Below are 63,341 nucleotides of genomic sequence, written 5' to 3' on the forward strand. Positions count from 1 at the left end.
GTCACACAACAGTGTGAAGTTACTTAATGCCACAGAACTGTACACTTAAAAATAGTTAAATTGTTGAGCTGTATGTTATGTGTAGTTTACCCACAATTAAAAAAAAATTGTCAATAGCTTAGGAGGCTTTTTAGTACCAGGAATGCCTGGAATCCTAGAAAGATCATGTTGTTTACCAGGGTAATTTCAATCTCATGAATCTCTAGGTCATTGGATCTGATCCACTGGGGTCTGGTGAAATGAAAACTCGTATCTGAATAAAACAAAAAGAGAGCTTACTTCTTGCACATTTCCCAGCCGCTGTTCTCTGTCCGTGTTACGCTATCATTTAACCTTTTTGAGGTAAAGTTAAAATGGGTATTCTTAAGCTTTCAGAAACTGTTCACTGCTTGAGATTTCTAGCAAGTTCCACCCAAGGAGTGAGCCCAGGTCACATTTGTACAAATGTGTTCTTGCTGGATTGGCAGCTGGGGATAGGGCATTGGGTTGAGAGTTTAAGGAAGCAGATTTCAGCTATGGAGCTCCTGATAATGAAGAGACTCTTGTTTCTATGGCATTTTGTTCTCCAAGTCTCCAGACTTTTTCTTCTTCTCTTGTGACTTTTTTATCCTATGGAACATCCCAGAGCAGTGTAATCTATTCAAGGACACAGCCCTGAGACCACTCAGATATTTGCTAAGTGGGTTGTGGCATGACTTACATGTTCACAATTTGGAAGAGCCAGTAGTAGGGGGTCTGCCTATGTCATGAGATTCTAGAAATGTCCCCAACTTGGATTTGGGAAATCATCCATGCCATAGTGAGACATGCTCAACTGTCATCTGGGAGACCACAGGAAACTCTGCTCACTGAACAGCACTTCATGAGTTGTGGACTTAGTGTGACCTACAGGAAAATCCCAATTGTGGGCAAGGTTAAAAGCAGGAATTTAAAGCAGGAAGAAAGCGTAAGCCTGGCTACAGGGAGGGGCTAGAGTCTCAAGCTATGAACAATATAAAGGTGTCAGAGGCCCACAGTTGGTTTTGACTGGGGGCAGACATAGCTGATGAGGTAGACATGATGTCTTACAGTTGCTGGTCCAGACCAAATAACATGGAGCAAAGCAAATTATAGAGATGGAAGTGAGCTAGTAAATACCATGTGGCCTCATAATATACAAGTGTCATAACATGGATGAAAAGGAGAAAGTTCATTTAATTAACCAGATGTCTTATCTACAGGAAACCAAACCTCTGCCTACATGAAAATGTTCAAGTCATTAATTAAATTTTTCATGTTTCCTCCAGTGATCCAGCGATACAGAGGAATAGCCTAAGAAATCATATGATAAGAAGAGAGAACAAGGAACTAGAATTTCCCTTTTCAGAATGATTGTTATCAGTTTTTTTGTTTGAGTCTTATCTCTGCCTTCTCATCTTCGGTACTTGATTAACTAAAGGTCACTTCCTGGTTTCACATTGCCAGAGCTCTCGCTGGACTTCTTCCTGGTTCGAACTCCTCAGTGCTTCTTGCCTTACTGAATTTTCTCCAACACGGTTTCCTTGCACTATTATTTTGTCCATTTATCTGCCCTCAGAATACCCTCCAAAGCCTTCTTAACTTTCTGAGAGCCTGGGCCTAAGGCCCATACAAGCAGGCTCTTCTTTCCCCAAGGGGTGGGATAAAAGAACATATATTTGCAAATAATAAAGAAACAGGGAGTCATTTCTGACATATTTGCTTGGGGAACAAAAATTAGCTATGTCACAGCTAATGGCTAAAGGACTCGAAGACTCCATACTTTATAACCCTTTATTTGAAGATAGTTTGGAGCTAGGAAAAGAAAAGAAAAAAAAAAAAAGACACACACACACACACACACACACACACACACACACACGAAGAATATCTAATTTTGTGAATGTCATTTTCAAATTCAAGTCTCAAATGTTCCCTGAGGCAAGTTGATTGCAAAGGCAGCACAGTGATGAAAACTTAATAAAATACCCAGAAAGATCATAGATCACACTGGTTCATCAGCTGTCATAGGTAAGGAAACAATAATGACATTAGTCTAATATTTAGGAAGTTCTTGGCCATGTTTCATTCTCTGCAATGACAGCTACCTTGGATTCAAACTTCATCACTGTCTGCCATGAGCTCATCTGCGGTCTCTGGTCATTTCTGCCGTACACTTTCTTCCTTCTGCCTCTGTTTAAAAAAATGTGTTTAGCCACAAAATCTATGCATGTCGATGTCTTCATGTCATGACTTTAGTCATTTTCCATTCCAGGCTCTCATCTTTTCCAGCCCATTTCCTCTGCCACCAGTTATACCAGAAATATGGGTTATATAAATGGCATCTATTAAGACATTCCCTGGCTTCCTCATTCCTGCGGGACAGGCTGAAGCTCTTTGAATGGAATACAAAGACTTTGCAATAGAAACTGACTCATTTCACAGTTTCATTTCTTGTCACTTGCCTTTGACCTTTTTTGTCCCCTTGCCCCAACCTTTACCATGATCTATGCTGCCACAATCCCAAACATATGTGACTCATTGACTTCTCCATGCTTTAGCACGTGCTTTTCTGGAATGCCCTCTCTCTTTTTTTCCTTGTGAACAAAGATGATTTGGCCTCCACTACTTTCAAGTGTCCTCATCTCAGAAGTCTTTCCTAAATTTATGCTGGGATAATTGCTCTGGTCTGCAGAGACACGGTATAATACTGAAACTGTTGTTAGCACATCTGGGATCTACTCCTAGTCCCGTCTTTACTCAAAGACACACTGAACTGAGAACTCCTCACTTTTGCACCCCCTTTTGTTTCACAGTGCTTGACACCATGTGCTCAATTAATGTTAAGTGGAGAAAAGAATAATGAAGAAAGGGACACAACCCAAAAGGAGTGAAAAGGCTGTGTGCTGTCTTCATCTGAGCAAAGCTTGTCTTGGCATCAGGTGCTGGATACACACCCCCTATGCCTTCTCTTGGAGCTCCCAGAACAACTTACTTTGAGAGATTAGTCCATCATTGGCTTCTTTCCTGCTTGATTTCCTACCTGAAGTTCATTTCCTCATCGTACTTTTTATGTGTATGTACATCCAGTGTGACCTCAATTTTTCTTTTTTATTTGGAGGTAATGACCTCCCTAAAGGAGGCTGGATAACCTTCCCATCCTATCCCATAAACACCTATTCTCAGAAGTCCAGAATCAGCAGGTGTTACTTCTCCAAATTCCACATCCTGAGAAAGTCACAAGAACAAATTTATCAGTCTTCTTCTGCTTTGCTGGTGGGAGCTTGTGTTAACACAATTTTCTAGAAAGGAACTTAGAAAGCTGTATCCAGAGTCTTCAAAACCTTCCATCCTTTGATTCAGCAATCTCACTTCAGTGATGGGAGAAAATATATATTCATAGGTGTTCATTACAGAATTATTTATATTAGAAAACAATTTAAGGTAATGGTTTAAGTAGTGGCACAAGTATTACTCAGTAAAAATTTTATCTTAGAAAAATACTTCATGACATTCCCGAAATGGTCAGGTTAACCTGTTAATGAAAAAACAAACACCATCACTATAATTTTTTCCATCCTCATAGCTGCTAATGCAAAAGAGTTGGAGGCTTTTTCTTTTTAACCCCAGGCATAGCCTCATCCTGAACAGGGTTAAGAGAAGACCCTGCTCAGTCAGCTGATTTAAGGCTAAAGTTCACAAGGTTACTCTAAGCTTCTCCAATGTCCCCTTTCTACCTTTCTGCCTCCACACTAGGACACCATGGCTCCCTGGGGTGTGCCCTGAGGTGTACGCCTCTCTGCTTCTTCTGCAAAGCACCCTGTTACCTGCTGCCACACTCCTGATATTCCTGAAAGATGAAACAGGGATTTGCTCCCAGCCTGAATCAAGTGTGCATTGCTGCTTCCAAGAGCCAAAAGAGATACTGCTGGGCCACTGCTTTCCCAAAGCCTTGAAACTGAACCTGCCAACTCTGGCCCTGCTTTGCCTCCAGACAAGGGAGCCTGTACTATCTACCTCTGGAACACAGGGTGCACCTGACACCCTAACACGCACCTCTGAATCTTACTACTGAAAGGTTCTCTAGGGAGAAATTTAAAAGCTGAGATGATGGAAGAAAGATGAAAAGTAGTCACATTTCTGCCATAGGAATCTCTACCCTCTGTCCCAGGTACTGTTTTTCTGGTAGCTTTTTCCACATCTTTGAGCCTTCTGGATTCCTTCCCAGTAGGGGTGAAGGGAGGGTTGAATGTGGGTCCACATGATTCTGATGGTGTTTTCTTTTCATTCCTGCACACTCTCCTCAAGGAAAAACATCTGAAGTTAACGACAATTGGTCACCTTAACAGAGAATAAGGTGGACACAATTAAACACAGATGCCCTGACCCACCCTGTTCTCTGAAAGAAAAAGCAGGGATTTTGTTTTGAATATTTGAAAGAGGTCAATGTCGCAGTATAATCTATCACGTCTCTACTTTCTGTTTCCCAAAGCAGGTAGAGTTGGAAAATCAGAGGGTTTTATGACCCAGGGTCAGAGAATAATGACTCTGTTGTTTTTTCATTATCACTTGTCCCATATTTTGCAAATCATTTCCGGTGCTTTGTATGTCACACTTTTCCAATATTCTCCCCTCTTGTGGTGGTATTTCTTAGGAAAGTCTCCCCCTAGAGAAAAATTGCTGTGTGCACCCCTCCATGTGCTTCCTCATCTGTTGTAGTTGTCCTTCTGCACCATTTTCTCCAGCTTGACAGACATAGTGTCACAAGTTTCTTTTATCTGTAATAGACCTGCTATGACACTGATGGCCTGAGCCACCAGATAGGCAGTGTATTTGTGTCTTCAGGCTTTTGAAAGTTAAACCAATGACGATTGCCTACTTGTCAGTGGCTCCTGAGGTCCCAGCACACCTCCCTGGCTTCTGTGCCCTGAAGGTGAATAATGGTTGTAATAAAATTATGGAGTCAAACACTCTCTTCATTGTGAGGTCCCCAGGGAGCTGGAGCTGTCCAGCCAACATGCATCTTACGAGGTGGTCCCTTTCATCAATATCAAGGGAGAGGCAGTGACAAAGGATAGAGAAAACCTACTCAAAGAGCAGTCTGGGAACATTTAGGGGGTAAAAAATGTCCAGGGGAAAGGTGTATGAGGTGGTTAAATCCTGACAAGGTCTCTGTGTAGATGCCAGGAAAGGTGTTCATGAGATGATGGGGGTGGAGGTGGGGATGGGAGCAGGAGCAGGAACAGGAGCACTAGATGTATGTCTTGGCTTTCCAGAATAGACCTCAAGTTACTGTCATTAGAATGTAGCAATATTTTTAGGCTGAAGATAGTCTCCAGACAGAGCTATTATAATTCACTGTATTATTTCTTATTCAACAGTAGAGTTACAAGAGGTAATAAAGCTGGAATGAAGTCACCTTTCAAAAACAAGGACACTTTTTCCCACCTGCCCCCATAAGGTAAGTAGTGGTGTCAGCTTCTTCAGTTTGTGATTTGCAAAGTACGTTTTTGGGAATTACAACTTGAGTTCTAATATTCCCTTCTTCACTCTTTCTAGGTCCCAGACAAAAGAGACTTTACCAGCAGATTCTGGAAACACAGGTAGCACAGTGTTGGCAGAGCCTCTCATCTGTTTGAAGAAGTAACATGATTCCCTTTGTATTTCCCTGCTGAGGTAATCATTTTTGAGCCCAGGATTCTTTAGAAATTCTCCCACTTCAATGATTTCAATTTCTAAACATTTATCAAGCTAGTTCCATGGGTCATTATTATGTAATTCACATGAAAAACATAAAAATTCATAACGTGGTTCTCAGACTCAAGTAGTTTTGGAAAACCTGCCACATGCAAAACAATAAACAACCTGATGCCAATTTTCCTCACAGTTGTACCCATGGAGAAGTTCAAGAGAGTTTTTTTTTTTTTTTTTTTTTTTTGTTGAGACGGAGTCTCGCTCTGCCACCCAGGCTGGAGTGCAGTGGCCGGATCTCAGCTCACTGCAAGCTCCGCCTCCCGGGTTTACGCCATTCTCCTGCCTCAGCCTCCCGAGTAGCTGGGACTACAGGCGCCCGCTACCTCGCCCGGCTAGTTTTTTTGTATTTTTTTTTCAGTAGAGACGAGGTTTCACCGTGTTAGCCAGGATGGTCTCGATCTCCTGACCTCGTGATCCGCCCGTCTCGGCCTCCCAAAGTGCTGGGATTACAGGCTTGAGCCACCGCGCCCGGCCGAGAGTTTTAAAATACCTTGCAGCTAGAAGTTTCCCACGGAGATATTGATAGTATGGTGATCATGGTTGCTGCTAAATAAATAATAACTTACCATTGTATATCACTTATTTGGTTTTACAAAATATTCTTCCATGTTTTATAAACCTCAGCCGTATAAGCCTCCTTCTAAATGTAGTACCTTTTTTGTGCTTTGATTCATTGTGCTTTGCTTTATTGTGCTTTGTAAATATTGCTTTTTTTCTTTTTAACAGATTGAAGGCTAGTAGCAACCCAGAATTAAGCACATCTATTTGTGTCATTTTTCCAACAGTATATGCTCACTTTGTGTCTCTGTGTCACGTATTGGTAATTCTCACAATATTTCAAGCTTTTTCATTATTATATCTGTTGTTATAGTGATCTGTAATCAGTGATCTTCGATGTTACTATTAACTGTTTCAGGACACCATGAAGTGAGTCCATATAAGATGGCAAACTTAATCCATTCATGTTCTGTGTATACTTGCTTATCCACTGACTGGCCATTCCTTCTCCTCTGGCCTCTCTATTCTCACAGACAACAATATTGAAATTAGGGTAACTAATAACCCTACAATGGTCTCTAGGTGAAAGGAAGAGTGAAAGGAAGCAAAGGGAAAGAGGTGAAAGGAAGAGTGGCATGTTCCTCATTTTAAATGAAAAGCTACAAATGATTAAGCTTAGTGAGAAAGGCACGTCAAAAGTGAGACAGTCCTAAAGGTAGGCCCTTGCCAGTTAGCCAAAGTTGTGAATGCAAAGAAAAGTTCTTGAAGGAAATGAAAAGTGTTACTTCAGTGAACACACAAAGAAAATAAGAAAGCAAAACAGCTTTATAGCTGATATGGAGAAAGTTTGAGCAATCTGAATAGAGCAAAACAATTACTACATTTCCTTAAGCCAAACCCTATTCCAGAGCAAAGTCCTAACTCCCTTCAGTTCGATGAGCCCTAACTCTCTTTAATTCTATGAGAGAGGTGAGGAAAGTGGGAGAAGAGAAGTTGGAAGCTGGCAGAGTTTGGTTCCTGAGGTTTAAGGAAAGAAGCCATCTCCGTAACATAGAAGTGCAGTGCAAGGTGTCATGCCATCACACTCCAGCCTGGGAGACAGAGCGAGATTCCATCTGAAAAAAAAAAAAAAAAGAAACGAAAACAGTGCAAGGCAAAGAAGCAATTGCTAGTGAAGAAGCTGCAGCAAGTTATTCAGATCCAGCTAAGATCACTGATGAAGGTGGCTACACCAAACAATAGATTTTCAGTGTAGACAAAACAGTCTTATTTGGGAAGGAGATGACATCAAGGATTTTCATAGCTAGAGAGGAGAAGTCAATGCCTGGCTTCAAAGGACAGGCTGGCTCTCTTATTAGAGGCTAAGGCAATTGATGATTTGAATTTGAAACCAATGCTCACTTACCACTCCAAAAATTGTAGGGCACTAAGAATTATGGTAAGTCTACTCTGCCTGTGCTCTATAAGTGGAACAACAAAGCCTAGATGACAGCATATCTATTTACAGCATGGCTTACTGAATATTTAAGCCTATTGTTGAGACCTACTACTCAGAACAAAAAAAGATTTCTTTCAAAATATTACTGTTCACTAACAAAGCACCTAGTCATGCAAGAGCTCTGATGGAAATATACAAGGAGATTAATGTTTTCATGCCTGCTAAGACAACATCCACCTGCAGCCAATGGATCAGGGGTAATTTTGACTTTCAAGTTTTATTATTTAAGAAATACAGTTTTGTAAGGCTATTGCTGCCATAGATAGTGATATCTCTGATGGTTCTTCTGGAAAGAATTTACCGTTCTACATGCCATTAAGAACATTCATGATTCAGGGAAAGACATAAAAATAACAGGATTATTAACAGGAGTTTGGAAAAATTTTATTCCAATCCTCATGGACGACTTTAAGGAATTCAAGATTTTCATGGAAAAAGTGACTATAGGTATGGTAGAAATAGCAAGAGAACTAGAGTTAGAAGAACTAGAGCCTGAAGATGATATTGAATTGCTACAATCTCTTAATCAGACTTGAACAGATGAGGACTTGCTTCCTATGGATGAACAAAAGAAAGTGGTCGCCTGAGATGGAAACTACCTCTAGAGAAGACATTGTGAACATTGTTAAAATGACAATAAAGGATTTAGAATATTAAATTAACTTGGTTATTAAAGCAGTAGCAGCAGGGAGTGAGAGGATTGACTTCAATTTTGAATGAAGTTCCACTGTAAGTAAAATGCTGTCAAACAGCATTACCTACTACAGAAATTTTTTCCTTAAAGAAAGAGTCAATCAATGTACCAAATTTCATTGTAGCTTTATTTTAATAATTTACCACACCACCTCAACTTTTAGTAACTACTATTTTGATCTGTCAGCAGCCATCAACACTGAGGCAATACTCTCCACCAACAAAAAGGTTATGACCGGCTGAAGGCTGAGCTAATTGTTAGTATTGTTTAGCAATAAGTATTTTTAGTTAAAGCATGTGCATTGCTTTCAGACATAATGCTTTTGCACACTTAACAGACTACAGTATAGTGTAAACATAACTTTTATATGCACTGGGAAACCAAATCTCTGTGATTCAGTTTATTGCTGTGTCCTGGAGCTGAGCCTGCAATATCTTCCAGGCACGCCTGTGCTCTGTTCTCTGTCTGAGGTCTTCTTGTTATTCATTTCACGTGTTAATGTATTCACTCATTCACTCATGACCTACAAGAATGTGTTTCTTTAGAAACTGCATTTTCTACTAGTGACTCTTCACCACTGATCTTGAAGATGGGCTAACCATCCAGTATAAAGCACAGGGATTTAATTTACATAATGACAAATGCCCATCGGCTTAGCAGAAAATGCAAAAATGTCTTTTGCTACAAAGAGAGAGTCCATGGCTTGAAAGGATTAAGGACTACCATAATGGAAGGCACAAAAAGCCTGATTCTGTTCTTACTAAGAAACAGCCATATTAACTCACATGACCAACATACATTTTAACATATCAAAAATAAAACATAGTAACCATATATAATCATCACTATTTTAAATTGCTCTGAACATTGTGGCCAATGTAATGAGGCTTGAAATCAAAATAAGAGGAATAACTGTGTATATAAAAAGAAAGGATATATTATTTGTAGAGGACCAAAATTCTACTTAGAAACCCCAAGAAATGACTTCTAGTGAAGATTGTGCTGTAATTGAAAAATAGCCAAAGGATGGAAGAGATATTGGCAATACATATAACTGAGAAAAGACTCATATTCAGAATTTACAAAGAACTCCCACAAATCCATAAGAAAAGACAAATCACCCCCAAAAATCGCAAAATTTGTGTTTCAATTAAAAAGAAGAAAATGGTCAATAATCCTCTGAAAAGATGCTCAACTTCACTGGTTTTCACAAAGAAAGGGGTCTGCAAACTATGGCCTGCAGGTCAAATCTAACCTACAAGTTGTTGTGGCAGAGCCAGAGAGCTAAGAATGTGTTTTTACATTCTTGAATGGTTGGTTGAAAAACACACAACAACAAACCCAAAGAAACCCAAAGAGCAAACCTGACCCTTAACCAAAAAAGCCTGTTGTAAATGCATATTGAAACAAATTAAGATATCACTCCACACCCTTCAGATTGGCAAATAAAAGTCTTACTGTACCTCTTGCAGGATTGGATGTGGAAGGAGAGCTTGCTCAGATAGCTATCTGGAGGATGCTTGCATTGGTACAAAGACTACAGAGAGCATGTTGGCAATATTTAGTAATGTGGAAGGTGAGCATACCCACATATGTCTTAAAGAAACTCTTGCACGTTTGCATAAGGCCACACATGTGGGAATGGAAGCACTGTCAATAGCAAAGGCCTATCAGAAGAAAAATGGATAAATACATTGTTGCATATTCACACAATCAAATTCAATACAACCGTAAAAATCACTAACATAGAACTACTATATCAACATTAATAAATATTACAGTATTTTATTGAGAAAAACTGTAAATGATATATACACTATAATATAATTTCATAATATTTTAAAACATAATAATCAGATAGTTTTTACTAACACATAACTACTAAGTAGAAACCCATAAAAAGGAGGGTTATGAGCCCAGAAAGTAACTTTGCATTCATAGACATCTCTGAGAAAAAAAGAGAAGGGACTACTGTTAGGGAGGGGTATGCAGAGTTTTCAAATATGTCAATAATGTTTCATTTATGGTTTTATTAAAGAAACAGTAGAGGCAAATATGGAAAAAAGTTAAGACTTGCTAAAGTTTGCCAGTGAGCATAATGGTGTTAATTCCATCATTTTTTTCTATGTTTGCAAAGAAAATCATTGGAGAAAAATATAATTAAGAAAGAACTTCAGTGGAGTCACTGAATACAAAGTAAATACATCAATATTATTAGGGTTCTTTTTTTCGGTATGCCATTGAAAATCAACTAAATGGTAACAAGGAGAAAAGATGCTATTTTCAATAAGGATAAAAATATAAGGCAATGAGGGATACATATTTCCTGAAATGGATAAGATACATATAAAGAAAGTTGTGAAACTTTGCTGAGAAATATAAAAGAAGTTCTAAATAAATGGTAGATTTATCATATACCCCAATATGAAATGTGAATTTTTAAACATATTTTAATGCAATTCTATTGAAATTTTTGAGGAAAAACAAGTAAATCAGTCTGAGAATATCTGAGAAAACATGAATAGATAAGCATAGCCAAGAGTACTTTAGAAAGTGATGTAATGAGGGTGTTTGCTTTAGTTGTAAAAACATACAGTAAAGCTATAATAATTAAAACTGTAATGCAATTGCAGAAGCTGATAAATAATTCAGTGAAAAGGGGTAACACTGTACTAGAAGTATGTGTGTGTGTATAAATATATACATATATATGTACATATGTGTGTATATATACACATATACAAACACGTATCTATGTACAAATATTCACACATTTATATATATATCTATCTGTATATAAAGTATATACATATATACATGTAATATATATTAATCATAAGTGGGGAAGCATGGTTTGTTTTATTTAGCCTCTTTGGGAAAGCAAAGTTTTTACTTTTTATGCCAAATATTTTATTAGAAAAATTAAAATGCTAATTTTAACATGTAAACCAATTTAGAAATCTTTATTTAAAAATAGAGTTTTATTATCTAGTCTATGGCTGAGGAAATACATTCTAGATTTAAAAGCTATGGGAAAAATATATAGAACAAAACTTATGTATATATATAAAAAACCATTAACAAAGTGAAAAGTTAATTGACATAATGGGAGACGATATATGATGGGTTGATATCATTCATGTATAAAGAGTATATGCAAGTGAACAATAAATATTCTAAGATACTATTGAAAAATGGACAAAGAACATGAACAGACATTTCACATAAAAAGGAAGTACTAATGGCTAGTGAAACTTGCCATGTTTAATCTAACTAGCAAAAGATTAAAGGGAAATTAAAAACATACCACATAACATCTCTAAAGGTGATATGTGAGAAAGAGTTCAGCAAAGAGGATGTTCTCACACACTGTTGATAATCTTGTAGGCAGGTACAACCTTTCTGAAAAACAATTTGTTTTTCCATAGGTATCAAGAGCTTTAAAAATATTTCTATCTTTTCATCCAATGATTTTATTCTAAGAAGTAGATTCTAATCATAAATAAAATGCTTTTCTAGAAACATATTTATCTAGGCACATAGAAATAATATTAGATATACCCTAATATCTGGTAATAGTAGAAGTATTAAATTGAGAATATTCACTCACTGGACTATTACATGACCATGAAAATGATGTTCTCAGTGAATTGCTAATGATTTCAGGAAATTTTCATTATAAAAGTAAATTAACAAGACTGGGCATGGTGGCTCATGCCTGTAATCCCAGCACTTTGGGAGGCCAAGGTGGGTGGATCGCCTGAGGTCAAGAGTTTGAGACCAACCTTGTCAACATGGTGAAACCCCGTCTCTACTAAAAATACAAAAATTAGCTGGGCATGGTGGTAGGCACCTGTAATCCCAGCTACTTGGGAGGCTGAGGCAGGAGAATTGCTTGAATCCAGGAGGCAAAGGTTGCAGTGAGCCGAGATCGTGCCATTGTACTCCAGCCTGGGCAACAAGAGCGAAAATCTGCCTCAAAAAAAAAAAAAAAAGTAAATTAACAAATGTGACTTAAAATTTTTTTCCATTTTTATTGTAGATTAAAGGATATCCATGCAGATTTGTTAGATGGGTAAATAGCATCATGGTGAGGCTTGGGGTCTCAATGATCCCATTACCAAGGTAGTAAGCATAATACCCACAGGTGGTTCTTCAGCCCCTTCCTCCCTTCCTCCCTTCCTCCCTCCCCCAACTAATGGTCCCATTCCCAGTGTCTGTTGTTCCCATCGTTATGTTCATGTGCACTCAATGTTTAGCTTTCACTTATAAGTGAGAACATGCAGTATTCGGTTTTCTGTTCTTGTGTTAAGTCTCTTAGAGTAATGGCCTCCAGCTCCATCTCTGTTGCTACAGATTTCCATTATAAAAGTAAATTTCACAAAATGTGACTTTTATATATAATATGGTAATAACTATATATACCTACATACATACATAGGCACATGTGATGGGAAAAATGTTTCAAAAATTAGTAGTAGTTTGCTTCAGGTTGTGAGATTATGGATGATTGTTTTATTTCTTTATATTTTTCTGTATTTTCTAATTTTCAAAGCACTTACATTAAATTCATAATCATATATTAAGTCAACAACTTTCATTAATGTATTCATTCAACAATTAATGATCTATTAATATTTAATTGACAAACACTTATAAAGTTCTTACCATATGCTAAGCAAAGAAACACACTTTGTGAAAATAAAAGTCTATTGAGCTGATGTGTTGGCTCTCAATAAAAGTTGTTTGAAATTCTCACACTCAAAGAGAAACGGAATGAAATCAAGTGTATTTAATATTGCACCAACTGAACCATCAGTGGAATTGAAACATAAATGTATTTGTTTTCAGGAATGAGAAGATTTGTCTTTCTGGGTGTGGAAGTGATTTGAAAAGTCAGAAAGTCTGTACAAATAGCTGATCCTTGTTCTTACAGATTAGATCTAAGACTTCATCAATTTTCATATTCAATGAGGTGTCTCAAAATTTAGTTCACATTTTCCATCTCCAGAGACTTATTTGTCTCTTATTTAGTGAAGGTACCTGGTAATGAGCTTGTAGTTAAGAACTGATTTGAAATGGAATTTTTATAGAACCAATTTTTTGGTTGCTTAAAGTTAATTGCTTTGTACCTAATTTAGGTTCCACAGGGAGTAATTTTGATCTCCCCCAGCAAACTTTATCTTAAATGAGGCTGATCTATAATCCTATTACACATGTCTGGGTGTCCATCAGTAAATACCATGGGTTGCATTAAGTTTCTAAAGGATACTGTATGGTTTTAACACCCTCCAAGGACTTTACTTTTAGCAAAGAAGTGAGTTGTTTTCCTGGAGCCAGGTCACTCCACTGTACCAAATAAAAGTTATGGGAAAATGGTGGGGTTTGTATACCTTTTCTTGCCCAAGCAATAGATTACAGTTGCCTAGCAGCCTGCAAGAAATACGATGCTTTGGGAATAAATGAAACAGAGGAAGACATGAAACACTGCAATGAGAATGGAAGGGCATCAGGACTGCAATAATCAGAAAGCATCCAGATATTGCCATGTGCCGGTGTACAGCAGGGGTTCTCAAATTGTGGTCCCTGGACTAGCAGCATTAACCTGACCTGTGAACTTTTTAGAAATGCAAATTCTTGGGCCCACCCAACATCTACCGAATTAGAAACTCTGTGAGTGGAGCCCAGCAATCTGTGTGGTAAAAAGGCCTCCAGTTGATTCAGATACACACTGAAGTCAGAGAAAGCTAAGCCAAAACAATCAAATTTTGCTGAAATAGAATTGGGAGGTGAGTATGGTATCAGGTTTTATCTGAAATTTGGAGGCAGAGAGAGACAGAAAACATTGGAAAGTGGGCTGCTAACAGAAATTCAAGCAAAAGGGCTTTAATAACCAGTTTTCATTTGGAAAAGCAGTGCAATTCCAAGTCAAGCCAAGTCAAGAACCAGAAGGTACAGGTAGGAAGACAGACAAAATTATGGGACTAGACATAGTTTTCCCTTTCCTGCCAGGTTTTTCCTGACATCTTTTGCCTGAAGACACGTTAAAGGTACTCAAGGTCTCTGACACAGGAAGAAACTCATTGAAGATGGAGCCTAAAGGAAACAACCCTTTCATTCATCTAATTTCACTTGTAAGACAATGCATTGAAAGCTAATCAAACTGAGCTCATAGGGTATAAATAGGTAAGCTCTGGGTAGCACATAAGGGGAACAAAAAAACCTTTCAGAAAAACTTGATGACTCTTTGACACCATTCCAATTTTGGTGGACAATGGAGGTTTCATTAGTGTGAATAGAATAGATCGTTAACAAAGCATTTGATGCCTCTCTCAATAGATCTTATTATAGCAGTAGAGAGCTATTTGACAAAGAAAACTATGCCAAGGATACCAAATTATTTTACGGAATCTAGAGTACATGAAGAAGATAAAATATAACTGTGAGGGCTTGTGACAAATAAGTTTTCAGACAACTTGGCTTTGGCCATGGATTCCAGTGATCAGAGCAGCCTCCAAAAATAACTTAAATATTAATTGTTTATTGATTAAATATTTAACAGAATTGGATCACCATTTGGTCTCTGGCCCAGTGTATCAGTGGTAGGAGTTAATCAAGAGGATAAGTTGCCTTAGAAGAGTGGCTTTCACATTTAGCATGCATTGGAATCCCCCGGAGGGCTTGTTAACACAGATTATTGACCTCTACCCCCAGAGTTTCTGATTCAGGAGGTCTTGGGTAGGCTTGAGAATTTGCATATCTAGCAAACTTTCAGGTGATGCTGATGTTGCTGGTCCAGGGACCACTCTTTGAGAACCACGGAAGGAGAAAAACCACTAAGAGTAGAGATGCATTTTGAAGATTACACCATAGGAAGGAGGCAGAAAGTAGAAAAAAGCACTCCACTGCACAAAGCTGAAACTGGCATCCAGGAATGAGAGACACCAGGCAAGCTTTGGATGATTACAGGAAATAACTCCTGAAAGGTAAAAAATGAAGTCAGATCTCCTTACACCTATGGTAGCTTTTTAAACGTTCCCATTTCATGAAGAATCAAGACAAGAATCATAAAGGAAATTGTCTTTGAGACTGTCTGCCCTACCTGATTGCTCTTTAGCTGGAATTCAGCCAACCTGGCTGCTTATTTCCAAGGTTAGCCATAAACTGTTCAGGTGCATGAGAAATTGCCCACTACTGAAGCTGACTCTTGAGAATAGTCTCTGGTGTGTGGCTGCAAGGGAAGGGTTTTCTTTTCCCAAGATGTTTGTCTTTTCCGAAGTTCTCCACCACTTACCCACAGATGTTACTTGTGACACATACAGTTAGCCTCTGAACTGACACAGAGCATTGATGTCACCTTCTCCTCAAAACCTTTGGCACATCTTAGTTATCTCTGTGGTCTCGGGATAGAGCGTTAGGTGCCGCCTGAATGCTGGAGAAAGCTTCCACTCTGAAAAGGATTTGAGAGCAGAGAAAAGCACTCACTTGTCAGGCTTTTGTGGAAGTTGATTTTCTGTGCCTGATTATCATGACATCACTCTGCTCTGAGTCAGTCATCAGGAGTCCCCTGACTGCCCAGTGCCCAGTGATGGGCAGCTTTGACTTGCACTGGGTAGAGGATGGAAGGGAGGTGGCCCACAGAGTAGACTGTTTACCCAGTCTCCATCGGGGGAATTTTCTTGGCCACACTCTGCTAAAACTGACTCATGAGGAAGACAGCAAGCCAACAGTTCATGGGAGGTAGAGCTGTTCCTATTGTTCACGTGTCATTTGACTCAGCTGAATCATCTCCTCCACAACCCTGAAAGGAAGGTGCTTCCACCAACACCTTCTTCATTTGCGGGAAGAGATAGAGTGGGAATTTTCAGCACCTACCTCATTCCTATACCTTTCCCACTCCAAAGAGGGAAGAATGACTTTGTTTATCAGACACATTGATGAGAGCTTGATAATCACTGGCTATTCCTCTACTGGGCAGGGTAAAAACTCAAGGTCCCTCACTTCTCCTACATGCTCCCCATTTCCTGATTCATCTTGAACTAGCCTTTATTTCAGAGCAATGGATCAGTCTCTGTGGGTCAACCCCTTGGTGGGACCACCTCAGAGCAGGAAAGACTGATATCCAGCTTCTCAGCTTGGGACTGGGTAGATAAGTCCACCTTGTAGGGAAGACTTGGCCCTCTATAATTCTGAGTGGGAGGTCAGAAACCCAGCGATATTCTCTAGTCTTCTAATTGTTACAGAAAGTCAAACAGAACTGATGTTGCAATCCTCATTTAACAATATGTGTATTTTTTATCAACCGGAATCCTCAATGAGAAGCAAGGTGGGCATTAAGATCTGGGACTAGCCCTTCTCCCAGTCACTCCCTCCCCCTCAATTCCCAAGAAGTTCTGAGGCTGATGCTTTCCCATACATACTTCTCTTGTGCCAGGATTTATCAGGAGGTGTGGAGGTTTATTGGGAGCAGGATAGTGTAGGCAGGAAAGGGACTGAGACTTAGGACTAGACATGCCCTTCAGAGCGGGACAGGCCAACCTAATAGGAAAGGTTGGAGAAGGCACAGGTGCAAGGAGTTCAGCCTTCCACATAGTGGTTCAGCTAAGTAGTTGGCACCAGGTGCTCCAACTGGAATTGCAATTTATGCCAAAACATGAGCAGGGCCCACTGAAAATTGGGGACAGGTAATTTTTGGAAGTCAGGGCAGGCTGCCAGCTTCTGGCAGATTTGTCCCTAGAAATCCAGACCCCAGCACTAAACTAAGATACAGAGCTAAAGCCTCGCCTGATCTTAACCTCAGATAAGGAGAGAGGTACTGATATGGACAAGAGACAGGGAAATACTGGGTAGAAGAAGGCAGTTCCCTGGCAAAGGCCCCACCCTCAAGCCTAGAAACCCATGGCCCTAAATAGAAACAGACATTCCTGTTTTTGCACCCAAATGTTGCCTTTTGGCCCACCATGCCCCACTATCTCATACCCATATAAACCCCAAATCCCATGCTCCACAAGTAGATGAGCAGAGGCAGAAAAGTGGGCCTGGCAGAGAAGGAGAGAAAAGAAGGAATGTCTGAATGTCAAGAGGAGTTCATCTGGGGATGATTGGAGAGGAGACTGGCTGCAGGACAGCCAAACTCCAGGGGAAGATCATTCTTCCTACTTCATCCCCTTTTCAGCTCCCCATCCCTCCAGCTGAGAGCCACCTCCATCTGACAATAAAGTCCCCTGCATTTACCATCCTTTGTTTCGTCCATGTGACCTAATTCTTCCTGGATGCTGGACAAGGTTTCGGGTACCAAGAGGGCACTGAACTGGTTAACACTTAAGCCATCTGCAGACAGCAGAGCTAAAAGAGCACTGTAACACTCCCACTTGGGCTTTGGGAGTTGCAGGTACCCACCCCTAGATGCTACCATGGGGCCAGAGCCCAAAAGTGCTGGCCCCAGCTCTTGGACCTGCCCATCTGCATGCTCCCTGCGCATTAGGGGTTTGAGCAAGGCAGCTGAACAGATGAGCCACACCCCTGTTGCATGTTCTGTGAGGGGGGTCAGGAAACTCTCCCATTTCAGGACAGTCAAGAGCAAGAGGAGAGGGTTGAACCAAGGAAGAGATGAGAACCAAGGTCAAAAAGTGTAACACACAGCTGGGCACGGTGGTTCACGCTTGTAATCCCAGCACTTTGGGAGGGCGGATCACAAGGTCAGGAGTTCGAGACCAGCCTGACCAACATGGTGAAACCCTGTCTCTACTAAAACTACAAAAATTAGCCAGGTATGGTGGCGTGCGCCTGTAATCCCAGCTACTCTGGAGGCTGAGGCAGGAGAATCGCTTGAACCCAGTGTCAGGCCTCTGAGCCCAAGCTAAGCCATCATATCCCCTGTGACCTGGAGGCATACATCCAGATGGCCTGAAGTAACTGAAGAATCACAAAAGAAGTGATATTTAAATGGCCTGTTCCTGCCTTAACTGATGACATTCTACCACAAAAGAAGTGAAAATGACTGGTCCTTGCCTTAACTGATGACATTACCTTGTGAAAGTCCTTCTCCTGGCTCATCCTAGCTCAAAACACTCCCCCACTGAGCACCTTGTGACCCCCACTCCTGCCCACCAGAGAACAACCCCCCCTTTGACTGTAATTTTCCTTTACCTACTCAAATCCTATAAAACAGCCCCACCCTTATCTCCCTTCGCTGACTCTCTTTTCAGACTCAGCCCGCCTGCACTCAGGTGATTAAAAAGCTTTATTGCTCACACAAAGCCTGTTTGGTGGTCTCTTCACATGAACTCGGGAGGCGGAGGTTGCAGTGAGCCGAGATGGCGCCACTGCACTCCAGCCTGGGCGACAGAGCGAAACTGCATTTCAAAAAAGAAAGAAAGGAAGGGAAGGAGGGAAGGAGGAAGGAAGGAAGGAAGGAAGAAAGGAAGGAAGGGAGGGAGGGAGGAAGGGAAAGGAAAGAAAGAGCAACATTCTTCACTGTCTCCCAGGAAGAAGTTTGGGTATAGGAGTTTTGTAATTACAGTGGGAATGTTATTAGACTAGAGAGCTGCAACCCAGGGGTGAGGGCGGAAGCCCATTGAGGACCCCTAGGCCTAATCAAGAGTGAGGATGACTCAGGTGACACACAGGGAGCCCAGTGGCCAGCTGGTTCAACCTAATCTGGAGAATGACTCAACACCAGGATGCCACTGCTGTTGGGGGAGGAGGAGAAAGTGCTAAACCTGTTTTAATATTTCCTGTCTCAAGCCCACATTGTTCTGGGGATTGAGATCTGAAGTTGAGTGGTTGGGGGTTAGGGAATCTGGCTATAGACACTGCAGATCTGCAGAGGGAGGGTATGAGACAGGCTGAAACTGCTGCAATATGTACTCACCCTGAGGGCCTGAGGACCCAGATGATCATCTTAATTTAGATTGCTGCTTGGCCCAAGCAGACATGAGAGTGCCTGCAGACAGCGGCTCTGGCACTGGCACCCATGGTAGCAGCTGGCCTCACTGTGATGGGAAAGCTTCCAGCTCCCTCCAAGATGCAGTTAGGGTTTCTGGTCTCATTCTTGGAAGAGTTCTGTTGAATGAATTAAACTGGAATCATCTTCCTTTCCCGGGAAACTGTTGTGTCTTTTGTCTGCTCTGCCTCTGGGTGAAATCTATAGTCCTTACTTGCTGCTATTTTCTACCATCCTAATAATAGCTCATTGTTAGGCAGACATGACGCAAATACACTTCTCACCATCTTGGGAGATTTGGGGGGTCTTATCTTTTTATTTGAGTCCTTTGTTTAATTATTTATTCTCTTTTTTTTTTTTTTTAGTTTGTTCTCTTTGTTTTCCCTTAGTTGGTAAAGAAGACAAGTTGTTGATGAAGGAAATTGACAAAATATCAGCACATCTTGAGTTCTTTGGTGATCTGCCTTCTCCAGAATTTTCTGATCTGTCCCTACACCTGCATGAAAAGTGCTTCATGCAATGAAACTGTCCTTACTTGGTGTCATAAGTGAGCTTACTAAATTTTGTGTGTGCTATCAATAACCCCTCACCTTTCCATCTGGGGTAGCAGCTACAATTACCTCTTTTTTTTACTATCTTGTTTTGCCCTAGAACAGGCAGGAACATCTTATATTCAACAGCTTATCTTCATAGGTGCAGGACAAAGACAGAACTAGAAGTCATCCCTCTGCTCACCTGAGACAAATGCATATTTGACATGCATTGGGAATCAGGCACATCCACCCCTGACCCTCTGCTGGGAGCATTTTTTATTTAAGATATTTTTGGTTCATCTCTTGAACCTCCTTTCCACCTCCAGTTATCCCTGAGTCCCACTCACACCCCTCTTCTTTATTACTCCCTAGAAAGGAAGTAGAAAGGCAAAAGACTTTTGCCACTGAGTCACTGAAAAGAAAGAAACCTGATAATCCGGGAATTAAGGGAAGCCAGGGAAACACATCCTCAACCCTTAAGGTGAAGCTCCCAGTAGTCACCATTCCAAGAATATGGGACCTCAAACTCAAGCACCTTTCTTGAGACAGTCTTAATAATGAAATCTGGGAATGGGAATGCATGTGTTTCTTTGTCTATCTCAACATTTTTTTCAAGACCATTTTTGTAGCCAGCCACAGCTGTTTTGTAGGTACAAAGAAAGGGGCCCTACTTCCCAGGCTGTGGCTGTGAAAAGAAGATAAAAATTTCAGGACTCCAAGCTCACTATGCCAAAGGGCAAAGTTAAGCTTGGGAATGGAGTCACTCAAAATTGCCTTTCATTTTGTTCCTAAATAGATAGCTGCAAAGGTAGAAGGTTACAGGCCTCCCCAGGGGGACTCCCTCACAATTTGCTCACAAGAAAATTCTCTGTGCACCCCAATGTGCAGAGATGTATATCAAAATATTCATGGAAACATCTCAGCCCTGGATCTAAGATTGGGTGAGGTATAGGAAGAAAAGGTAATGTACCAAAAAAAAAAAAAAAACTAGAGTAAGATATGGTTTCTGTCTTCTAGAAGTTAAAAGCACAGCTTATCTTCATAGTTAGAGAACAAAGGCAGGATTAGAAGTCATCCCTATGCTCACCGGAGACAAATGCATATTTGAATACTTCCTTTACTCTACATTTACTTTATCTTACCTAAAAATGCAGATTCATTGAGCCGGAGCCAATGTATAGTTGACTATTCCTCTATCCCCTCTTTTCACATTTAAAATGTGGATTCAGTGAACACCAACCTAGCTTCAAAAGAATGCAATTGCTTGCCTATTCTTCCCTATTTTTTTTTTCCTGAATCACAGATGTTCCTGTGACTTTGCGTTCCTTTTTCCCAGGCGCATTCTCAACCTTGGCAGAATAAATCTCTAGATTGATTGAGTCGCCTCAGTCATTTTCTTTGGTTTTACATGGCCAAAGCATACCTTCCCTCTGTGGCCTTCCTTTGGTCATTAAGGATATTCTTTCTGCCATCGGGTAACCAGGTGGTACTACCTCAACCAGAGCCACCATCTTCACATGGACACTTCTGCACCTTACTCTAAGATGTGGTTGCCACTGAGCAAATATGTATCCATTTGACTTCCAACTCTTTTTTTTTAATTAACATTGGCATTTTTTAATTTGCTTTTTTCATTGACAAAAAAATACCTGTGTGATGTACAAAATATATACATTATTGAACCGGGAAATGAAGCTAATAAACATACACTTTACTTCACACACATCATTTTCTATGGTGAAAACACTTAAAACCTACTCAGCAATTTTCAAGTATACAATACATTGTGATTAGCCACCATGTGGTACAATAGATCTCTTAAAATTATTTCTCCTCTCTGGAATTTTGTATCCTTTGAACAATATCTCCCTAATTCTCCCTCATTTTCAACTTCCTTTGTTCACAATGTCTTCAATTCTTCCTCCCAACCAGAAGGCTCTCCGGTCTCCATCCCTACCATCCAAATTCTCTGTATGATTCAGGGTTCAAAAGAGGTTCCAATCATGCTGTGAGACTCCTCCCGCCACTCTGGTTCTTGCTGGTAGCTCTTTTAATTATGTTCTCTAGCACTTGTTATAGTGATTCATATCCTGGATATGCATGTGAATCGCCTGTGGACTGTTTAAAAATATAGACCCTGACTAGACAGACCTAATCAGAATCTCTGTGTGTGAACTGCAGGCATCTGTAGTTTCACAAAGCTTCTAATGCACAGCGAGGGTATGAGAAAAACAGGTAATATATAAATGATTACTTTTAGTGTTTAACCATACCATGCCCGTTGCTATCTGTCTTTTTAACTTCTAGAAGACAGAAACCATATCTTACTCTAGTTTTGTTTCGTTTTGTTTTGTTTTTTTTTTTGGTACATTACCCTTTCTTCCTATACCTCACCCAATCTTAGATCTGGGGCTGAGATGTTTCAATGAATATTTTGATATACATTTCTGCACATAGTAAAATCACCTAAGGGTTCCACAAACATTTTTGAATAATTTCACTGTGCCAGGCACTGGATCTAGGAAGATGAAAGCAACATGAGTCCTTTTAGACTAGAATCCGTAGCTAACAGGCAAATGTTGTTGAGACTGTCATTTTGCTGCTGGGACACACATGGGGCCAAGAAAGGTTTGCTACGATTAAAATGATTGACTTCTGAAAGAGGAGAGTGGAGGATGGAAGGAGCCTCTGGGTTTGCAAAGGATAAAAGTTTCAGAGTATTTTGAGGAGGTTCTACTATTTGTGCCATCATCCATTCCACACCTTCCTATGCTGTGCAACGAGCAGGGATAGGTTGTAAACTAAATATCTGCACCTCTCCCTCCAAATGACCACTCATTGGAAAAGTAATGTATAGCTTTCCTGCTAAAGGAATAAAGCGGGTACATGAGGCATATAAGTGAGAGCGCATGCTGTGGCGTAAACATGGACTGCATCCACGTGTCCGTGGATGGTGTGTGTGCAAGGTCAGCTCTACCGCTTTCTGCAGGCTGCTGGTATCTCCTTGTTCCATCCCTCAGCTCCTAAGGCTGCTCAGACAATATTGGGAAAATCATGCAGGGCTTCTCTTAGGTGTCCCACTCTGTCCTTCCCATATCCATCTCCCCTAGAGTATTTTCTTCTTTTATTGCCAGATATCCCCAAAATCTTTCTTCTGTTTAGCAAAAACTTTTTTGTGTGTCTGTGAGATGGAGTCTTGTTCTGCCACTCAGGCTGGAGTGCAGTTGTGCAATTATAACTCACTGCAGCCTCAAGCTCTTGGGCTCAAGATATCCTCCCACCTCAGCCTCCCTAGAAGCTAGGACTGTGGGCACCCATCACCATGCCCTAATTTGTAAACATTTTTAGAGATGAGGTCTCACTATGTTGCCCAGACTGGTCCCAAACTCCTTGCCTCGGCTTCCCAAAATGCTGTTATTAGAGGTATGAGCCACCATGCCCAGCCCTAAAATCAATTCTTAAGAATGGATCGTAGAACTAAATTTACAGAAAGATGTACTTCACTGATAAAGCACTTGGATCTTATCAAATAAATAAGAAAAGTAACATTTATTGAGTTCCTAATGTGTGCCAGGGTCTACCTTGTTCACGCATTATTAGCAAATTAAATAGGGAAGATGATTGAAGGGTTGGGGTCTCCTACGCCTCAGCACCTGTGACACATAGATGGCTGCTTCCTCTTCTTCCTCCTAAGATGAGCCTTGCCTGCTGCCTCTTGAAGGACCACACACTTAGTCTTTATTTCAGATCCCTTTTGAAGCAGATCTTAGAACCTCTTTGTGTTTGCTTTTTTCCTATGAGCAACTAGTTTCTTTTGCTCCCAACTCCTTTTCCAAGAGGCACAAGGTTATTTTCTAAACTAGGCCACTGGTAACCCCTAGAAAAAAAGTTTCCAATGATGGCTGCCATCTTGACAAATGGCCTTGATTCCAATGCACTCTTCTACATATGATCTGCATACATGCAATATCAATCTTAATTTACATGTGATTTCAATCTATATGCAATATTACTTTGTATATGTAACATCACCCTTTTACATGCAATGTGGCAGCGATCCATTTACTCTAAGGGATCATAATACTTCCTACCTGATAGTGTTGTAGTGAAGATTCAGTGAAATAACACAGGTAATGAACCTACAACAGTGCCCAGCATAGAGCAAGCACTCCACAAAGGTCACTGTTGTCATCACTCTCCCTTCTGAAAGACTGTTGATAGTGTGATGTTCCTCAGACTACCTTCATTAGTTCCAAGCTGCCCAATTTCCTCCATCACTCCCTCTACCCACATACTCTCCCTTCTTCTTCTTTCCATAGAGTTTCCGTCAGTGGTAGTGGTGGTGGTATTAAGAGCAGAAACAGAATTAAGAATAAATGGAAAGGTATTTCATGTTGCCTCCTTAGCCATAACTAATTATAATTGTTTCCTTAGCATCAATAAACATGAAAGACTTCTGGCTGTAAAGGCATGTCAGGTCCTGCTCCAGTTGGAGTTTCCAGCCCTCTCCTTGCTTCCTGTCACATATGACTCTGCAGGCTGCCGCTAGACACTGTGGCTTCCTGTTAGACCTGCTTTGAGTAAACTTTGCTGTCATTGGGAATTTAATCACCTTTCTGAGACAGGGACCACTGCTTTGTTAATCTGAACCAAGTTGTGATGTCAGAAAGGAAAATTAGCAACAGTTAGGTTCCAGTGTTATGAACAACTACTTAGGGTGCCCTGTCTCTGTCTAGAGAAAGAAAAATACAGTGATCCTAAATGTAAGTAATTCATCATGACACAAAGAAAGTTAAAGGAAAATTAACTTCATAGCATAAAACAGCAGTGACATATGAACCTACAGAAAGAGTAGAAAAGATACTCAAGTTAAAATTATGGGTTGAGAGGAGATCCATGGAGTGAATTTAAAATAAATGTATCGTTACAGAAAGTGTTGAGAATCTCTCAGGCACTTTAGCCTCTGGATGTCCCAGACTATTTGATACTGTTTATGTTCTATGCTAGGACAAAACCAAATAGGCCCACTGAAAGCCAAGCCAGGTCACTGGTGATATTCCTAGGCCTGGCTGCAGGAACCTTTAGGGGCTACATGCCCTTCCTTTGGAGAAAAATGCTATCCTCTCTTACCCTCTGCTCTTGACTAAATAGATTCTATACCATCATCCCCTTTAGAAAAACGGGCGAGATCCAATCTCAGTTTTCCGTCTGTGTAATGCAGATATTAGGAATCACTAGGCAGCATAGCCTAGAGTTCTCATTTTCTTTTGAATGTAATAGCTTCTTGCAAGGAACATAAAAGCAGTTGTGCAGTTACATTTGGCTTTAGCAAAAGGAGAAATCTATGAAAATTTAAAAATTAACATAGAACAAGGGAGATATTATGTGATTTTTAAAGGACTGTTGTCAAGGTACCTTGTATCTGGGTAGGGAGAAAGAAACTATCAGGTTTAGGCTGAGAGTTAGATTTGACTCTGCTTAGTGTGGTTCCTGTCCAATTTGTTAGTACCCTGGTGTCAGAGAGACAGGGGCTCCCCTGAGACAATTTCAGGTTTGTTTGGTGCTTTGAGAGGCCAGGCTGGGGAGAGGTTCAAGGAGGTGCCTGTTACCCCCAATGAGAACAAGGGATGCGTTTCCAGGGGCTTGGTTTGGAGGTGGATGGAGTCTACCTTCCACAGGGACATTGGCTATTTGGGGACAGATATAGGCTACCAAGGTCAAGTGCTTAATCCTCAATTCAACACTGAAAGAAAGATGTTTCTTTCAATAGACCAAATTTCCTCATACTCACCCAAGAACTTCCAGATTTAAGAGGGCACTAACATGTAGTGAGAACTCAATAATGTGTATATTATTATGGATGGATGGAAGAATGTCAATGCCAATAGGTAGCCACAGGACACAAGTTCTTTGCTAGTATAGTTAGGTGAAAAATAATCTAGACTCATGAGTGTCGAATGGGCCCAGATAGTGATTCAGGGTAGGTCGTTGATAAAATGGTAGGTTTGAGGGATTAAGTTCAGTAGATGCAGGATATTTTCATATTCATTCAGGAAATACATAAGAGGAGAGCACCAGGGGTGATTCTAAGTGTAACACATGGCACAACACCCAAGTAAAGACATTGAGTTAGTGATTTTAAAACTTCTCACCAAAAAAACTCATGCAGGGGAGTTTCATCTTCTCACAGGCTGCCTGGATTCACCTCAGACGGGGCAGGCTGAGAGAGTGCCATTGAGTTTTAGTGGATTGAGTCTATAGCTTCTGATCTGACTCTCCACTGAGGAAGTAGAAGTCTTTGCTGCCCAGGAAATTAGAGTGAATGGGAGATGACAAGGTCATTACTGAGACTGTTTCCTGTGCAGGGATCAAGTTACTTTAGAACCTGGATCTCTCAGAATGAATTACTTGGGTCTCTGAACCTCAAACCAAATAGATGAGCTTTATATTTAGGCTACACATTTCAAGACTGAAATCAAAATTGTCATTTTGACTACAGTGTCTCTTACTTGGAGCTATGGCAAACAGGAAGGAAAAAGGTGATGTGGGGCTTCACTAGAGCTTCTAGAAGAGTAGGAAGAATGACCACTCTCATTGGACACCTCTATAACAGCTGCTGTGTTGTGATTAGATACATTAATACGATTAAAGATTTCATCTTCTTATGAGGTTCCCAGACTTTTTCAGTTTTGTTAAGAAACAATCAGAATCGTTAAATAACTCTTCCAAAGCAGGTGACAGAGTCAATATTTGAATCCAGGGTTTTGATATTACAGCCCATCTTCTTTTTCTAGAGCTACCAAGGGATTCATGGCACATCACACCTAGGTGTGCAATGGCGGGAAGCAGAATGCCAGGGGAATGTGTGCTTCATTCATGTCATTGCAAATTAATTTATTTGGGTTATCTCTTCTGTCACATCATTTAGCAATAGCAGAGGATTTAAATTAGATTTTCTTTAAGGGGATGTCCACGACTAGATTCTTGCTTGAAGACCTTCAAGGCAGGCACTAGTGGTGGGGCCTGACGTCTGCAGCATGTCCTTGTGAAGGAGAATCTGAGCTGGCCCCTCTACCTTCCGAGTTACTATGCTAAGAAAGGAAACAGACAAACAGCAGGAGGTTGCAGTTCCCAGAAGAGGCCATTGTTCTTCTCCCACCGCCTCTGCTGTCTACCCTGTTACCTAAACAAGTAGTACTCTAAATACCTGAAATAGTCAGCTTCCAGGAATACACCTGATACTTGCAAAACAGGACAGGTTTCTGTCCATAGGCCTTTAAGATGCAAGTACGTTTTGGGTTTTCTCTGTATGCCTGATTGGTCCTCGTTTCCCTAACACCAGTTCATTTTCTGATTTTTTTTCTCTTTGGCCAAGTGCCTCATTTTCACACTGTGTTAGTAACAACCATTGGGTAGACCAGTGGCATGCATGGCTGGCTTGCATTGATCCCACTCTTCAACTTCATGTTTGAGCATATGCCATCTCTTACATCTCCCTCTCCTGTGAGTGATGTTGCAATCAATACAAATAAATGTCAGGGGCCCTAGGCTATAGGTAAACTGTGCCAGCATAAACCCATGAGGTGTTGAGAATCTCTATGTCACATACTCTGATGCTCTGTAATTCTATTTTTCTGGCTACCAGAGCCCTCCCACAGATTCCAGGGCTTGGTTTAGAAATCTCCCTGCCTTTCCCAACTTGGCTCACAATGATCCCACCCAAAACTTTGTACTTCTCAGGAGAGACAATAGAACAATGGGAACTATAGAAGTTGTGTTATTCTCACTATTTGACTCAATCTGAACTGTGTCCACTGTAACAGTTAAGGTGTAGGCAAATAGGCAAATCTCTCTCAAAATCATCCCTGGACCACCAGCATCAGAATTAGGCACTTATTAAAAATGTAGATCCCCTCAGTACCTCCTATTTATTCAGAATTTCTGCAGTCAATACCCAGAAATCTGAATTTTAGACAAGCTCCCTTTTGTGTCAGAGCCCCTGCAGGAAACTGATGACACACTCAAATTAGGATAATCTTAGGAGAGTTTAATAAAGGGACCATTTCAGAGAGGTAGTCAGGGTAAGGAGAAGTCGCAAGTGCTGTGCGCTGTTAAGAGCCTGGGTGCAGCTATGCAGGTGCACCCGCAGCAAGTGGGTTACTGGAATCTGGAGCAGAGGGACTGTGGGAAGGGCCATAAGATAGGATGTGCTTGGGATTTTGCCATGGAGGGACTCAGCCAGTGCTTGATGGCCTGATAGGGGCATAAGCACCTAACCCCACTTTGCCAATCTTCTGCAAACCAGAAGCCAGAGGCAAGAGAGCCTGTTGTTTTGCCACACAGGAGGCCACCCCTAGGTGAGAAGGATGGTGAGTGGATTTGAGGGACAAATGGAGACTGCCTGGCCCCTGACCCACCCATAGCAAACCTTGAGAACCACTTGGCTAAACATTTCTCTTGTCTCTGGCCGATTAAGGCCTGTCTCAGTTCCATAAATGAGACAGAGGGTGAAGGGAAGTAGAAGAAGAGGTGAAAATGGAATATCCTATTATGGGAAACACAGGGAAAGCCAGAGATCCAGGAAAAGAGGATGAGGGAGCTGCAATGGTGTGAGCAAGTCTAGACTTCACTTCCCTGGCGTGCTCCGAATTCCCCTTATGCTGCCCTGTGCTTTTGGTCACCTTCCCGTGTGTGTGTGTGTGTGTGTGTGTGTGGTGTGTGTGTGTGTTTTCCTGCCTCCTTTTGCTTGGCACTTTTTCCCTAACTCTCCAAGCTAGCATGAGACTCTTCTCTTCAGTGCTCTGGGAATTGGAGGCAGCATTTTACATGTTTTAACTCTTCCTGTGGTCTCCATGATCTGCTACAAGTGGTTCCCATGTTCATGGGCACTTTTTCAAGACTTCATCTGACTGTTTCTGGAAGAGTCTGTGACTACAGTAGTCCTCCCTTATCCAAAGTTTTGCTTTCTGCAGTTTTAACTACCCTGCAGAACAGTACGATGAGGTATTTTGAAAGAGAGAGAGAAAGACCACATTTACATAGCTTTTATTACAGTATATTGTTACAACTATTCTAGTTTATTGTTGTTAATCTCTTACTACACCTAATTTATAAATTAAACTTTATCGTATATACACATGTATAGGAAAACACATAGCATGTAAAGAGTCTGGTACTATCAGCAGTTTCAGGCATCCACCGGGGGTCTTAGAATATATCCCCCATGGGTATGGGGGGACCACTATACTTTCTAGCAAAGCTGTGACATTGAACAGAGAGGTGAGACACCAGTGAGAGCTACTAGACCAAAGGTGAGTGTTGGGGGAATCTTTAGAGAAAGCTCTTTTGGCCTTTTTTAAAGAGTTTATTGAGGTGCTTGGTATAATTCAACATTAACTAAATAGTCTCATATTATATGTTTTCAGACCAGGGATTGCTGCCAGCTCCCTAAAACTAACCATTTATCTTATGGGTATTTTAGCAGTTCATATTGTGGAAATGGTCCCAAATCCTACCTTCATGATTTTTTTAAAATATGATACGCTTCACTAATTTGCATGTCATCCTTGCGCAGGGGCCAATGCTAATCTTCTCTGTATCATTCCAATTTTAGCATATGTGCTGCTGAAGCAAACAATGAAAAAAGTATGCATTTTTTTCAGTAAGAAAAATACATACTTTTTCCCTTGTTTGATGACACACTTTGCCCTCCAACTATATTTTCTTTGTTACACACAGCTACACTTTGCTATGCCCCTGCATCCTTCTTGTTGCATCAGATTCCATATAAAGCAAAGAAAATAAAAATTAGATGTATCTCCCATCTACCTGGGGAAGTCTGACGGCAAAGCATAAAATCCATTGACTTTTCCCCTATTTTTAACTGAAAATGGAATTTGAATTTTACTGTCTTCTTCACACCCTAAATCCAACCATTTGTTCATCTAAGCACATATGCATTTCACCACAAAGACTCAAATCCACTGGGGAAGAACAAACAGTAATAGTTTACATTTATTGAGCATTTACTACATACCTGTCATTATTCTAATGCTTACTGTATTAGAAAGCATTATTCTAATGCTTACTGTAGATTATTTTATTTAATCCTCACAAGCACACTATGAAGCAGGTACTTATTATTGCCACATTTCAAATGTGGAAGGTGAGGCACACGACAGTTAAATAACTTGCCTAGGCTCATACTCCTGCTAAATCTTAGAGCCAGGATTAAAACTAAGGCAGTGTGACTTCAGAGGCTGTGTGCTGAACCACAAAATCATGCTGTCTGTGTATGAAGAGTTTCTGTACTTAAGTTTGCCCCTCTGTTTCCTTTCATTATTCATTTTTTATCAACAGACATTCATAGTGTCAAGCACTGGTGGCAAGAAGCTGAATAAGACTGGTTCTCCTTTTGAACAGGTACATGGGAGGTCTACAGAACAGGGGAGTGATAGATCCCTGCAATATATGTGAGAGGCAGAATAAGAGGTAGGAATAAAGTGCCCTGGAAAGACAGAGCAGGAAGTGACTTTTCAGGGAAGTTTTTGGAAAACATCCTCGATGAGGTCACAGCTCACCCTGTCAAATAGCAGGTACGTAATAGATCTTTTCAATGAATCGCAACAGAAATTCAACAAGAAGAGAAAATGATGATAAATGAAAGAAACACCAAGGACAGAGAGTGACTCTTGACTTTGCTCCCCACTTTGAGACTCCATTTGTGTATAGCAGGTTGGCAGCAGAATGGGAGTTCCTGAGATTTAACTCTCAGGAGATGCCGTGGGTCCCTGTGTGCCTGAATCAGGACCTAGAGGTTGCTGAGAGTCCAGCTCACCGGTGGAGGGCAGGAAAGGTTTATTTTCTTCGCACATCCATCGCTAGGTTCATGGGTGAGATGCCCCTTACAAAAGACAAATTTACAAGAGAAAGGTATACAAAGGTATTAATATAAGTTTTATGTGGATGGGGAGCCTTTAGAAATGAAGACCCAAAGAAAGAGAGAGCCTTGTTTATTTTTGGGACGATGAAGAGTGGATAGTCATGGAGAAATATGATTGGAGGACAAAAAGGTGTGACCTGATGGTAACAACCTGAGGGGAACTTAGCAAGGCCTTCTTGTTTAGATTCTTCCTGGCCTCTGTGTCTTTGAGGATAAGGAAGTTCCCTTCCTCTAGGTATAGGGATGACACTTTTTTTTTTTTAAACTGAGTCTCATTCTGTCACCTAGGCTGGAGTGCAGTGGTGTGATCTCAGTTCACTGCAACCTCCACCTCCCAGGTTCAGGTGATTCTCCTGCCTCAGTCTCCCAAGTAGCTGGGACTACAGGCGCGTGCCACCATGCCTGACTACTTTTTTGTATTTTTAGTAGAGATGGGGTTTCACTGTGTTAGCCAGGATGGTCTCGATCTCCTGACCACATGATCTGCCCACCTCAGCCTCCCGAAATGCTGGGATTACAGGCATGAGCCACTGTACATGGCCTGAAGACACCTCTTGAATGAGGATCTTATGACCTCTTCCAGGTGGTCAGAAAATTCTGTCTAGGTTTTATAGCCTGCTTAAGGGAATAAGGGCAAGAGAAGGTCAGAGTGTCCTTACTGCTTCTACTGTTTTCTAAAATGCCAAGGGGCCACATTTTATAGCAGCCTGTCCTGAACTCCAACAGCAAGGGTAGAACAGGGCAGGGTGATAGCCCAGTCAGGAAGTGAATGAATGGGACTCACAGCCACACTGAGTGTCTCTAGTGACACCAGGAGCTCAGGTGAGGCTAAATCAGTCAGGGGTCCCCAGGGGCCCAAAGAGAACGGTCAGGAGTAGGAGGAAGACCTCACTAGTCATAGAACAGAGATAGGAGGGATGTTTTCTCTGCACATGCCAGTTATAACAGTTGAATATGCACTCCCCAGTACTCCCAGAGACTCTTACGTTGTGAGAAAATCCTTTCAGAATGTGGAAGACTTGTCAGTTGGACCTGCCAAATCCACCTGTATACTTTGCTATAGTATCAGAAATGATTCCTTTTTGTTTTATTTTCTCTCTCTCCAAGGACCAAGATGGATTTCCAGCCTGGATGCTTTGGTGGGGATTCTACCCAGTGGTCGGGGGAAGGACCACGTGCCCTTCCAACCTTGCATCAGCAATCCCATGAGGCTCACCATGAGTCACTGCCAGTGGCCCAGACTCAGCTGTGTGGAGTCTCAGACCCTGGGGCGAAACCAGCTAAGTTCCTGGGTCTTTCCTGTCTGTGTTCTCAGTGACTCACCCGAAACAGATAATAACAGTGAGGTTGGGTGCACCATGTGACTGGTGTCAGCCAGAGCAGGTCATGCTGTTAACCCTTGGATCCCAGGCCACTGACTGCCGACTCCCAGGCCCTAGGACAGGCCCATGACACACTTGAATGGTGTCTCCTTCCTTTCTCTCTGGGGTCCTTGGTCAAGGTTTCAGTTTTGGAAATATGACCTTCCCTTGTAAAGGATCTCAAACTTGGGGTGGTTACTGATAGAGACTGCACCAATAACTACTACCCAGGAGGGGCCCATGGTCCCAAAACACCACCAGAGCACAAGTGAGGAGTTTTCATTCATCAAATTGGGTGTTCTTCAAAGTCGCCAAGGTGCAGATCCTGACTTCTTTCCTGGTTCTTTCCATCAGTTGGGTGATTCCCAAAGTCTGGGGAAAGAAAGAGAATGGAGGAATTTAAGAATGGAACAGATGATTTCTTCCACCTCAGACAAGCAGACTGTGAGCTCATGTGAGCTCACCGTGTATCTTAAGTATTTGTGGGAAGGGTCCCAGGCAGGACCGTAACATGTCAGCATATGACTTAAAGGCTTGGTGACAGAACAAGGATCCACACAGCTCAGCTGCCCTGACAGGGTGCCCTCATTGGCTCGCCAGCTTCAGATCACGCCCCAGGGATGCTGCATTAATTATGAAAACCTCTGGTCAAGGCTGAAAGCCTGCAGGATGGATATGTACTATGACCTCATCATTCACATGGGATAGTCCAGAGGTCTCTAAGACTCTCCAAAATATTATTATGATGCAACATTTTCCCCATAATATGTGACAGAGCATAACTCAAAATTTAAGTGATCCTTGCTGACCCTTAATGAGGTTAAAGTGAAAAAACAAAACAAACAAACAAAAGGCAAGATGAGCTGAGATGCTGAGACTTGGCAGGATCTGAGTGCTGAGAGTTGCTGATTCTTCAAGATACACGTTACTCCAGGTCATGGGGCAGGGTGTATATGTACATACATGTGTGAGTGTGAAAGAGTGGGAGACTGGGTGGGAGAGTGGAGTAGGGAGAGGGATGGGACGTGTTGCTATGGAGAGAGAGCAGTGAAACAGGCAGTACCACCAAGAATACAATCATATCAGACAGTCGAGGATCTGGGTCTCAGCCTGACATTCACTACCCAGGTGACTTTGACAATTCATGAGTCTTCTCTCTTTCACCTGTAAAAAGTGGGATAACGAAGGTAAATTTGCTCAGCGAGGAGATAATATGTGTAATTACCTAGGAGAGTTCTAGTCACATAGCAGATCATCAGTGAAGGTCCAGCAAGCCAGGCCAGAAAATTTTATGAACAGTGAAAACTGCAGCCCAAAGTTCTTTGTGTTTCTCAATAGGAAAACACCTGTATCCCATTTTATGGTGTACAAACACTTTCACTTATGTCACCTCATTCTTCCTCTCAGAAACCCTGTAAGGAAGTTATTGTAGTGATGAGGAAACTGAGGCCCAAGACCACACAGTGGGCAAGGCTGGAACTGGACCCCAAGTCCTATGCATCCTTCTGCTACCCCATGAGGGAGCAGTTGCAAGTCATAAACATATGCCCATCATGCAGCATCATGGGTATGACACTGAAAGGATGAGCTTGAAAATGCAACATTATAAAGATTTTGTGTTAACTGCAGAACCTCTAAAAACCAGGCATTGATTCCTTTACTCCAGAAATATTTATTGAGGATCTACAATGTGCTGGGCACTGATCCCAATGCTGAGGATACATCAATGAACAAACCAAACAAAGCCCTGATTCCCAAGAGACAACAGTAAACAATAAGAATAGTAAGTGAGTAAAGTATGTTATATTTTAGTGGTAAGTGCTTTGGGAAGAGGAAGGTGTAGAGCAGAACAAGAAGGATCTGGATTGCAGGCCACAGGGTGGTTGCAGTTTAAAATAAGTTAATCCAAGTTGATCAAACTAGGGAAAAGATTTAAGTTTGGGGGCAAGGGAGTGTTCCAGGCAGAAAGGAAAGTCAGAGTTAAGGCCTAAAGCAGGCAGGTGCCTGGCACATTTGAGGAAACTTCAGCACCCAGAGCACAGGGCTGGCACCATGAAAATTGATGGATTGATTATGATGGTCGATAGCCAGCCACAAGCTCAGTTTTATGGTTTCTAGAAGAGTCTATTCAAGACTACAAGGGTCTTCCACTGATACACTCACAAATCTGAGCCTTTGGGTTAGTATATTGGATGAGATAGTATCGTTTTAGTAAGGATTATTTTCTCTGTCAAGGGAATCTTTTCAATAGTGAATTGTGTTCTTGTACTTAGAATATTTCATCTCTAAAGCTTCCATTGATGTCTGACTCTGCAGCAATGACTTGGAGGTGTAGACAGGACCCTGATATAGGGATCTCTATTGATGACACTTGCTTGACCTGCTGCTGTTTAGTTATATGTTCCATAAAGACAGCCTGTAGGTCCCATCTCTTCAGTCAGGCACTGAAGTGCTCCCAGCATCTGGCCCCTCTTGTCCTACCTCCTCTGCTGTCTTTTACACATCCCTCACTATAAGTCAAGCTAGAAACCTGTGCTCTCCAAATCCTGCCAGAACCAATTTAGAAGAAAAATATTTTATCTGCATAAAAGTTTGTATAAAACAATTAAGCATACATTGAAATCTATATTTGCATTTAATTTTCTGATAGCCTTAAACTAATGTAAAACATTTTTAAATCTTTTTGGCAAATAAAGTTTGTCCCGGTCCCCTCCAGATAGGTGCCTTTCCCGGTGTTACCTGTCTCTCCTTTCTTTGCCGTAGCTTACCCATACTTGGTATCAGTGATCAGTGTGTCTGCATAAGAAAAAATTTAAATCAAAAGTGTGTGGCAAATGTTGCAAAACAGTTTTCATAGAAAATAAAATATTTTTAGATACAAGTTAATGCTTCCCAGAATTAGCAGCAGGTAAAATTTTAGGAGACCCCTGTCTCTTTCCCCCAAGCAGAGAAGGGCACTGCTAAGTGATCACTGGCAAGAAGCTCCTGGGCTACAGTACACTTTGCAAACTGCAAAATCACAACAGCAGAATTTCTGGTGTTTGTACTATAATTCTGGATATATATACTTGCCATATGTTTTAGACTTAATCTAGTCTTTTTCTCTTTCTCTCTCTTACACTGGCATTTTTCTTCTTAACACCATTTGAGGTGAGAAAAGTTGTAAGAAAATAATTAAAGTTTGAGTCTTGGTTCTTCCCATCTTTAAATAGATAATAATAACAACAGTAATAATAGCAACACTAATAACAATAGCAACACTAATACCCATAGCAATACCAACAATCGATAAAAGACTCTAGGCAATGATTGAAGTGATAGTATAATTGGAGAGACAAGTTGACATGCAAACACCAACTATAAGAAGAAAAAATCTGAGGAGAATAAAAGACAAACCAATCCATAAAGTAATTTAGACATAGATTTTTAGAATACCCTTTACTTTCAAGTTGTAGTTTCAGGCCTCTGTTAATTTTACTCTAGTTTAGACAAAAAGTAAGGGGTTTCTGCAGCCATAAGAGTGTGCTCTTTAGGGGGTTCCACATATCATTATTTCCTTGCAATGCCAATGATTATGGAAAAAGTGAGAAAGAGATAGTGAAGAGGGAAATGAGAATAAAAGAAGCTGGACCTCAGAATTAAGTTTATCACCCAATAAAATACTTTACTTTTAGACTGAAATTATTTAAAAATTCCCTGAATTATCAATAGGCAGTGGCATTTACTGTATTAAAACATCTGAAAAAGTGTGTGTGTGTGGGTGTGTGTGTGCTCCTAGTTACAAATTATGCAGGCAAAGCAATTTTCCCTACTTTCCCCTACTTTGGGGATAGGATTAAGTCTAGAGTAAGAGACAACTATTTAAGGCAAATAGTTCTATTGTAAAATTAGGATTATATGGCTCTGTAAGGGCAAGAAATAATTGTGAATTGGAGATGAGGGAGAAAAGGAAGTGGAGATGTACATACATACACACATATGCGCGCGCGCACACACACACACACACACACCATAGTCCTTGATTCTTCCCATCTCTATCCCTAACCACATCTACCTCACATTACAGTGGGTCTCAATTCTTTTTCTTTTTTTCCACATAAGTACAAAGACTGTGCATAGATCCTGGGCTATAGAGCCCTCGAGGAACCCCCAGCCGTGCAGCTTGGAGGGACCTGGGGCCTGAGAGGCAGGGAGATCAGAGACACTGGAAAAAAAGGCAGTCGATGAAGAAAGGAAGGTAGTTCAGATGATTTTTTAAATTGCAGGCTAACTCTTCCAGAAGGAGAGAGAGTAGAGAGAGAAGCCTGAGGCTTAGGAAGAAGGAGAAGAAAGACAAAACCTCCCAACCAGCAGATGCATATATTTTCCCCGTTTGTTCTTTTCTAAACCTGGTTGCAGGAAAAAAAAAAAAAGCCCAAACTCTAGTTACTGATATGTAAGATATGACCCAAATGTGGATATCTTCCCTTCATCATAAACCAAGTAACTATAATAATAAAAACAAAGCACTTAGAGGTTATGGGAAGAAAGTATTTCTGCTTTCAAAACTTTGATTGGATAACTTTATTTGGAAAAGAGAGCTTTTAAATTATACTTTGTTTATGACATTTGGTTTATTATACTTTCTTCCACTTATGCTAGATTGCAGCCAGTCAGAGCCAGTGTCCCCAGCAATCCTAAATAGCTAACCATGTTCACATTGAAAGCAAGACACACCGTACATACACAGACACACACATACACACATGTACATATGTACACACACATACATCCAGCCATTCTTTGAAATCCAGCTCTTATCCCTCCACATCCTTTTTGAACATTTCCTGGGTTTTCAGCCTATGTGATAATGAGAACTATACCATGTTATTTGGTTATTTACGAGTTAGTTACTTCTCTGGAACTATTATAGATTCTGAGATCTTGAAGGCAAAAATCCCTTTGTACTCCTTGTCTCGCCTTTCTGTCTACTGCCCTCTACTCATCATGACACAGGCTGAGCATCTAGTGTGTAATGTAATAGCTTTGTAATTGTACAGACTATAATACAGACATCACCACTAAGCTTTATCTTCCTCTGACAGTAGGCAAACTCATGACAAGATCTTTTACTACCTTTTTATTTTATTTTATTTTTTGTTTTACCACATGCATCTTTTTAAAGGCAGTCCTTTAGGATACTTCAAAGAAATCCCTGAGTACATTTTACAAAAGTTTGCTCCCTGCCCACCCTCACCCCCCAATGCAACACAACTTAGCAAATGCAATTTCTCTCCAAGTATGAACACTCAGAAAGGACTGGGTGGGATTAATTTCTCCCTTCAGTCATCCTGCCTGGGGTGGAGATCTGGCCCCTGTGGCTTTCGTCATGACCGCCACCTGCAGCCTAACCATTTGGGACACACAGGAGAGGGTGGCTCTTTCTTGGGGAGATCATTGTTCAAAAGCCCCCCATACCATTTGTCTCTCTGCTGTGTTGCCTGCCAGCAGCAACTTCTAATGCCTCCACTTGGCAGCCACAGGCTGTGAGGTCATCTTTACACCACTTGCTGTTCCTTCAGCATTTAAACTCTCTGGCAGTGACTCAGTGTTTACAATCGCATTAACCTGTGAGGAACGCCGTGGCTGTGTCGAAGAACAAGGCCCTTGCTGGCACCAAGGTAAGTGTGGACATGTTCTTGGGAAGAGGAGAGGGGAGGGGGCAGGGAGCCAGGCGCAGCGTGATGGGATACCTGTGTGTGGGGAGCTCTCTTCCGCTCTTGGCAGGACATCCAGTTCCCAAAGAAGGAGAATGACCCATCATGCTCAGTCTAGTTTGTGCTGTTGCTTGGAGGAGAATGACCAATTGCTGTCTTGTTCACAGGCCAGAGTGAGCAAATCCCCCATGCAACCAACACATATGCGTAAGGAAGGCACAATGACATCCATGCAAAAGGAGCTTCTCGGGTAACGTTATCTTTTAAGGGCCCAAATAAAACATACATGCTGAAAATCAATCTCACTCCTAGAGTGGGAAAAAGCAGAGAAAGTGCTTTCTGCTATGGAGGTGAAGACATACAGGAAGGATAGGCCTGAACAACTCAGAGGAGTCCTTCAAACTCCAGAAAATCGATGGTCATCAGCAAAATGCTCTAACAGTTTCTAAGTACAGTGAGCCCCCAAATTTAATTCTTTTTTTTTTTTTTTTTTTTTTTTTTTTGAGACGGAGTCTCGCTCTGCCACCCAGGCTGGAGTGCAGTGGCCGGATCTCAGCTCACTGCAAGCTCCGCCTCCCGGGTTCCTGCCATTCTCCAGCCTCAGCCTCCCGAGTAGCTGGGACTGCAGGCGCCCGCCACCTCGCCCGGCTAGTTTTTTGTATTTTTAGTAGAGACGGGGTTTCACTGTGTTAGCCAGGATGGTCTCGATCTCCTGACCTCGTGATCCGCCCATCTCGGCCTCCCAAAGTGCTAGGATTACAGGCTTGAGCCACCGCGCCCGGCCCAAATTTAATTCTTAACATGACTCAAATGTGCACACATGTGAGACACACTATTTATTTTGTCTGTAAAAATGATGGTTTCTTTTCTGAGGGTTCACTGACTGATTGGAGTGGGGGAATAATTTAGAACCCCATCAATTTCAAGCCTAGTTGCATATGATCATTTATATAGCCTTTTAATGAATGTTTAGCCAAGGTCAAATGCTGGGCTTTCAGATACTTCTGCCTTCTTCCTCCCTTCCAGGGAGATGGTATCACTAGAACTGGTATCTAAGTAAATGATGCTACCTTGTGGGAGAGGGGAGGGCTATGGTTCCTCCAGCTTCTTTGGTTCCTAGACAACTCAATGGTTGCCCACTCTGCTGCCATTTGTGCACATGATTAGGCTAAAGTTACTCAGCCCCTGAGGACTGTTTTTAGGTCCTGACCATGATACATAGGAACCAAGGGTAGCAACCAGAAAGCTAAGCTTCAAGGCTTCCAGCAACCAGACCATGCAGTATGCCCAAGCTGACCTTGATGGGCTGCGCCCAGGGAAGGATGAATCTGCCTTCTCTCAGGGTACAAGAGCCTCACAATGTTTAACATTCTAGAGTGAAAGTTTAGTTCTAAAGAAGGTGAGAACTCAGAGTGACAATGTGATCATCTAGTCAAGTGGTATTCCAATACAATTTAGCAGACACTTTACAAAAAATGAATTTGAAAGCCAGTATGCCAGATAGATAAAAGTAGGTCCCTTTCTACTTATCAAGACCCATAGGGAGGGCCAGAACTTTGCCCAATGTGAGCTCCAGGGCTTCACAGATATTTTTCTATGGAAAATACCAATCTTTTCCAAACTCATTGTCTCCTAGATGAAGAAGTTAGGACATAAGTAATTGAAGTAAATTGTCATAGAAATTGCAAATGGGAGAGCCTAGACTCAAAATATTTCTCCAGTCTTCCTACTACATTATACATTTAACATCCCCCAAAGTTAAACTTGATCACAAGGACTAGGTGCTGTTAATGTTCAATTGCAAACCCACATTTTGATGCTCCCAAAGTCAATGGCTTCTATTGGCAAAAAACAATTTATTATCAGAAATAAGTCATTCTAACAGCCGTACTTAAGTGCATAAAGAGTGAAAAATACTGACATGTTTCATTCTGACTAGTCTTTACTTAAAAACGTTCTCATGTCTAGCCCTAATGATACATCCCACCAATGTCTGTAACATATAGTCATGTTAAAGTCACAGAAACACAAGCAGGCATTGCCTACTCAGCACTGTCTACTCTTCTTTCTGTTTAGCTTGGTCTATTCTAATTAATACACTATTAAGAGTAGATGAATAAACCTCAGTATGTTAGTGAACTGTTTTACATACTTGCTGAAGTAAAGCTTTCTTGGGATTTATAGAACAGAGAAGCAAATAAATGGCTTTAGGCCATGATTAGAATGCCCATAGAAAGAATACAAGAAGAAACATATTTCAAGGAGGCACTGATAAATGTATCAGGCACTTTTAGCCCCATATCAAGGCAACTGGCATTCAAACCTTCCAAACCCTGGCCAATGTGAATTAATGGGGCATTTATTGCATGGCTGATGACTTATAAACACACTTCGTTGCTACACAAGTTCAGGCAATTACTGGGCAATTATACCAGCAAACCACCTAGTAATTAAAAGATGGAGTCTTGTGTGGGCTGCCATTTGGACAGCAGTGGCTGCTTTCTTACTTCATTGACATGATCACTTTCTCTTGAGAAGACCAAATGCCTTCAGGAGCCAGTAGATAGATGACCCACTTGTAAAGCGACTGAATGACAAGAAGGAAGATGGCTCTTATTCTGAAATGTTCACAGCAGTTCTTCCTTAGTTAAGAGAAAAGCCATAAATGACCAAGAAACCATGTCTGCAGATGCCTAAGCCCAAGGTGCACATGTGGGGTGAACATTTATGTGCCAAGTGTCTACCAAGTGCAGGGTACATGAGTAGTCCTGCAACAAACAAACGACCCTTACATGAGATCTGCAAGGTTCTGGGCATGAGATTGAGTGTTTTACATACACCATCCCATTTAATCTTTACAACTAGTCTGTAAGGGAGGAATATATTATTATTTTTATTTTAAAGACAAGGCTCTTTAAAGAAAAGCTAAACAGCAAGAGCCCACCTTCTCTCTGCTAGTGAAAGGTCAACTTGGGACTTTAACCCCCATCTTCTAACTGCAGATTCTCTGTTTATTCCTTTTCAGTATTTCCTTTCTCTGGGAGGAGGGAAGATTGAAAAAAATTTAAAGATGTGATTCTAGCCTTCCAGGAGATGACTGAGAGTGAAATAACTCTGGAACAATTGGAAGTAGCTCATGAGCCAGGGCAAAGGAATATAATGTGGATTAAAGCACCAGTCAAGAGTAGAGGGCTAAACACATGTGTTCTGAATGTACACAGTTAATCCAGAAGGATGCCATAAATGAGTGTGAGTTTTGAGTCAGGGTCTAAAAATTATGAATGACTATTTTTAACCTCATCTACCACGAGTGTTTAATTATGTTGCTATACTTCCATCAGCCTACCTCTGTGACTATTGGACGGAGAGTTGAAAATGTATTTTTCTTACCCTTGAAAATATGATGTGTTGGAAATTGCTGACAGGTGTGATCACATTTTGATTGAAAAACCAGCTGGTTTGGTTTGGGCACTGATTTCAGGTGCTTGATAACTAGAGCCTTAATACATTTCCTTTCCTTATTATTTCAGAGAGTACTGCAAAACTGGGAGACAGTGCTGTTAACAGTTATCAAGTTCTGTATGAGCCTTACTAGTATGGTGACAAGCAAACCAGGCATAAGTGGTAGACATTTGGACCAACTTTAACAATTAAAATATGAACTCATTTCTGGCCCTAGGAACAATGCAAAGAACAAGAATCCAGTTTCTACTAGCATGAAGAATCCTCAGAGGTTGGTGGAATGAGAAATTTCTTAATATAAAGTACTAGAGTGGGTGATGAGATAGAGAAGGAGGGATGCAGAAAGAGACCTGGTTTCTCTATACTTTACTATTCGACTTCACACAATTAAAATAATACAATGTATTTAAATGTGAAATGTATGCAAAAGCACTTTGTCATTTGAAAAAATTCTTCAGTCATAAGATACTGTTATATTAATGCCCTAGGTCCTTGGTAGACAAGTCCAGGTCAGTGAAATTCACATACACTTGTAAAAGTTCAAATATGTTCTTACATATTTATAATTACTGTCTTAGTCCATCTGGGCTGCTATAACAAAATAACATAAATTGGATGGCTTATAAAAAACAGAAAGTTATTTCATTCAGTGCTAGAGACTGGATGTCCAAATTCAAGATGCTGACAGAGTCAATGCCTGGTGAGCCCTGACTCCTCAGAGATGACGTCATCTTGCTATGTCCTCACATGGTGGAAGTCACAAGGGTCTCTCTGGCGTCTTTTTTTGTAAGAGCACCAATCCCATTCACAAGGGCTCTCCCCTCACAACCTGATTACTTCCTAAAGGCTCCACTTCCTGATATCATCACCTTAGAAGTTAATATTTTAACATAGGAATCTGGAGGGGGGACACAAACATTCAAACCATAGCAATTACTAATAACCATAATCCAGGAATAACATATTACTTAAAATAATGGATTAATATTGACAGTAAAAATATTTTTAAATCTCTATATAAATTTCTAGTTGGTTATCATTGCTCTAGAAAATAATTGTTATTCACAACGGAAAAATCCAATTCAATGACCCTGAAAGCATAGTACTCAAAGAATCTAAGTCATGGAAATGTAAAAGTCTCACAATATTCTTTGTTTATATTTTCCCTCAATGGAACCACTAACTTGGCTATGTGACATTGGTGAGTGGCTTGGCTGTTCTGCACCACTGGTCACACACCTATAAAATGTCCTAATCAAACAGTTCTTTGCCTCCCTTGGGATAGAATGAGAAAACATGAGATTATATCTGTTATTATGACCCTAGGGTGTCGCAGACAGAAGAGCTAGATAAGCCCACATTTCTGACATCTTTAAGGGTAATGATAATGCTCAAAAATAAACATTTTTTTCCTTTTTTTTTTTTTTTAAACAAAGTTACGTTCAATTTTCAGTTGGTAAGCCAGGTGCAGAATGCCAACTAACCCTTCCACCTCATGTTGTTGTTGAAGGCTGCAGATCTAGGAAGCAGGACCAATGAAACCTGTTTTGTTTGGAAGCAGCAGTGTTAATACATCAATTTTGACTGACCTCCCTTGCTCTTCTCGGATTCCAGCCCCCATACCTGCTGTTCTGTGAATTCTGTTTAACCCTAATTAACTAGAATATGAAAGCTGTGTCCTCAGTAGCCTCAGTGAGGGCAGTAATTTGACATGGAACATGAGGCCCAGCCTTCCAGGGTGGTAGCGCAGAGTGATGACTGGATCTCAGACATCCTGCCTACAATCAACCAGGTTTAGGAACGGCAAGCAGGCCATGCAGAACTGAGAGCCAGCAGACTGGGGCGGGGGGGAGTTGCCCAAACACACGTATCAGGGTTTTCTGACTTAGAAAGAAAAGCAAAGACCTATAGGAATGAAAGAGTAACCAACTGAAGGAAAGGTTACCCATAGTTGGTGAGGAGACCTGGGGGTAATGCCTCATGGAAGCTATTGAACAGAAGGTTATTAATAATTTCCCTCAGATAAGATTTAGGAGAATTCGGCCGGGCGCGGTGGCTCAAGCCTGTAATCCCAGCACTTTGGGAGGCCGAGACGGGCGGATCACAAGGTCAGGAGATCGAGACCATCCTGGCTAACACGGTGAAACCCCGTCTCTACTAAAAATACAAAAAAAAAAAAAACTAGCCGGGCGAGGTGGCGGCGCCTGTAGTCCCAGCTACTCAGGAGGCTGAGGCAGGAGAATCACGTGAACCCGGGAGGCGGAGCTTGCAGTGAGCTGAGATCCGGCCACTGCACTTCAGCCTGGGTGACAGAGCGAGACTCCGTCTCAAAAAAAAAAAAAAAAAAAAAAAAGATTTAGGAGAATTCTAAACAGAAAAAAATGGACCAATTTGATTTTGCCATGTTTTTAGTCTGCATTTCTTATTGTTGTCATCACCAGCTTATTGTTATAGCATAACTCATATAAGAAATATCCAAGCTAAGTACAGAACTGAAAGTCCCAGGAGGAGAATACCGGGAGAGGAAGAGCTGAGAAAGCCAAATGCCCTGAGATTTTTGTTTAGGGAGGTTCAAGCTAAAGGGATGTGGAAGCTTTAGGAGAAGTCTGGGGTGGAAGAGACTGCCAACGCTGTCCTGTAAACAGGTTTGCTGTACAGGTAAAAAGTATCACAGCTGTGACATGGACATACTAGTAGAGAAATGCTACTGTACTAAGAATCCACCACACTTTCTCTCCCCAGCCAGTCCAGCCAAGCATGCAGCAGGTATGCAACCAAGATAGCTGCTTCTTCCTGTCCTACCTCATCCCCTCTGACAGTTCCATCCCCCCGACAGTCCTCATCCCCTCTGACAGTACACTTTCTGACACCCTTGCTTCTCTAGGTCATGCCTTCCTATGGAAGGGGAAGCAGTGACAAAGGTGAAAATCATGGCGGTAACAGAAGCCATTTACAGCACTGAGTCTCCAACCCACAATCATTGGGCATCCCATGGCTTCAAGGTATGATCTGTTCTTGTGCCCACCTGCTTCCAGGTATCTCACAACATTTTGCTGAGGATTTGTCTTGAGTTCCTTCCACTCCCTGCAGAAGGAGATGCCGAGACAAAGATTAGGGTACAAGTAGTTTCATTGGGAGACAATCACAGGAAGCACTGGTGTGGGGGGGCGTAGAATGTGAGACAGGGAAACTAAGGCAGCCAGTAAAGAGGTATTACCAATAAGCAAACTACCATTGTGGGCAACTGAAGTTTAGTCCTTCTGGGGAACTCCAGGAGAACTCCATGAAACATACATTTCAGAGGACACAACCAGAAAGGTGGGAAAGGAGGGTATTGACACCTTAACCCCACCAGTATGGGTTGAGAGGTCTTGTGAAATATAAATTAAGTCCCTGGCATTTCTGGCCTGCTGCACCAGTGGACAAACCAGTCAAAAGCTCTCAAACAGGCCAGGCACGGTGGCTCATGCCTGTAACCCCAGAACTTTGGGAGGCTGAGGTGGGCAGATCACCCGAAGTCAGGAGTTCATGACCAGCCTGGTCAACATGGTGAAATCCTGTCTCTACTGAAAATACAAAAATTAGCTGGGTGTGGTGGCACATGCCTGTAATCCCAGCCACTCTGGAGGCTGAGGCACAAGAGTTGCTTGAACCTGGGAGGTGTACGTTGCAATGAGCTGAGATTGTACCACTGCATTCTAGCCTGGGTGACAGAACGAGACTCTGTCTCAAAAACAAAAACAAACAAAGCTCTCAGGCAAGAGTTGATGGTGTAGGTCATAATAGTCTGTGATGTATGCATTATCCTGGGGGAAGAGTGCAGGGTGACGAGGTGAGTTATACAATTCACAGTCTGGTAGACAATGACTGTTGGACAGAGAAAAAAATGTAGCATTCAAAATCAATATTTTAATTAGATCATTTCATATTTTTACAGAGAAGTCATCTTTTACAGAAAAAAAAATATATAAATTGTTTTCCAACTCACAAAGGACAAAAAAAAAAAAAAATGAGACCCTTGGGAAACGAATTCTTCACAATGCAGCTCTCTAATTGATCTATTTGGAATTCTTTCTTGTACCATGTTGCTGCATGCTAATTGGAAGGTGTTTTTAAGTAGAATCAGCTTGGATCACAATTGATTGGATGCAGTATAGATGGCCTGCCAGATCTCGGAGGAAAGTGTGCATGAAAGCTCTGGCTTTACAAGTCCCACTAAGAGGGCATTCATCTGGATGAGGCAGAACACCAAACCTAGAGCTCTAGGGATGACACAGCCCTTGGCAATCTTTCAGAAGTGACACATCATGTCTTCATTTACTGCCTCCTTACATCCTTGCGGATTAGGGCAATGGATAGTGGTAGAACTCTGCCCACAAGCACTCCCCATCAGGAAGTGGCTTTTCTCAGCCCTATTTTCCATGTTCAAAATATGCCTCATAGAAAGGTGAACTGAATAACCGCTGATTTAACCCACTAACTCCAGACAGTTGATGGTACACCTACACCATTCTAACTTTGTCTTGCTGGGCCACGGTTTCTTTTTTCTTTTCTTCTCCTCCTTCTTTCCTTCCTTCCTTTTTAAAATTTGTAAAATTTTATTGATTTATGTATTTATTTTTTATAGAGACAGGGTCTTGCCATGTTGCCCAGGCTACTCTCAAACTCCTGGGCTCAAGCAGTCTGCCTGCCTCAGCTTCCCAAAGTGCTGAGCTTACAGGCTTGCACCACTATGCCCAGCCCCTTCTTTCTTTCCTTCTTCTTCCTCCCTCTCTTTTTCCTCCCTCTCTCTCTTCCTTCCTTCCTTCCTTCCTTCCTTCCATTCTTTTCTCCCTTTTCTCTTTCTTTCTTTCCCATTTTAAGAAGTATGTAAATTCAAAATGTTTCAGGAGGAGGGATTAGATGTACTGCACTTAAACTTTTTTTAAATGTTAAGAAGATTATACCCTACAACAGTATTGCTAATTTGTAAGCACACACATCCATTTAAAAAACAGAATGTTTCTCAGGCCAGGCACCTGAAAATAGGAACTAATAAGATCATCATAAAGGAGAAAAATGAAAAAAGAGGAAAATGACCAGCCAGGCCACATTTTATAGGTCTTGTCTTTTTTCTCGGATAAAACAGAGGCCCAACCCCTGATTTTGAGGTACTAAATGCTTCTCTATTAGACTTACTATGCATAGTTGTTGTCTACCATCTATATTTATTAACTGCAAAATAGATGTGCCATGAGGATAATTTTGTGTCCCCAGAAATTTAACTGCTGGATTTGGTAGCCTTGTAGCCTCATATTAAACAGGCAGTATAGTGCACGCCCCCTCCCCCCACCCCAACTCCCTTCTCTATCTGGTCTTTTCTTCCAAAAACTATTCTTTGGTAATATCCAAAGCACATGTCTTAATATTAAATATTAATAAGTACTTTCAGAAGCATATAGTATATTTAATGATATTTAATAAGTTCTGGAATAGAACATTTCTTTGGCATTGTGGCATCATTGAAATGAATGAATGGTGACAAACCGTGACTCTGTGTATAACTGGGGAATTTCGTGTAGAACTGTCCATTTTTTCCCCCACAAGAATGTGTTGCTTTTGAATCTAAAATTGACTTTAAATTTCCAGTTACTGAGAGTTTTGCTGGGAGACTAGGGTTATGCAGAGATTGTGCAAAACAAGTTTATTATTAAGAAAGATAATTACCTATTTACCAAGACCCAAGTTTGGATTATTTTCATGGGAATTGACTGATTCTTGGGTAGGGGAAGGTGAGATTGTTATAGTTTTAATTAAACTACACATTTACTTTTTCAACAATTGTTTTTAACTCTATGTGCTGTACAAAGCACTGGAATTGTAGCATAAGTAGGAGAGGAATTTTCCCTCAAAGAACTTACAAACTAGCAAGTGGCAGACAGTAATAAAAGTTGATACAGAGAAACAAGCAAAGCAGAAGGAGCAATTGCATAAAGCTGAGTCCTGGAAGGCTGCCTATAGGGGGCAGTATGTGGTCTCACCTTAAGGACAAATGGGATTTTCACCAGGGAACACTGTGATGGGGACTTTTCAGGGGAAATGAATAGGAAGAGTAGAGGAGGCTGTATAGCAGCAGGTAGCTTTGTTTGGTTGGAAAACACTCCAAGTGAAACAGCATTGTGAAGAATGGAAGAGCTAATGAGGAACCAGCCTATGGAGTTTGGCTGCCTCTCTTAGTCACAAAGAAGGAGCTGTTATTGTTTTTTGTCAAAAGAATGGGATGATCAGATCTGTGCCTTAGGACACTTTAGATGGGGCAGAACAGGTACAGGGGATGTGGTGGGGAAAGAAATGACTCAATTTCAAATAAATCAAATAAATTACTTTAATGTTTATATGGTGTCTTAGTTCATTTTTTGCTACCTGATACCTGATACTAGGTAACTTATAATGAAAAGAAATATGTTGTCTCATAATTCTGGAGGATGGAAAGTCCAAGTTTAAGGGGTTGTCTTCTTGCTGTGTCATCTCATGATTGAAATTGTCATCCCATGATTGAAATTGTCATCCCATGGTGGAAGGCAAAAGGGCAAGAGAGAGCAGGATGGGGCGAAACTCGCCCTTTCATACAGCACCAGTCCCACCTCTGAGAGTGCAGCTCTCAGGGCTTAATCACCTCTTAAAAGTCCCACCTCTTAATACTGGTGCAACAGCAACTAAAGTTCCACTTGAGTTTTGGAGGAGACAAACATTCAAACCGTAGCAGATGGATTCAATTCCAGCATATTAAAGAGTACTGTATGGTGAAGAAATGCAAAAAAAAAAAAAAAAAAAAAAAGGTCTGAGGTCTACCCCTAGCTTTGCTACTAATTCATTTTGTGTCAGGATGAGTCACTTTACGTCACTGATCCATAATGTTCTCATCTGTTTAGGAGAGGGAAATGTGTGGATTACTCTCTTACTAAGGTAATTTGAATGATCATGTATGATGACTACATCTATCATTTCTTCCTTTGTTATCTCAAAATTTCCAAACTGATTTAAACAAGATATTTAGGGTTATTTGTTTATTTTTATTGTCTTGGTCACATTCAAAAACAATCTGTCTCCCTTGAGATGGCTACAGAGCATTTACCTGTCAGATTTCCTCTTATTCTGTTTTAAAATTTGTAACTTAAATATTTCATCAAGGAAAAAGAGAAGGCAATACTCTACTGCCATCATGTCTCTATAATTTATAAACTCTAAACTTTAGAGTCTAAATATTTCTATGTGCTGGGAAAGTGTTCTTAAGAATAACCAGTAGCTTTGGAAAGTGGGGAGGTGTGGCATGAGGGACACCTGGTCCAAAGTAGAAGAGTGACATAACTTGTTTTTTTTGTCCAGGCCTTGCTTGGATAAGCCTCTGCCTACAATTTGATTTAATCATGGCTGTACTGTTAAAGGGCATTTTCTAAAAGAAGCCTTCAAGGATGCCTTTGACTGCTTTTTCAAGATGGAGAAATATTACCAAGATGAAACTTGTGTAGGGCAAATATACATGAATAAATGTGTTACAACGGAAGTGACTTCTATAAAATACTCAGTGCTTAGAAAGAAATGAGAATTCTGTCAATCAACTAAGTGACTACACATTTGGAAATGTCTGTAGGAGATTCTGTGTTTCTTTTTAAACTTTTGGTCCAGATGTTTATGTATGGTTTCTACATTTTATTATTTGATCTTCATTTTGTGTTTATTTTGTATATAGATCTTTTTTCACCAATTCATATAGTCTACTAAGAAAAGTGATCCTTTCTAGACTAGCAGGAATTTGACACAAAGACAGAACCATTGAAGGCAGTGATGCTCAACTTTTTATACTCTACTATCTTAGCCAAGAGCTTGTCAGTGCGGTCTGCAACCATGATTTTTCACAGTCAGATGTTTTCAATTTATCTTCCAATATGATGTTGACTCAAACATTTGGCAGATTTATAATTTCTCCATTTTCCCCTGCCACTCATTCTCAAGATTTAGATTTTCTCATTTAGCAGTTGTAACAGTGCTTCACCCTTTCTATAAATCTTCATGAAGTTTCTAAACCCAGTGCCATGCAAATTGAGAATTACTGCCTAACATTATCTTTTGAAGAACTGAGTGTTATATTTTATAGTTCTGTGTTAATTAAGCCCCTGCCTGAGGGAATGAGGAGGTATGTTTCCACTTTTTTAACTTACAGTGCACACAGCCTAATTCTCCCTGCTGAGGAACTTAGTTGGGACAAGCAAGGTCTCCTCATCCCAAGTCTTGCCTGGGATCCCTGACTTTGGCCTGAAGGCAGGAGCAACAGCTCCCTGACCTGCCATTTTTGCCTTCTTCCCATTCCTGTGGCTGTAGTATGGGTAGAGCCCATTTCTGCCTCTGCCTCTGTGAGGGTAGAAGCTGCCTGGCCTGTCATCCTTATCCCTTCCATGACTTCTTCTCCATCCCCATTCAGCCACCAGGAAGCTCACCTACCTCTGAGCTCCTCTAGCACAGATCTGTGTCTACATGTAGGCTGTGTCTACATGTAGCCCAGGCATTAAAAGCACAAATAACCTCGTCCAATGTTTAGGAACTTGAAAGTAATTGCAGAATAGGAAAACATTAGCATTAAGGTTATATACACACACACACACATATATATACATACATACACACATATATATACATATACATATATACACACACACACATAAAATATATGTATGTAGGCCGGCTGCAGAGGCTCACGCCTGTAATTCCAGCACTTCAGGAGGCTGAGAGTGTGGATCACCTGAGGTCAGGAGTTCATAGACCAGCCAGGGCAACATGGCAAAACCCCATCTCTACAAAAAATATAAAAATTAGCCAGGTGCTGTGGCATGTGCCTGTAGTCCCAGCTACTCAGGAGGCTGAGGTAGGAGAGTCACTTGAACCCGGGAGGTGGAGGCGTAGTGAGCCAAGATTGCGCCACTGCACTACAGCCTGGGTGACAGAGCTATACTCCATCTCAAAATTTATATATAGATATGTGTATGTACAAAAATAATAATGCCTTGAATATATTGTATCTTTCTTCAAAATACTTCAAAATGTTTCTATAGGCCAGTCGCGGTGACTCACTCCTGTAATCCCAGCACTTTGGGAGGCCGAGGCAGCTCGATCACCTGAGGTCAGGAGTTTGAGACCAGCCTGACTGATAGGAGAAACCCTGTCTCTACTAAAAATGCAAAAATTATCTGGGCGTGGTGGCAGGTGCCTGTAGTCCCAGCTACACAGGAGGCTGAGACAGGAGAATTGCTTGCACCTGGGAGGCGGAGGTTGCAGTGAGCCAAGATCATGCCAGGGCACTCCAGCCTGGGCGACAGAGCGAGACTCTCTCAAAAATGAATGAAAAAATAAATAAATAATTTTATAATCATTTTCTTATTTATTATCAAAACTAAATGCTAACACCTTTTGAAGATTTAAATAAAAGTTCCTGCTTTACAATTATTAGCATTCTGGTTTTAATCAGTCATCGATTCACCTGTTTTTAAGCATTGTGTTTTAGAATACCTACATGGAAAAAAATAGCTGTATGTGGATTTTTTCAGTCTATGCCTCTTCTTTCAATTCTCCCTGATAAATGATATCTACTTTCTTTGGGACACATAACCACCTCTTAAAGAGTCTTTCCTAAAAATATGTTCAGTTTGTCTCAGACTTAATTTTACCTGAGCTATGATTCTTCCTTCTTATATGGAGAAGGTGAATAGTTTATCAGTCCCAGCTGGAAGAAACTCATGTTGGGCTACTGGTAGATGATTAAAAGTAGAAAAAGCAGGAAAAGTCCAGTCCCTGAGCAAGGAGTCCGTGAGTCTGGCTCCTACCCTCCCATGAACTCTTTTTCTCTCCTTGGTGAGTTACTTTGCTACTCTATGTCAATTTCCTTATTTGCAAAATGGGGTGATTCCAGCCCTCCTCAGAGGGTTTAACTGTAAAATTGCTGTGTAGATGAAGAAAGATATTAATCTTTGCCAGTCTGGCTTGCTGCAGGTTTTTTCTGAAGAAGTTGGAGAAACCCTTTTCATTTGGGTTATGTTTAGTGGAGATTTTAAGCACACAGTAGTTTCCAATGTTAAAGGATTCAAATCTATGATTCACCATATTGCTTTGCAACTTCTTTCACTATTTCCATTCTGAAAAAGTTCTTACCTCTCAAGGTTTTAGATGACTTATTTCTATTATTCCCATTTTTCTGTGGTTTTCTTTTTAATAGTTAATTCACTTTTTTCCAGTTCTAATTTATTTTGTGTATGTCTGTACTTTTTTTTTTCCAAAATGCTTATAGTTTTTATGCTACTGTAAATGGAGACTGGATAATCTCACATTTTTCCATTGAACTGTAATGCTTTATTTTTTACCATATATTGAATTATTATATATAAGAATCAGAATTCTGCAAGAATATTACTTCTTCCTCTTTTGAAACCTTGCCGCATCACATACTTTGTTTTATTTCTCTAAAAAACTATCTTATGCCCTGAGATTGTAACCTTTTCCAGGGTGTAGGGACTATATCCTTTTGAATCCTCTTATTTTTCACCCTGATATTTAGGCCTTAACTCATAGTATATTGTTTGAGTTGGATTTGGACAACATACATCAAAACATACATGGATAGAGGAAGGGAAAGACAGGTGTGACAAAAAAATGCCTTCCCTGAAAGCAGAGTCAAGGCTGCCAGTTGAGTTCTGGCTGCTGATCTGCGGAACAGCTTAGAGTACCATCTTTGGGCTTCTAGAGAGAACTGCCTTTATCAGGTTGTCCTGAACAAACAGGGACCCAGGAGAACCTATGACCCTGAGCCTTTCCCAGCCCTCCTGTCACACTTAACTTGATCCTCCTCCCCTAGCCTTTCCATTTGAATCTAAATGGCAGTACCAGTTACCAGGCAGAGTCCTGAGGGAGCTCAGTGCAACAGTGATACCCTCAAAGTCACCTCAATTGCTTCCCCAAGCCCCACACTTTATGTAACTAGGCTAAGAGATAATTCCACATCCATTAAACTTCATTTTGGGGCAATGGAAGTGCAGTGACAAACTGCTGCCCAAGTCCTGGAATAACAATCAGCTCTACCATTTCTTGTGCAGCTTTCATGAACCATCAACTATTCAGTCTTTTGGTAGAGGCTTTTCTTTCTATAGACTTACATGCCTCGGCCATGTGTTATCTTAGGAAAGATATTTGTATATTTGTCATCCTTTCTGGCCAGAGGTACTCGAGCTCTTAATATTAGAACCAAATTCCTTCAAACTTCATAAACCTTGGTATAGAAATATACTAGACAGCCTCAATTCCCCTTATAAGAAATATGCTTGATATTCCAAGTCCCAAAAAGGATAATCCTCACTGGGACAGCTCAGGTAACATTGTGCTCCATCTCAATTTCATAAGGGATGACTGCAAATTGATGTCCTGCTCACTAAGGTCGTGTAGAGTGAGCCTGGGTTGAATAAGTGTAGCACATCCTTGATCTGCTCCTCTGCCTGTGGAACAAATTATCTTTAAAACGCTTGCAAACAGTACACTGGAATTTGGAAAAAGTGAAATGGCTTAGGAAAATTCGATTCTAGTGGGTTTGTGTTTGAATCCATATTCTACATTGTTGAGCAACAGACTTGGGCTAGTTATTTCATCTCTCTGCGCCTTGGTCTCTGCGTCTGTTGAAAAGAATAATGGCTACCTTAATGGGTTGTTGTGAAAATTAGTCATATGTGTTTGAAGTGCCTGGCCTGTAGTAAGCTCTCAATATGATGTGGCTATTATTAGGTTTGGAGTAAGCAGGGTTTATTAGAGGTTCTTGGATGGTGTGGGCAGAGATCAGTGAGGATGAGTATCAGGTTCTTCCTGGTGTTCCCGAGGCCACTGCCAGTGTGAGAACACAGGATAGTATGCGCCATTAGGTTGCTCCAGCATTTGCATCTTTCTGGTGTTAGGAAGTGTATGACATTTGATGGTAAAGACCAGAAATTGTAGGCAACAGCTATGCTGGATAACTGGGGTCTAGCCGGGTTTGTGGTCTTCCTACTCATCCCACCTTGCTCAGTATGTCTCTCAAGGATTATTCTCTCCAGGTGCAGTGCTGAGGGTCAAGGCTGGTTGCAATATGACAAGAAGAAGAAGCAGGCACATGTAGTCTTAGATGGCTATGGCCACCTGACAGAGTCTCGTGGGCCATTCCCAGAGAAAAGTAAAGGGACAGCTCACATCTACCCACATTGAGGCCTGGTGCCTCCTTTGGTAGAGAGTTAGAGAGCCTTGTTCAGCCACTTGGCCTTATCTTTATTAATAGAAACTTTGGTAATATCATCTGAGAGGAAAAATAAAAATGCTAGCTGCAGAGGATATGTATTTTAAGATGATACAGTTTATATTTAGCGAGTGGGATTACACTCCTTGGGAGACATGAAAGAAGAGGAAGCGAGATTAGACCTGAGCATCTGGCCTGGGCAAATGTCATCTCCCAAAGTGGCTGTGTCCATGACAGGTTCACACCAGTGCGGAGTAGAGCTCTGAGGACTGTGCGACACCCACAGCTAACCCAACGCCAGGTTTCTCTACTGCCCAAAGAGCTGAGGGGTGATAACCAAAGTCAGGGCTGCACCAGGGAGGGAGAGTGAGTCAGGCCATGGTACACATTCACGGGGCAAAATACCTGTGCACTTACCTAGGAGTGATTTTGGACAATGTTAAATAAACCGATGGGCGTCAGGGCCTTGAGATATAGCATACCTCACCTCTGAGGTACAGATTATTATTCTATACCAAAGTGCTCTAAGAACTGACATCATTGTTTGAAGAAGAGCTGAGTGATGTGCAAATTTGTCATGCAACTATCACTCATCAATGAAGAAAGTGCAATCTGTTGTTGGATAACTTTTCAATTAAAACTTCCTTACTGTTTCCCCTAAAGTTGAATTACCACAAAAACCACAATGCTCACCCACATATTTTGAGCTGCTTTCCATTTATCTCATTTTATTCCCATAATATCCATGTAAAATTTGTTGAATAGCCTTTGACACTTTAATATAAAAGTTACTAATATAGTCATTGTAGAATTTTTTAATCTAAAAAATTATATTAAAATATACAAAATCCCTTCCACTCACAGAAAACCACTGTTAATATTTTAGTGAGTCTATTTTCAATATATTTTCATGCATATTTTAAGTAGTTGAGATATGATGCATAAAAGTTGTACACTATTTTTCAGCTAATATTCTCCTATAGATGTTTACCATGCAAAGAGCTTATGTATGCAAAATTTGCAAATACAATTTTAAAACTGCACAGGATTGCATTGAAGGATGTGACATAACATTCTTAGTAAATTCTCAATTTCTGAAACTTACTGATCACCAACATTTGCTCTTACACTGTTTCCATGAAAACTTCTGTGGATACATCATGGTCTGAGGTGAGCTCTAGGAGCTTGCTTTTACAAATGAGAAAGCACAAGTGCAGACACCTGGTCACCTCCTCCATGCATGCTTAGCCTGCAAAAGTGCAACAGCAATGAAAGCACAACTTTTTCTCATGCCTGAATCATTACAAAGAGGCAAAGGGAAGGAAGAATGTCAACCCAGCCAAGGGAATAAAACAATCAGAGAATTGTAGACCCAAGTTTGTACCTGCAATCATATTCATAAGCTTACAACTAGATCAAAACTAAGAAAAACATTTCAGACCATTTTAGACCAGTGGTTACTAATCTGTTTATTAAAACTAAATAGTTAAGAGTTTATTAAAACTAAATCAATAGGCTACTTGGTAACTTCAAATTGCCAACTTTGAAAAGATGATTGCCAGGTTCTACTTGTCCCTCAGCCCTGGGATGGTCAATACAGCAAGGTCAATGTCACCAGGGCAGATGGGCCAGTGGGCCTCCCATGGAGAGTGCTGAGGCTCCAGTGGGTCTCCTGCCAAAAGGAAGAGCCAGCAGATGGATGGAACATGCAGCAATCTGAACTCAGGTGTGGGCACATTCTCGGTAGCTCCTGTTGACCATATCCCAGAGGCCTCTCTTGATGCCCATAGTTGGCATTCATTTTGTGTCAAGAATGTGGAAAAGAGCTGGCCCTGTAACCCCAGCTTACATAGAAATAAGCCGGTAAAGTTTACCTGGAGGCTACAACAAATAGCTGAATATGGCTGGAGTTAAGCTTGGCAGCATCTCATTAGTGTGTTTTGGCGCCACACAGAGGATTCCAAATATGGCCATGGTGAAAAGATTAGTGCATATGCTGGAAAATTTGGGTCAACCAGAAGCGTATAGTTTGGGAGAGTAGTGTTAGGGTCAGCTTTTCGCACTTTTAAAGATGACATCAGAGTTTTCTGGGCTTATGTTCTCCTAATGACTTCCAGACTGGGCATGCTCCATGTGCAGCCCGGAGGATGAAGCCTCCAGATGGTGCTAAGAAACCCACCTGGGACTGACTCACCCAGCTGGATTTCCCTTCTCCCAACATCATGGTTTGTCATGAAAACAGGTCAGGTCTGCCTCTGAGGTTGTGCAGACAGCTGGTGGACGATTCAGGGAGCAGATCCCAGCTCATTCTCAATTCTCCTATCAGCTGGCCAGCTTGGGCCCTGAGATGGAATGACTGCTTGGCTTCGGGTGGCCATGAAAAGAAACAGATGCAATTCCCTCTTGCACAGTGAGGCTGTGCTGAGTGCTCAAAGCATGGAAAGATCAGATGCCTCCAGGCAAAGTGCGATAGGCTTTTCTTGCCTGGAAATATATTGCCATGGCATTTGTAGTCACCCAACACCGATGGCATCCATCTAGAATAAGCAACGGAGATAATGCTGAGAGGTACAGTCCAGGAGGAAAGGGTGGCTTTCCCTTTTTTGGCATACCATGAAAATGTCTATGATGTGACATCCCCACGAGGAGCATCTCTTCTTGGATAACAGGGAAGAGAACAATGAGAACCAGAGAAAAGGGAAAATGGGAAGATGCATGCACCTGGGGGTAAAGGCCATATTGGAGTGGAATCATTGGGACACATGGTTACTACTGTTCTACCTTGCCTGAAAAAACCCATTATGTCACCTGGCAGGTGCTTACTTGATACCTTGTGAAAACTTCTTTCCCCATTGGTTTAAATAGCAGGCTTTCACCTAAAACCAATAACAATAATAGGCTGGAATCCTTGGCTTACCATTCTACTGGCAGGGGGAGTCATCTCTGCATCCTCTTTCAGCCACATTGTATGTTTGCCATCATCTGTAGTTTTTATCTAACCCACCCCATGATCATGCCACATGCCCTATGGGCACTGGAGTTTTGCTGGGTGTTTAGGACCCTGACATTTTGTGTTTTAGGAGCTGGGTTTTATTTTACCACCCTTTTCTCTGGTTCTAGGATTGTCCAATTTTGTCTCATTTTCTTCTTTCTCTCCATACTCCTCCTACCCCTAACTTCATTTTTTAAATCACCTCCAACACTCTCCTTGCTCACTTTTTACTCCAAGGACTTGTCTTTAGAATTCTAGTCTCCCTCTGTCTCCCTGTACTATCATGTTATGAGGTCAGAATTGTGCCAACCTACAGGAATGTTTTCACTTTAAAAGCCCATCATTGTGGGTGAAATAGACACTAACTACAAAGGCCAGACTTTTATACACACATGCACACACATATATACATACTGTTTCCAGGATGTTGAATGTCTTGCAGCAACAAAATGCCACCGTTGCTATCATGAAACAGACTTGAGGAAGCCTAGAGGCAAAGGCAAACATTTCATACCCACATTATAATACTGTTCCTGGCTGACAGCCTGTTCCCCACTGACCTGGGGCTCATTCTCTAGCTGAACAATGGCCCATCACTGGGGCAGATTCTGATTAGCCAGGAAAGTGGAAATAGACTAGTGGCCCATGAGTGGTTGGTCTCATCTGAGTCTGAGGAGGTGCTTCATTCTTGCTATACACAACTTAAAATCTGAGAATTGTGAGACACTCATGAAGCAAGATGTTGCTTTGACACAGAAGGCAAAGTTTAAGAGCCTATAAAAGACCACACTCTATTAGTTCCTTAAATATGTCCTTATTCAAGTCACTATGGTACTTCTCTGGTATTATTCCTTATGAAGAGCTATTCATTGTGGTCATATTGGGTAGAATATAGTATCAAATCATAACTTCTCCATTCCTCTGTTTCTTCATCAGAACAGAAATAAAAATAGTATCTAATTCATATATTTGTTGTGATAATTAGGTAAATTCAAACATAAATCCTAGAGTAGTGACTGGTAGGTAACAAGCCATAATATACACTAGCTGTTTTTATTAAATATGATAATGTGTGTATGGGTCTTGCTAATTCAACTATGGGATAAGTAGGGCAAAGAAACATTATCTGTAAAAATGACCCTTTTCCCTCCATTTTATAGCTGTGGAATGGTCTGTTTAATGCTAACTAGGGCTACTTTCTTATTGTTTGCACAACGAGAGTCAAGTGTCCATCACTCAGATAATAGCAGAGTGAAGATCTCTCCAAACTAGATAGATTTGAAATGGTTTCAAGAATTGGGGTTTCTTAGTCTAGGATAAAGAAGACTGGAGAGGAGATATGACCACTGTCTTGAAATATCAAAGGGCTGACATGGGGAGAAACAGTTATATCTATTTTGTTTGGATCTAGAGGACAGAACCATGACCAGCTGGGTAGAAGTTAAAGGGAGACTTGAACTCAACATAGGAAGAATTCTCTAATCATCAGCGTTATATAACAAGATATGGGCAGTTCATAAAGCCATCTCCACCAATGGAAGTGCTGTGTGACCATAAACATAGGACTTAAACTATCTGTACCTTGGTTTCTTCATCTGCAAAATGGGAAGAACAATACCTACTTTTGAGGGATGTTGCGGAGACTGAATAAATTTATATATATATAGTCTTTCGAACAGTGCTGGGACACATTTGGCATTCTATGGATGTTAACCATTGTATACCTGACTTATAAAGGTGAAAAGGGGCAAGTGTTATTATCCCTTACAAGATGGAAATAAGATCAATTATCAAGCAACCTAGTTTACTCTTAGGCAACTGATCATTATGGCAATGAGAATTACCTAAGCTGTCTCTGGCATCATTGGTATATCCCTCAGCAAGGGTACTCTCTGCAGGCTCAATTCTTATTGGAATCAACTGTGTGGTATATATTTTTAGTGATCTCCACAATGCCCAGGCAGTGAGCCTTCAATAAATACATGTTGTCTAGACATACATAGTGGTACCTTCTCATAGAAAGAGTATTGATTTATGCTCTATAATTAAGTATCTCTACATCCTTCTCTAATCAGGATCGGTGAAGTCACCATCTAACTGCTTCCAGACAGTCATTTTAAATGTATTTCTAACTCAACAGTCTCTGCAATTTAACTTGATTAAATACAACACAGGTTTAATTGGAACTTAGCTGCAAATTAAGAGCAAAGAATCCATAGAATTGACTGCTCTTTAAATATAGTTTAGCTCAGTAAGCTAATAGTTCTTTTATGGAGATGCCACACTGAGTAGACATTAAATTGTGGTTCAAACAGCAAAACAAACAAATAGTGTGTGGGCCTCTGAGTATTTATTGTGATTATGCTATATGAGTAATAAGTAATATTTGAGGACATTAGTCATTATTGGCTTTGCATACTTCCTTTGCATGTGGCAGCCAGGATAAACAAGCCCTCAGATGCCCTCCTTTTTCTTGTGTGGGCTCATAAGTAAGGGCTAGGGGAGAGTTATTCCCTGTGTAGACATTTGGTACTGCTGATTTACATATATTTGCTGTTTTTGTAATCCAAAAATCTGGGGTGTTTATGGGTCTGAAATTCTGTGTTGCTCTGTGCCTGTAGAAGAGCCAGTAGAAAATGACACATTTGTCTTGAGTTTCAGACTTACCATTATGAGACAGTTTGTCTTCTCCTGGGCAAGGACATAAAGATCTGCAGGGATTATAGTCACATAGCACTTGTGACAGATATATGGGTTGAAAAGAAGAGAGGCATTGTCTCCCCCTCCCCCATTTTCTTTGGAATATGCTTTTTAATTGTTTTCCTTATATACTTTTGTGTAAGTTACGAGGACTTGCAGAAGTTTCTTCAGAAGACAGGCGATATGATCAGATTTGTCTTTCTGGAAAGTTAATGCTGGTAGCACAAGGAAGGCATGGCTAAAAAGAACAATAAACTGGAGAAGAGAAATAAGTTAGGATCCTACTGAAAAAATTCAGGTATAAAATGAAGATGCTTTAACAATAATAATAATAACAACAACAACTGGGAATCGGAGAAACAGCAAATTCCAGATACAGACCTAAAGTAGAAATGGCACGATTTATTGGTCCATGAGCTGTGTGGGATGAAGAGGAGCTAAGGTTAATCATAACGTTTGAGGACTGAGGGAATGATGACACGGCTAACTGGGATTTGGAATGGGGAAAGAGAATAGGACTGGGGAATGATGCATTCGGTTTTGGACCTGCTGTGTTTGGGATTTAACAGCTCTTTAAACATAGTTTGGATTCGCAAGCTCATAGTCAGATGAAGACATTTGGAAATACAGGTCTGGCACTTAAGCCATTTGTCACATCTGGCCTGGAGACTTGGAAGACATTTGAGCACAATGTTACAATGTCCTCACTGGTTCCTAACCTTCATTAAAAAGTATCTAAACAACCATATAAACTATAAAAATATTTCACTTCTTAATATAAGGTACCTGAGATCTGGAGAAAGTGACATTATTTTGTCCTTCATGTTTTTCACATCTTAAGAATGAAGTAAAACCCAGGTAAAGTCTTCTGTGGTAGGTAGAATAACAGCCTGCCGAAGATGTCCACTTCCTCAACTCCGGAACCAGTGAATACGTTTCCTTACATAGGAAAGGGGACTTTAGGATTGTGATTGAGTTAAAGACCTCGAGATGAGGAGATTATACTTGATTACCCAGGTTGGCACGATCTAATCACATTGGTCCTTAAAAGAAGAGAACCGGCCAGGCGCGGTGGCTCATGCCTGTAATCCCAGCACTTATGGAGGCTGAGGTGGGTGGATCACGAGGTCAGGAGATAGAGACTATCCTGGCCAACATAGTGAAACCCTGTCTCTACTACAGATACAAAAATTAGCAGGGCATGGTGACGGGCGCCTGTAGTCCCAGCCACTCGGGAGGCTGAGGCAGGAGAAATGCTTGGACCAGAGAGGTGGAGGTTGCAGTAAGCCAAGATCGCACCACTGCACTCCAGCCTGGCAACAGAGTGAGACTCTGTCTCCAGAAAAAAAAAAAAAAAAAAAAAAAAAAACCTTTCCCAGCTGTGGTCACAGGCAGATATGACTACAGGGGAATGCTCAAAGAACAGTGACAATGCTGGCCTTGGAGGTGAAGGAAGAAAGTCATGAGCCGAGGAATATAGGTGGCCTCTAGGAGCCAGAAAAGGTAAGGAAACAGATTCTTCACTAGAGCCCTCTGAAAGGGGCACAGCCCTGTGACGACTTGATGTTTGCCACCTAGACCTGTGTTAGGCCTCTAACCTAACAACCGTAAGATTAATTGGTGTTGTCAGGCCAGATCCCTATTAACTTTAAGAGGGATGGCACCAGCTTCAAGAGGCTGAGGAATAGACCTGGAGCCAGCAAATGAGATATAGGGTTTTATTTAGGGGAACCTACATACAGGGACGGTCCAGTGGTGGCAAACTGAATGGTACAACCAAAGCTGCTTGCAAAAAGAATGCAGTTTATATAGCACTTTCAGTCAGCACCTGCCTCTGGCCACCTCCATGTGGCAACCCTCATTTCTTAAGTTATTGCTATCAAGTGTGTCTATCATCCACCAGGTATGCCTGCCATACAGGGGATGCCTAAGTTAACTGATTGCTGTCATGTGTATCTACCATACATGTTTTAAACCACCACGTCTGCACTAATAATATATATATAACTTTATATATATATGTTTTTATATATAAAATAATATACATAACTTTATATATAAATATATATTTATATATATAATTATATTATATATATATATATTTTGAGATGGAGTTTCGCTCTTGTTGCCCAGGCTGAAGCGCAGTGGTGCGACCTCGGCTCACTGCAACCTCCACCTCCCAGGTTCAAGCAATTCTCCTGCCTCGGTCTCTGGAGTAGCTGGGACTATAGGCACACTCCGCCCTGCCTGGCTAATTTTTTGTATTTTTAGTGGAGATGGAGTTTCACCATGTCAGCCAGGCTGGTCTTGATCTCCTGACCTCACGTGATCCACCCACCTCAGCCTCCCAAAGTGCTGGGATTACAGGCGTGAGCCACCACAATCAGCCCAGTAATTTTTTTATAGCAGCAATAGAAAAAGAATACATCTTCTCAGTTAAAAAGTTTTAGTATTTGCTGCTAAGGATAAATAATTTTTCTTTATCATTATCAATATTTATTAGCCTCTTGTCATTGAATGGTATATATCCTATCTATCCTATCTGAATTTGATTTCCTTCAATGCAAAGTGAGATGATGTTATGTGACCTAACGGATATGTTTTAGGAATTTAAATGGGAGTCCACAAGTAAAACGCACATCATATATTACAACACGCTGGTGATGCATTAACTGCTGGCAGTGAGGTTTTCTTGTCCTAGTCGTTGCAGGTGTAAAGATAAGTGCTTTTATCTCAAAGACTTTCCACATTTTTGGGAGGAAGAACGACCATTGCTAGTAAAGATCCTGGCAGTTCTTTGCCTAACGGCAATTTCTGAAAAGAGTCACTGAAGATCTGATGGGGAGACGTCTCAGTCATGGGTGACTTCAAGAAAGATAATTTTTGAGTGGACTTTGAAAGAAGATTGGGACTTCATCAGAAGAGAAGAGGGTGAGTAAGGACCCCAGGAGTCAGGCACCATTGTGAAAAACAGCCTAAGAAAAAACTGAAGAATACTTTTGGGCAATATAATTGGTATCAATCATAGTTGACCTTGACTGATGTTCTAAGTGTTCTAAGAACTTTGAAAATGATAAGAGCAGAGGGTGTAAAAAAATCTGCTTTCATTTTCCATGATTTCTTAGTTTTATGACACTTTTTGATCATTATTATTAAAACTCTGTTTGCTTGCATCACAGAGTTAATTCTTGGTTTTCCTCCCAGTTTTATTTGCACATTTCTCTTTCTCTACTGCCTCTTTAAAGGGTGACATTCCTTAGGTTTTATTTGGCCCTTTTCACCTTTTCTTTATGCTCTTCTTTGGGAATCTCAATCACTCTCCTTGTTTCAACACAACTTTTGTACCAGGATTCTCAATCAATGGCTAGAGGTCAGAGCTCATCAGAGTATCTTTTCTGTTTTGCCAATTGCCTGGTGGACATGTCTGCCTAGTATCTGCTGAGGCCCTCGTGTTCTATCCATCCATGATTCTCTTTCCTTCAATCTGTTTTTCCTCTCTTGTTTGTTTACCTCCCAGGGCTGAGTGGAAACTGGTGGCATTTATTAAACCGGAAACCTTGAAGTTGACCTCAGTTCCTCTCTTTGTTTTATGTATTAATGCCAATCATAGTCTAGGTCCTGTTGGTTCTGTTTTTGTTGTTGTTTTGTTTGTTTGTTTGTGTTTGAGACAGAGTCTTGCTCTGTCGTCCAGGCAGGAGTGCAGTGGCGTGATCTTGGCTCACTGCAACCTCCACCTCCTGGGGTCAAGCAATTCTCCTGCCTCAGCCTCCCGAGTAGCTGGGACTACAGGCATGCACCACCATGCCCAGCTAATTTTTGTATTTTTAGTAGAGACAGGGTTTCTCCACATTGACCAGGCTGGTCTCAAACTCCTGACCTCAGGTGATCCACCCACCTCAGCCTCCCAAAATGCTGGCATTACAGCATGAGCCATCATGCCCAGCCTAATTCTGCTTTTCTTCACCTCCTTTATCCAGCCCCTTCTCTCGAAA

The 63,341-nt window shown here is 41.1% G+C and overlaps 2 long non-coding RNA genes and 1 other non-coding gene across 3 annotated transcripts; all 3 read right to left on the bottom strand.

Moving 5' to 3' along the window:
- Positions 1 to 1,139: 1,139 nt before the first annotated feature.
- On the bottom strand, positions 1,140 to 19,583 carry LOC117075794. Its single transcript, XR_004434122.1, has 3 exons — positions 19,315 to 19,583; positions 15,736 to 15,891; positions 1,140 to 4,338 (listed from the first exon to the last, which is right to left on the bottom strand). It is a non-coding gene; the product is annotated as an uncharacterized LOC117075794 (long non-coding RNA).
- Positions 19,584 to 19,791: 208 nt separating this feature from the next.
- LOC117075980 lies at positions 19,792 to 32,817 on the bottom strand. Its single transcript, XR_004434194.1, has 4 exons — positions 32,687 to 32,817; positions 32,450 to 32,594; positions 26,429 to 26,483; positions 19,792 to 19,882 (listed from the first exon to the last, which is right to left on the bottom strand). It is a non-coding gene; the product is annotated as an uncharacterized LOC117075980 (long non-coding RNA).
- LOC117076946 lies at positions 29,449 to 29,552 on the bottom strand. The gene has a single exon (XR_004434556.1). It is a non-coding gene; the product is annotated as a U6 spliceosomal RNA (small nuclear RNA).
- Positions 32,818 to 63,341: the final 30,524 nt, after the last annotated feature.

Source organism: Trachypithecus francoisi, unplaced genomic scaffold, assembly GCF_009764315.1.
Source record: "Trachypithecus francoisi isolate TF-2019V2 unplaced genomic scaffold, Tfra_2.0 Lachesis_group5, whole genome shotgun sequence".
NCBI lineage: Eukaryota > Metazoa > Chordata > Mammalia > Primates > Cercopithecidae > Trachypithecus > Trachypithecus francoisi.